At 44.5% G+C, this 72089-nt stretch overlaps 1 long non-coding RNA gene and 3 other non-coding genes across 4 annotated transcripts; all 4 read right to left on the bottom strand.

The window, feature by feature from the left end:
- Positions 1–17990: 17990 nt before the first annotated feature.
- Positions 17991–27132, bottom strand: LOC117875129. The gene is made up of 7 exons (XR_004645189.1): positions 27041–27132; positions 25131–25186; positions 23913–23990; positions 23114–23218; positions 21303–21332; positions 20252–20295; positions 17991–19623 (listed from the first exon to the last, which is right to left on the bottom strand). It is a non-coding gene; the product is annotated as an uncharacterized LOC117875129 (long non-coding RNA).
- Positions 19817–19885, bottom strand: LOC117875686. Its single transcript, XR_004645325.1, has one exon. It is a non-coding gene; the product is annotated as a small nucleolar RNA SNORD50 (small nucleolar RNA).
- On the bottom strand, positions 21182–21250 carry LOC117875684. Its single transcript, XR_004645323.1, has one exon. It is a non-coding gene; the product is annotated as a small nucleolar RNA SNORD50 (small nucleolar RNA).
- Positions 22277–22346, bottom strand: LOC117875685. The gene has a single exon (XR_004645324.1). It is a non-coding gene; the product is annotated as a small nucleolar RNA SNORD50 (small nucleolar RNA).
- Positions 27133–72089: the final 44957 nt, after the last annotated feature.

Here is a 72089-nt window from a genome sequence, read left to right as displayed (position 1 = left end):
GGCCATCTAGAGCTGCACCAACCCCCTGCCAAGAGGGGAGTGACTTTGAGGGTGCAGTTGGCCACATTGGCCAGGATGCAGAGAGGCAGCCGATTGATTTCCCCCTTCCTCTCCCCCTCCCCCGGAAGGGGGCGAGGATGGACTAAGGGGCACTGCTGGAGGGCAGTGGGTCGAAGAGGACGCCGCAAGCTTGGAAGCAACGTGGGTCCGGACATGCCAACTGAGGGCAAGATGACTGATGGGACACCACCAGGAGGGGATGCTCCACTGGACAGAGCTAATTCCTGAAACAACCAGTAGGAGGTGTCAGGTGGTGAGTCCCAAACGTCACATGTGGTGGAGAATGTGGGCATAGCGGTCCGCCCCTGACACAAGGGGCAGAGCAAAGGACTAGGCAGCTTGTGCCACAGCAAGAGACTAAGAGACAGACAAAATGGTGGAGAATCAAGACTTTTATTGGAGGGCTTGGGTGGCTCGGCTTGCCGAGCAGCAGAGTGAGGTGCTCTGGCTGCTGCGGGGGTGGGCACCCAGACCCTATAGGGGACCAGGCGCCAAGGGCAAGAGGCCATGGCTTGGGCTCAAGAAATGTTTCTCCTGTGGGCGAAAGGGCCACTTCAGGAGGGAGTGTACCTACTGGGAGAGGGCAGTGAGGCCCACCCAGACAAGGTGCCCCCTGTGAGAGTAACGGGGGGGCCCAAGCTTGTTGGGCCTGTGGGGAGCAGGGACACCTAAGGAGAGAGTGCCCCTACAGGGCTCCCAAGGCCTGGGCCAGCCCAGAAGGAAGGGCTAGGGCCCAAACAAGTAGGGATAGGGCCGTGGCAGGGGGAAGGTGCCGAGGGTGCGTCCACTGCCACACCAAGGGCCACATAAAGAGGTATTGCCCCCTGAGGCAGAAAGAGGGAGTGCCTGAAGCCAAGGCTCAGTCTGGGACTAGCTGTCAGGAAGGGGTAGTCCAGGCTGAGGCCCTCAAAGAGAAGGCGGCTTGGGTAGGGAGGCCCCACCTTAAAAAGGGAACCCACGTAGGACCAGGGAGGTCTACGGTGGGGACCCAGACAATAGAGGAAGGAGGCAGGTTGCTCAGTTAGTGGAGGGCCTGTGCTTTGAAAGAGATTCCCTGAGGGCTCAGCTGTGAGGAGCACAGGGGCACTAGGGAATCCCCCCTTGAGAGGGTTTTTAAGGGGGAGGGTGTATAGTGGGGCGGCTGCCCCACTCCCTGAATTTGGGCTGCAGCAGACAGGGAGCCAATCAGGGAAGGCCTTATAGGGAGCCAATCAGGGCCAGACTCAGCCCTATAAGAGGGCTGCTCAGGACAGGTGTAAGCAGTCTGTTCCAGGCCTTTGACAGGGGAAGGTCTGTCTCCAGGCTGGGAGACTAGCACCTGGGACAGCGCAGTGCTGGGCAGGCCCCGGGGAGCAGAGGGTAACTCCAGCCCGGAATCTGTCAGGCTGCAGACCCTGAAGGGAAGGGCCTAGCTGGTGCTAGAGCTGCACCAACCTCCTGCCAAGAGGGGAGTGACTTTGAGGGTGCAGTTGGCCACATCGGCCAGGACACAGAGAGGCAGCTGATTGATCTCTTCCCCTCCCTCCCCCCCCCCGGAAGGGGGCAAGGATGGACTAAGGGGCACTGTCGGAGGGCAGTGGCTCAAAGAGGCGCGAGCTTGGGAGCAATGCGGGTCCAGACATGCCAACTGAGGGCGAGACGATGGACGGGACACCACCAGAAGGGGGTGCTCCATTGGACAGAGCTAATTTCCAAGACCTCCAGTAGGAGGCGCCGGGTGGTGAGTCCCAACCCTGTCATGTGTATATAGAGACTTCAGTCAATTTAATAAAATCACTAGAAACACCACAGATGTTGTAATGATGCTCACTCTGATATGGTAAGACCCTGTTAAATAGGAATATAACCATCAGATCTTTCTATCTAACATCTCTAAACAAAAGCTTACTGTTGTAAAGATTGTTTTGTTTCCAATATTTATATAGCAAGGATTGGTAAACTATAAAGTGTCCTGAAAGAAGGCAATATGGCAAAATACAAAATGTCCATACAAAAAGGTGTTTGAATGTATCAATAACTTCAGAAGGTGGAGGAAACAAGCAGGGGGATAGTCAGAATCAAGTTTAAAATGGCTAACGGAGGAATTGGTTTGAATCTGAAGGTAGAAAGCAATTTGTGTTACAGTGATCATGAAACAATAGATTTCAAGAGTCTAAGACAATGAAAGCGTTAGAGCAGCAGAGTTAGGACAAAGGACTTTAACAAACTCAGTTGGTAGGTAAGGTTCCCTGTGAAGAAAATCTAAGGGGAAAAAGGAGTTCAGAATAGCTAGCATTTTTTAAAATAGACAATATTTCAGACATAACAGCCAACTATCCTCATGTGAAGCAAGATAGGATGAATAGTAAGAGGCCATCAGGAGCACTTTAAGGACCTAAACATTCAAAACAGGAATCCTACAAAAAGTGGAAACATGAACAAACTGTGAAGGAAGAGTACAAAAGAATAGCACAAGCATATCGGGACATAATCCGAAAAGCTCAGGGACAAAATTGAGTTATACTTTGCAAGGGTCATGAAAGGAAATAAGAAGAGGTTCTATAAATATTAAGTTACCCACGAGAAAGATGAAGGAAAATGCATGTCCACTACTTAGTGGGGAAGGAGAGCTGATAACCTTGAGAAGGCTGAGGTGTTTAATGCCTATTTTGCCTCACTAAAAAGATTGATTATGACCAGATGCTTAACAAAATTAATATTAAATAATGAAAAGGAGGGGTGCAAGCCAGAATAGGGAAAGAATAGGTTAAAGAATGTTTAGATCGGTTAGATGTATTCAAGTCAGCAGGACCTGATGAAATTCCTCCGTTGGAGTACTTAAGGAACTAGCTGAAGCAATCTTGGAACCATTACTGATTATCTCTGAGAACTCATGGAGATTGGTCAGGTCCCTGAGGTCTGGAGAAGGGCAAACATAGCACCTATCTTTAAAATGGAGAACAAAGAGAACATGGGGAATTATAGACCAGTCAACCTAACTTTGGTACCTGGAAAGATATTGCAACAAATTATTAAACAATCAATTTGTAAGACCTACAAAATCATAGGATTAGAAGGAATAGTCAACATGGATTTGTCAAGAACAAATCATACTAAAACAACCCCATTTCCTTTTCTGACAGGATTACTGGCCTAGTGGATGGGGTGGGGGGAAGCTGTAGATGCGATATCTTGATTTTTAGTAAGTCTTTTGATACAATCGCACATAACATTCTCGTAAGCATACTAGAGAAATGTGGTCTAGATGAAATTGCTATATGGTGGGCATGATGCTGACAGGCCAGGTGCCAGCTCTTGCAAAGACTGCAGGCATTAGCTAAGAAATGATACTCATTGCTGGAGACCAGACCAGTTCACTTGTATCTTAGTGTTGCTCAAAAAAGGTATTGGCTTTATAAGAATGTACTTAGTGTTTAGACTCTGTAGAATGTTTGTAAGTTGCTGCATGTATTAGTCTTATTTGTAAAGTCTGTATTCCCTGCTATAAGGAAATATGTAATTTATGCTTTATAACTTTGAAAATGTTTGCTCTAAACTTGTGAACTCAGATGGGAAACATGTTCCCACCCCCTTCTCTTGATCCAGAAGAATATCAAAATCAAATGGGCCAAGGACAACTGGAATACAGTAACTCCTCACTTAGTCACTGCAGTTAACATAGCTCAGCAACCTAATAATGAAACAATTAGAGAACATACTCGTTTAAAGTCGCACAATGTTCCCTGATAAGGTTGTTTGGCTTGCCCTGCTCTGCTTGCCCACCTGGTGCTCCTGCTGTGGAGCGGGGTCGGGCACAGGGGGTTTGCCCCACTCTGCCTGCCCAGCGTTCCAGCTGGGGAGCAGGGCATGCGGGCTTGCCTCGCTCTGCCTGGCGTTCCAGTCGGGGAGTGGGGTTGGGGTACTGGGGCTTACCCCACTCTGCCCGTCCAGCATTCCAGCTGGGGAGTGGGCAAGCAGCCGATTCCACTCCCTAGCAGGAGTGCCGGACGGGTGGAACTGGGCAAGCCCCTGCTCCTCGACCCCGCTATGCCCGTCTCAACCAAGCTTCACTATCATCATTGGTGAGTACAGTATTAAATTGTTTGAAAGTTATTTTAAAACTTATACTGTATATGTATATAATGTCTTTTGTCTGGCAAAAAAAAAATTCCCTGGAACCTAACCCTCCCCCCCCCATTTACATTAATTCTTCTGGGGAAATTGGATTCACTTGACATCGTTTTGCTTAAAGTAGCATTTTTCAGGAACATAACTACATTAAGCGAGGGGTTACTGTACAATGGATTGGTGAATGGCCCTGTTGGATCTTGGAAATGCTACATGCAAGGAAGCTCGTCCTATGGCCTTGGAGGCTGAATGAAGGACATAAGAGACACAGGAAAATTTTGCATGTCTTTGCAGATTGAACTCTCACAGGGCCAGAGATGCTAAACTGAAGCTAGAGATCTCCCGCAGCTACCTCTAGGTCCATCCTGAAGGACATTATGAATTGGTAGATCACTACAATTCTGTCACTCTGAGGTTTTAGATTGCAACTCATTTGTGTGTCCCTGTTTACATATTTTAACCTGTAAATAACTCATTTCTTTTTCCTTATTGATAAACATGTAAATAGTTTATTACCGGATTGGCTACAGGTGTTGTCTTTGGTGTAAAATCTAGGGTACCAATTGACCTGTGGTAAGTGACTTGTCTCTTGGGACTGGAATCAACCTGAATATTTTATTATTTTTGCTGGAAGGGATTATGTATCACTAAGTCCAGCTTGCCTGGGTGGCAAGATAGACTCTCCAGTCTAAGGGGATGGTCTGTGACTCCATGGTAAGACTGATGTAGTGGATCCAGGAATTCAGATTTGTTACTAGGTTGGTGAAATCCAATTACAGTAGAACCTCAGAGGTATGGCCACCTCAGGAATGGCGGTTGTCCATAACTCTGAACAAAGCACAGTTTGGGCTCCAGATTCAGCAGCCAACATTCCAGGCCAGGCTTCAGCAGAAGCTGAGCTCCCTACTCAGCACTGGCATGAGACTGCAAGCTTCCCCCATCCAGGGAGGATGGGTGGGTGTGAGTGTCCCTTCCAGCCAGGGGAGAGGGGCTAAAATCATCTTGTCCCCCTCCTGGTGAAGAGGTGAAAGCCATGCAGACCCCAGCCCTGCTCTTGCTCTGCTGGCTCTGGCAGCCCACATCTTGCTGTAAGAGGTTGCCCTGCATGGTGGGGGTTGGGACAGGCAGCCCAGATGTGCCTACCTTTAAGATAAAATACAAGCACAGTACAGTATTTGTTGTGGGTTTTTTCTCTGCTACTGCCTGATTGGTTACTTTCAGTTTCACATGGTGTCTGGTTGACCAGTCAATCCATATCTTTGAGGTTTTACTGTATAGAACATATCAGGAGTTTGTGAGGTATGCCCTGTTTTTGACCATCTGCCCTGAGGTAGGCACTCACGGTCATGAGTCACTCTAGACAGCATGCCAGTGGGTGCATAACTGGTTGAAAGACCATATGCAAAGAGCAGTTACCAGTGGTTCACTGTCAAGCTGGGAGAATGTATTTAGTAGGGTTCCACAGAGGTCTGTCCTAGGTCTGCTACTAGTCAACATTTCCATTACTTAGATAATGGAATGGAGAGTATACATATAAAATTTGCAGATGACATCATACTGGGAAGGGTTGCAAGGACTCTGAAGGAGAGGATGAGAATTCTAAATGACATTGACAAATTGGAGAATTGGTCTGAAATCAACAAGAAGAAAATCAATAAAGACAGTGCAAAGCACTATATTAGGAAAGAAAAATCAAATGCACACTTACAAAATGGGCATAATGGGCTGGGTGGCAATACAGCTTAAAAGGATCTGGAGGTTATATTGGATCACAAATTGAATGAGTCAACAGTGATGCACTTGTGTGAAAGGCTAATATTCTGGGGTGTATTATCAGGAATATAGTACGTAAAACATGGCAGGTAATTGTCCTGCTCTAATTGGCATTGGTGAGGCCTCAGCTAGAGTATTGTGTCCAGTTTGGGGCTCCATACTTTAGGAAAGAAGCAGACAAATTGGAGAGAATTCACAGAAAAGCAACAAATTATAAAAGGTTTAGAAAACCTAGGCCTTGGCTACACTTACCCGGTAGTTCGACGGCGAGCACTTCCGGGTTCGACTTATCACGTCCAGACTAGACGCGATAAGTCGAACCCAGAAGTGCTCGCCGTCGACTGCGGTACTCCAGCTCGCCGAGAGGAGTACCGCGGAGTCGACGGGGGAGCCTGCCTGCCGAGTGTGGACCAAGGTAAGTTCGAACTAATTCGAACTAAGGTACTTCGAACTTCAGCTACGTTATTCACGTAGCTGAAGTTGCTTACCTTAGTTCGAATTAGGGGGGTAGTGTAGACCAAGCCCTACAAGGAAAGACTAAAGTAACTGGGCATGTTGAGCCTTGAGAAAAGGCAACTAAAAGGGAACCTGATCAGTCTTCAAATATGTTAAGGGCTGTTATAAAGAAGATGGTGATGAATTATTCTCCATCTCCACTGAAAATAGGACAAATAGTAATGGGTTTAATCTGCAGCAAGTAAGATTTAGGTTAATGTGATGGGGTATACAAATGCCATACTGGGCTAGAAGTGGTTAAAGGATAGTATTGGACCTAGATAGCTTTGCCCCTCCTACCCTGCAGAGAAAGGGTTGAAAAGGAAGCAATGTAGCTCAGAAGGGGGGAGGCTGGGGAAGAGGACAATCCTACTCTGAAGGCTCCTGACAAAGGCACCAGATTCCTTCTTGAAGGAATAGAACTATATGCTGAGCCCAATTGGGGCTAGGGTGACCAGATGTCCTGATTTTATAGGGACAGTCCTGATATTTGGGGCTTTGTCTTATATAGGTGCCACCCATCCTGCTTTTTCACATGTGCTGTCTGGTCACTCTAGTTGGGGCTGATGGTTTGTTTTCTTCATTCTACCTCATCTGGGACCTGAAGGCGAAGGAGGAAAGTAGCAGTAGGAAATGACCCAGGGAGGGTAACTCACAGGGTCCCCTGGGAGGCCAAATGCTGTTGACCCTCCTAGGGCCCTGGGTCGGAGCCTGGAGGAGTGGGTGGGCCAGGGCTCCCTTACCACTGCCCCCACTACAGGGTGGATGCTAACCACTAGGCCACCCAGCCCATCAAGGACCTTATTACAGTTAGATATTAGAAAATCCTTTCTAATTATAAGGATAGGCACTGGAATAGGCTTCCAAGAAAAGTTGTGGAATTCCTGTCATTGGAGAGTTTTATGAACAGGTTAGACAAACATCTGTCAGGGTTTGACTAGTATAGTTGATCCTGCTTCAATGCAGGGATTTGGACTTGATGACCTTTTGAGGTCCCTTCCCACCCCTACAGGTCTATGATTCTATCTGAAATTGGCACCATCTTAATCAAACTCACTCTCCCAATCCACTGAGTTTTAGCTGTTTACTTTAGTGACACAAGTTTTTACTACTTTCTACTTCTATTATTACTGCAAAGAGCTGACACAACTAAGAACACAATTCTATTCCCTTTGCATGTAATCAACAGTTTTTAAATAGCAATTTTGCTTTGAGAAGGGACTAAAAATGGCATGTGGATGGCGGAGGGCAGTTTCCATGTTCATTTCTAATGCCAACTCTGCATACTAAGTCTGGAATTTGAAAGACAATTATTTCTCCCGGTTGATGCATCATCACCCACAAAAAATCTGCAGAAAAAATCCTGAACTAGTTTGCACCTATCCAAGCCCCACTGGATACAAAAAGATTACATAAGTTTAACTAAGGACTTAATTTAAAGATAATAGGTTTTCAAAAGTATAACTCAGGACAGAATTTGGTTTGTGGAATCTTTTACTGGTGATGATCAAGAAGGAAAGAACCTAAATTACCTTTCAAACCTTATGTTCTCTATGCAGAGACCGAAGTTAGGCAAAAAATGTTTTTATGTATATATGTAACAAATATATGCATACACTTAACTGAGTAAATCTGATTATGGCAATTATTAAACATAATGATGAATCCCCACTATGCTATTTTTGTGGGTACTTCTCACAATGGAACCACACAAAAAAACTGGATCATGATGTTATAAAAATATACTATACATTCAACTTTATATCAAGATTTCAAGGAAAAAATGGTTATTAAACTGTTCTGTAACTGTTTTTTAAGATGTGTTGCACTTGCACATTCCACTCTTGGTGTTGGTATGCCCAGTGCACAGCCATCAGAAACTTCTTCCATCAGTGGTACCTATTGGGTGGCTTGAGCTTCCCCTACCATCTTTGTTGATAGATGCAGCAGCAACCAGATACCAACAGTTCAAACAGGGGACCTAGAAGTCTTGATACTATTAAGTTTAGATCCCACAGAGCAATGGTTCTCAACCTGAAGCCCACTTGCAGTCCAATCAGCACACAGTTGCGACCCATGTCACATCCTCAGGACGGACCATACCGGGTGTGTGTGTGTGTGTGTGTGTGTGTGTGTATATATATATATATATATATATTGTGTGGATGCAGCCCACATAACACGGAGAGCAGCATATGTGGCCCACAATGGTAAATAGGTTGAGAAGCACTGCCACAGGGGAATGGGGCATTGCACTTGAGGGTATAATTTTACTAAACTCTTAAAAAAAATTTTATGGATGTGTCATTGAAGAAAATGGAGAAATGTAAGAACATAAGAACGGCTGTCCTTGGCTAGATGGACCTTTGGTCTGACCCAGTATCTTGTCTGATAGTGGCCAATGCCAGGTGCCCCAAAGGCAGTGAACCTAACAGGTAATGATCAAGTGATCTCTCTCCTGCCATCCATCTCCACCCTCTGACAAACAGAGTCTAGGGACACTATTCCTTACCCATCCTGGCTAATAGCCATTAATGGACTTAACCTCCATTAATTTATCCAGTTCTCTTTTAAATGCTGTTATATTCCTAGCCTTAACAACCTCCTCAGGTAAGGAGTTCCACAAGTTGACTGTGTGCTGTATGAATAACTTCCTTTTGTTTTAAACCTGCTGCCTATTAATTTCATTTGGTGACCCCTAGTTCTTGTATTATGGGAATAAGTAAATAACTTTTCCTTATCTAAAGTGGAGAATAGTCCACTTTAGGATAGAATGCTGAAATGGCAGCCATATGTACTTAGATGGAACTAATTACCAAACCTTGGTATTTCAGGTATAATAAGTCATCCAGAATATGATGCCCATACTGACAATACTAGATGGAGAAATGCTTCCATTTTGCAAGGTAAGTAGCTCTTGTAGAGGGATTTCTACTATTTAGCATGACCTCTTGAATGTCTTTTGAGCAAGCCTGTTCTCTAGTGTCTACCCATGGAGGATCCATGCAGTTAAGTGAAGGGACTGTAGGCTCAGGTGGAGTAGGTGACTGTGATCTTTAGTGATTAGGTCCAATTGTAGTGGAAGTGAAATTGGAGGTTTCACTGACAGTGCCAGGAGAGTAGAGAACCAGTGCTGATGGGCCCAGGCTGGGGCTATAAATATGATTCTGGCCTAGTTCTGTCTTATCTTTAGAAATACTCTGTGAATGAGCGGGATTGGTGGGAAAGTGGAAAAGTCTGCCTGACTATGTCAGTAAAAAGGCATCTGTTGTAGAACCTGGGCTGTGACCCCACTGAGAGCAGAACTGCTGACACTTTCTATTGGACTTTGTAACAAACAGATCTATTTGGGGAAACTCCCACTGCTGGAAGATGTATATGGCCACATCTGGGCGAAGAGAACCCTCATGGTGACTTGTAAATGATCTGCTTAGGTGGTCTGCCAGGTCGTTTTGTACCCTTGGCAGGTAAGATGCTTCTAGATCTATTGAGTTGGCAATACAGAGCTCCCAGAATAAAGTAACTTAAAGTGGGCTCCCTGCTTCTTGTAGAGGTAAAACAATGCCACCCTGTTGTCTGAGGACTAACAGGCTGCTTCCTCTGATCTATGATAGAAATACTTAGCACGCCATTCTGACAGTTTTAAGTTCTCTGACACTGATGTGTAAAGCTAAGTCCTTTGAGGACCATAGACCCTATGTCTATAGTGAACCCAGATAGATGCTTCTGCTCTGGACGGAGAGCCTGTCAGGAGCATGAGTCATTTGTGTGTGGGTAAACACATACTTTGACTGGATTTGTCTACCACTCTAGGGATGTGAGGACATGGGAGGGCACTCTTACCACTGAGTCTAACTAATGCCAGCCAGCTCTGCAGAGGTTTGAGGTGCAGTCTTGCATATTGAACATAGGTGGCAAGAGGCCATGTGATTTAGAAGCCTCTCATAGTTTCATGCCATTGTGACTGGATGAGCTTTCTAACCTGTAACAATTGATTGGATAGCTTGGAACCTGAAGTCTGGAAGAAAGGCCCTGGCTTGTGATGAGTCTATTACAGCCCCTATAAACTCTATGCTTTCTACCAAGGAGAGGAGAGAGTTTTTCTGTGTTAATCAACAGTCCCAGAGCATTGAACACTGACTGGATTAAGGCAACACTGTTTTGTATTTGCAGTTTGGACTGCCCCCTGATCAGCCTGTTGCCCAGGTAGGGGAAAAACTTGAACTCCTGATCTATGGAGGAATGCAGCTACTATGGCCGTGACCTTTGTAAAGACTCTGGGAGCTGCTGACAGGCCGAAAGGCAGTACAGTGAACCAGTAATGATTTTGATTTATCAGAAATTGGAGTTTGATTGCCACGTGGATGTAAGCATATTTTAAGTCAAGGGTGGCATGCCAATCCCCGGGATCCAGGGAAGGGATAATAGAAGCTAGGGTGACCATGAGAAGCTTTGTCTTTTTTAAGAATTTGTTGAGTTGATGCAGGTCTAAAATTGGTCTGAGACCCTGCTCCCCCCTTTACTTTTGTAATTAGGAAATATTGGGAATAAAACCCCTTCCCTCTGAAACCATATGGAAGCTCCTCTATGGTTCCCAAGTGAAGGAGCAACTGGATAAGGAGTTTCTCATGAGTGGTCCCTGAAGAGAGACAGAGGGGAGGGGGGGGTAGAAGCAAATGGGAGAGTATATCCCACTTCCACAGTGCTCAAGATCTACTGGTCTGAAGTAACTTGGGATGAAGCACTGTGGAAACAGGACAAAACAGTCTGTGAAGGTGAGGGACCTTGGGTCTGGAGAGATGGATACTGGTATGTCGACCTTGACTGGCCCAGCAAAATAACTGTTTACACTTCCCAGGTGTTTTGAAGGGCCTGGAGTGGAGCTGGAGCAAAACCAGCAGGAGGGAGAGGCCTATGCCTGTAACCCCTGGACCTCTCTTTTGACAAGTCCTGTTGAGGAAAAGGTATGAAATATTGGTGCATCTGCTGTGGCCGATAGTGGTTCCTAACTAGGGCAGGTGTGTATAGACCTAAGGACTTCAAGGTGGCTCTCCTTAAGTCCATGGAGCTTACCGTCCATCTGGTCCGAGATTAGGATGGAAGAATCCTATGCACTGCTACAGACTAGGGACCAAATGGCTAGGTAGCAGTTCTGCATAAAAGGACCTAAGGGTCACAGTGGACGAGAAGCTGGATATGAGTCAACAGTGTGCTCTTGTTGCCAAGAAGGCTAACGGCATTTTGGGCTGTATAAGTAAGGGCATTGCCAGCAGATCGAGGAACGTGATCGTTCCCCTTTATTCGACATTGGTGAGGCCTCATCTGGAGTACTATGTCCAGTTTTGGGCCCCACACTACAAGAAGGATGTGAAAAAATTGGAAAGAGTCCAGCAGAGGGCAACAAAAATGATTAGGGGTCTGGAGCACATGACTTATGACGAGAGGCTGAGGAATCTGGGGTTGTTTAGTCTCCAGAAGAGAAGAATGAGGGGGGATTTGATGGCTGCTTTCAACTACCTGAAGGGGGGGTGGGTTCCAAAGAGGATGGAGCTCAGCTTTTCTCAGTGGTAGCAGATGACAGAACAAGGAGCAATGGTCTCAAGTTGCAATGGGGGAGGTCTAGGTTGGATATTAGGAAACACTATTTCACTAGGAGGGTGGTGAAGCACTGGAATGCATTACCCAGGGAGGTGGTGGAATCTCCTTCCTTGGAGGTTTTTAAGGCCCGGCTTGACAAAGCCCTGGCTGGGATGATTTAGTTGGGAATTGGTCCTGCTTTGAGCAGGGGGTTGGACTAGATGACCTCCTGAGGTCCCTTCCAACCCTGATATTCTATGATTCTAGAGAATAACCTTCAAATAGCAAGTGCTGTATGGTATTTTGGACTTCATAGGGAAGACCAGAAGACTGCAACCAGGATGATCTATGCATGGCAACTGTGGAAGCCATGGTTGCAAACCCTCATTGACTAAATCTTTCTGCTGAATAAGTCTAGCCTCTTACCATCTTTTGGTTTGGAGGGTAGCAGCCTCATGCCCCTGTTGTACTCTCTCATTAGCCGCTGTAACAACTAATGAGCCTGGATGGGGATGAGTATAAAGGTAGTCAAAACCTTGGGAGAGGATATGGTACCGAGGAGGGAGACAAAGAGGGTGGAATCTGGCATAAAGCCTCTATAAATTCTAGTATTGCCTTGTTAATTGGCAGAGGTACCCTGGTGGAACCCACAAATGACAAAATGTCCACCAGCCAATGTAAGAACTCTCTAACCACCTTGACCTGTACACCTAAGTCTGCAGCCATTCTTGTTAACTATGTCTGATAAACTTTAAAATATCAGTAGGGGGTGAAGTTGTTGAAGACAAAATGGCTTCATCTGGACAGGACAAAGAGGAAACGAAGACTGGAGGGGGCAAAATCTCTTCTATCAGCAGTTGCTCTGGAACCTCTTTTTCATGCTTAGTACAGGGCAAGGTATCAGACTCTGGAGATGGAGCCACTCAGTGCATAGATTCTGCCCTTCTAGATGAAGGCACTGAGCAAGCATGGTGTGGGGAAGATCAGGAAGCTGTGGGAAAACCCTAAGGGTTCCAAACCAGCCACTGGTATGGGGCAGGGTGCCACTGCCCTGGCCACATTCCCATGGCAGGTCCCATTGAAGGGACATGCTGGTAGGTCAGAAGAGAGGATCTTTGAGGAGACTGGCAGATCCTGCTTCAGGATTGTGAGATGGATGTAAAAACCCACCTCCAAGTCCGACAACAAAGAGTCCCCTACCTCTGACCATGGTGGGGATGATCCACTTGGTACCAGGGACTGGTGCCAAAAGCCTGGTGATGGGTGGAGTGATACCATCATTGCAGGCTTCTCCTGGATGGTACCAAAGGCCTGCCTGTCCAGAAAGCAGGCAACTGCAGTTGAATTTCTGATGCGTGGGACAGGAAGCAGAGATTTCCTGCCATTGCAAACACCTCTGGGGTAGCTGGCACCGAGATGGTCTCTTGTTGCAATGCGAAAGAAGTTGATGGTTTCAACAGTGCTCCTTTCAAAGCTGGAACTAACTATGCTGACTTAGGCACCAATTTGGTGGTGGAGTGGTTTCAGGTGCACTCTACTTGACACCCTCTCAATCCTCTTATCAGATTTAGAAGGGGGACACTTCTCCCTGGCTAGTACCTCCCTGGAAGCTTTGTATTTTTTTTCTTGCAATGGGCAAGGAAGAAAGTGCCAGGATTCTGCTAAAGCTGTAGGTGCACTACTCACTGAAACTGTAGCACCTTGGTACTGAGTCAGAGTGGGATGGCTCCAACGGTGGCCTAAATGCCACCTCCGTCAGCAGGAATTTCAGCCTAGCCTCACTATACCTGCAAAGGCATTGGTCCTTCCCAAGTGCTTCCTCCAAGCACTTTAGGCAGCTATTGTGTGGGTCATTCACTGGCACAGGGCTGGAACAAGAAGCACATGGCTTGAAACCCAGTGAGTGGGGCATACCTTGGTACTATGAATAGAAAAAACCCAAAACGGGGGGAAGGCCAAAAAACAGGTGCAATCACTCAAACAGGTTACTAACCTGCTCCGTATCTGTTGTTCTTCAAAATGTGTTGTACATGTCCATTCTATGAGCCACCCTCCTACCCCTCTTCATCAGTTAGGGCAAGAAGGAACTGAGGACGCCTAAGGACAGCTACTCCTTTTGTGCCTGCATGCACTGGCACATGGCAGCAGGGGAAGCTTGAGCTGCCCAATGGGTACCCCTGGGGACACTGAGTAGAATGCACATATACAATCACTTCAAGAAACTGATATTGTAGGATATGGAGGGCTGGGAGACCTGGCTGTGGTAATACAGGGATAGGAAACCTCCATCAAATGTCAAAGATCTACATTTCAGTTTCTCCTCCCCCAATGTTGATGCTATCTATTTTAATATTTTCAATATAATTTTGTTTCATATGGTATCTGTGTGTTTCTGATGGAAATTGTGACAATTCTATTCTGATATTTGCTGTACATTAATTATTTTAGCTTAATTTGCTATAGAGGCAAGTTATCCCAATATAAGAACAGCCATACCGTATCAGACCAAAGGCCCATTTAGCCCAGTATCCTGTTCTCCAACAGTGGCCAATTCTCAATGTGGATGGAGTTTATCAAATGTATTACAGATGCTGATTATTCTACAACACATTACAATTAGCATAAATATGTATGTGAAGTGATGTTAGTTATATTTTTAAATGACTTTATTTTATTTAAACATTAGGGTTCTGCGACTATTACAGATACAAAACTTAAAAGAAAATGAGTTACTTATTTGTAACCCAAGTTCTTTGAGATGACTGCACCAGGCGGTGCATTACCCAGAAATGGAAATACACAGAGCCACTCCAAGAAATATCAGTTGCTCTTTATTGGTGGTATTTTATTGCTCTCTCTATTCATGCATGCAAATATTAATCATAAAACATTCAGTAATTTGATACGACTGTCCTAGTTTAGCTAGGCTTACTTTATGAAGTATATTAAAGTTAAAATTCAATCACAGGAGATCTTCCCTTGACCCAGAAGGACTGTAAACGCTTTTGGGCAGTGAACATCTTACTCTATGTATCATCTCATGTTGAGAAGAACCTTCCTCTGGAATTAGTGCCACTGCAATCCATGGGACCATTCATGATGTACAACACTACTCAATGTGCATAAGGGTGGTAGAATTGGGCCCTTATATTTGCAAAGCTGTATATTTGTAGTTATATATAACTGATTGTTATGTACTTTTTTGCTCCCACTTTCATGTGGGAAAGCAGAGTAAAGAAGTGACCTTAGGATTCCCATTCTGAGCACTTACATTTTTATGTCTAGATGGAGAACAGGGGAAACACAATGCTAGTATATACCATAATGAATGCCCTCCTTATCAGCTATTAAATAAGCATGTACTTTATAAAACATAAACCAGAAATAGAGGCTCAGGGCCCAAATGATTTCTATTAGGAGTTGGATCAGGTCATTAGGTCAATACAGAATTCCAGATCAATACTAAGTTCTTAAATGCAGAAATTTTCAAAAACTTCAAAACTTGCTTGGACAGGATACCTGAACACCATTTTTTGCCTCTTTTGTATCCTTTTCAGTATTTTCACTACTGTCAGAACTTACAGCAGAATCTGCTTTGTCAGAAGCACCTCCACTTACCTCTTAAGAATCCAGGCATGGCTCCCTGTAATAGGATTCTTGCAATTAAATTTTTCATCATGGTGAGTATCTGCTATATTATTACCATTTAAAATTTTATATTCTCCTGGGCTAACTTGCTCTTGCCCACTAAATGTTTAGTGTCTAGTCTGCCCCTAGCTCATGTGAAGAATGTGTGCAATGGGAGACATTAGTTCTTTCTAACCAATGTCCCCTCAGTGTCAGACCAGCAACTTAACAGTTAATCTCTTCATTCTGTTTGGAATTGAAGATACCATTCCTGAAAGTTGCCTAACAGTACTTCCTTAAGTAGAAGAGTCAGATTCAAACCACACAGGATAAAAAATGTACCTAGTTTAGGGTACAGCAGACAAACCATACTGGCAATAACAATTGTTTAAATGTAGTTGCATTTTTAAAAATACAAGTTTTTGCTAATAGTTAAAGTTAAATGTGCATGTTTGATTAGAGTAAAATAGTTATTTACAAACATATTGTCCTGTATTTTAACAAAATTACATCCCGTTCCTCTAGAATGCAAGAAGAGCTGGAGTTCTTAATTTCTCTCCTTGAGTGATCTTACAAATAATAAAGCAAATAAAACAGGGTTTGAGGATGAAATATTTCCTTTGAAATTTTGTTTATGGTACTTGTGATGTCACTCATTCTAGTACAGAAACCAGGAAGCAGCTAAAACTGGTGAGAATTCTCATGTTAATATGGCACTAATTACATTCATTTAACATATTACATATATTTTAGCGGCTTTCTCCCTCTTTAGGAACCTTACTAGACAAGATTTAGTTTGAATTCCCCAACCTTTCACTCTTTATTCAGTTAGAAGCTGAAGTTATCATATTCCAGTCCTGTTAACCTCAACTATCCTCCACCTAGAATCACAAAACTAGCACTGTGATTGCTGCTGTGACTACAATCCTGCAAGGTTACAAGACTGAGGTTACAGTCAGAAACAGCTCTATGGGTGGGTGATGTATTCAAGATGGGAGGGGGAAGGCAATGCAAGGTGAAAGACAACCTGTGGAAGTGCTGCAGAGGATTATCAGAAGTAAGGGAGAAGACTCCTTCCTTCTGCTGCAGCATATTGGTCCTCCCCAAATCCCCTGCCACTCTAGTAAATAAATTGCAGAGCTACCTGAGTTCTACAGTGTAGGCTTGTTATGTCTCCATATTTCACTTGATGTTCAGCAGTGTTAGGAGAGAGAAGTAATGTCAGAAGTAGGGAAGAACTCCAGGAAAAGATGAGCTTTTTCCTTTAACTTCCTGTAGGTGAGGGATGACAAACACTCAGCAGAGAGTGGATCTAGCGCACTTCATATACTTGTGGCCCACATGACATTCAAATTCTGTAGAAACTAAGTTTTGGGATTTTTAAACTGGCTGTACCTCTCCTGGTTGCAAAGAAACCTTCTCAAATATGAAATGACTAAGTCAACACAATGTCATCTGCCTAAGTCTGCAGGCAGCCTGAAATAATGGCTCTTAGGCTATGGCTACACTGCAGAATGTAGCTACCTGTCTCAGTGAGTAGTTCTGGCAGCAGAGAGCTGTGAGAGCCTCTCTGTGCTGCCAATGGCTTTTACTGTAGCAGGAAAAGGGAGTATATAACAAATTTATATTCCAGCCCATGGCCTATAACTGCAAATGAAATTCAGTTCTCACCCCTGCATGATTTGACTTTCCTGGTGTTAGGTCCCAGCAGTTGCCTAGTGACTTTTTTCTGAGGTGGAAAGGGGGTGAAAATGATTTTGGTCTTGGCCCCAAGGTTCAGAAACCTCTGGCCTAAAGAATGGAACAGACCACTTCAGAAAACAAAGGACCTTGGCATGTGATGCAATGTCTTATTTCCATATGCTTCTTCCACCTTAGTGTTATTTCTGTCCAGACTGTACCAAATCCATGTCTAAGTTTCCATCTCAACTCTGGGAATGTATCACTTCAATGGATAATGTCTGTGGGCAACACATTTTTCCCAATACAAAGCCCCATCCTCAAGCTTTGTGCTGGGCATTAAGGACCAGATGCCTGAAGAGAGCAAGGTGCCTAAACCCCAGATTTAGGCACCACTGGAATCCACAAAACCCCCACTCAGCTAGTGCCTAACATCACTTGACACCTGAATTTGTGCTGCAAGTTTCTTAGGCACCTAAGTTTCTGGCTCTGAGCATGTGCACTGCAGCATCACCAGGTGTCTGAACACCTGGCTCCTACTTAAGCCCCACTGCTCTACAAAGGGGGGAAAAGGCACTCTCCACCTACCTTACCTGAAACTGTTTGAATTTGGCCTAATGCCTTTTCAGCCTGATGGTCAGGGCACCCCCCAAGGAAAGGCCCACTCTCCATAGGTAACTGAACAGGAAGAGCTACCCAATGAGCTGACACACAGTCCATGGTCTGACCACTAGTCCACATTTCAGTGGTCAGATGGATCTTCCTCACCGTTGACATCCTCAATGCCTTGGACACTGCAATATGAGTTTTGTACAACTATGGTATTGCCTTAGCCAAAAAAGTAGGTTTTGCTAGGTATTTGCCACTTGGGAATGGTATATTCCCTTAGTGCCTTGCCAAATGAAAAGGGCTGCAGATCCACTACTAGCATTAGTGGCAGTTTTGTATTAAGCATGGGGATTGTAGGATGGTTTTTCCTTATAGTTTGATGTGTCTTTAAGTGTAGGTTGTGTCAGGCGCTGGGTAGTTTGCCTGTGTATCTTTTTTCATTGTGCTTCCCTTCCTAACACTAAAAGGCATACTGGATGTTATGCCACTGACTGGAGTATTTGTGGACCCTACTTTATCAGATGTTATGATCTGTCTCCTCCATCTCTTTCCCTACTGCATTAAGGCTTAGTTGTTGAATGCAGCAGAGATGTTTCTCCCACATTATGGCATGGTTATTTTTCAAGAGGTTTCTTAAAGCAGAAGTTGCCAGGTGTGCCTCTCTTCCACACAAAACAGAGGGTAGCAATGCTTTCTGCTCAAGAGAGAAAAAAAAAAAAAAGTTCCACACCAATGCATTGGTCTTATCATGCGGTTGGGCAGCGGTGCATAAAAACCAACTTCTTTCCTCATCAGCATAAACAGAACCCAGGCTGTGGTTTAAGTCTAGTTTTCTCTTGTGACCACAACTCCTACGATGACTGGTGAATTTTGCTTTCTTACAAATGTCGGATATTTTGCTTCCTCAATGCCTTCATTGATTAATACCACTACCTGACATTCCTCTTTCACTTCCTGAATGAAATTGCACTCAAAAGGGGGAAGCCTCATTACTATGATTTTCTACATTAATTGGTACTCTCGCCATCTTTCTACACAGGGTGCCTGGGTTTTCCCTTGCCCATTTTATTACTGTTCAGGGCATACACATTTCCCTAGTAATATCAAAGTGTGCTTTATTTCTTTGTTGTGCTTTTATCTCCTTCAGAGGAAACTGGCTAGCCACTGGGAGTTTTTTCCCAACCCCCATCCCCCAAGCTTGTTTGTTGCCCTTAATATTTTCTTTACTGAGTAGGGGAGCCTCTCCTGATAAACAGTGGGAAAAAATAGATTTTATGCTACACTTTTAAAGTATGCTCTATTTCCCTTCAGCCACCATAATCTCCTGATAAGTCATGTCAGAAAACAGAAGATGTTAAATCTGACTGATTCTAGCAAAACTGAATTTTCTCTTCTTTGATCCCACATGCAGTTTCCCTATTATAAGACAGCTTTGGTTTCACTAGAGGGAGCTGGGTCTAAAAATTTGGAAAGATCTTTAGATTTCCACAAAACATGATTTCTCACTGTTTTAAGAGAAGCAGAGACCGACTGGTTCTGTGCCATGTGAAGTTTCAGAAATATTAACAACCAAACAATCCCACAAACTATTTCAGAAGCATAAACCTGGTAACATTTTTTGTTGTTAAAATCTTGGTATCTGGGTATCTTCAGGTGTCAGACTTCTTCCAGTGATACAAAAATTCCACCTCATCACTAAAAAGGGAAAACAAACTAAATAAAATGGCTTATTTTACATGAGAAACTGAATCCACAAAGGAAAAAAAAGTGTTACAAGACATTTTACATTTTATTCTTAAGCAAATGAAGCTATTCCACCTGAAAGTGTGTCTTTATGGTGTAAATAGTTGGTAGATTTAGCCAATAGAGAATTTTAAAATAAGATCTTATTTCAGAAGCTAGATCCATAGAGTTTTTCAGCAACAAAATCAGGTTCAGAATAGGATCATAAAGACCCCAATAAATTAAAATTCAACCCACATTTAAAGTACAGTACTTAAAAGTGTATAAGTTATCTGGTTCATAAATTTAAGTTAAACAAAACAGTGCAAACAATATGCTCAGCCCATAGAAGGAAGGCACACTGACATTTCACAAACACCTCTACAGATTAGAAGAGGGCAGTGTTGATTAATTCCAAGGCTAATTAATATTACTGACATATTAAGGGCCTTGGAAAAAGGAGGGATGTCCTTTCAGTTCAGGACAAATTGAGATCAGCTCCTGACCAATTTAAGCCTATAGATATCTGTGAAATGAGAAACCCAAAATTACCAATACAAGGCACTTTTCAACAAAGGGTGCATTTTCTTCAAGTACATACCTGAATAACTAAATGCATCTGCTCCTACATTTTCCACCATTTCACTGTTCAAAAAAAGATTCAGTTAATAAATCATTCATTTTTAATTCTTAGATTAGGCAAGAAAATGTGCCAATGTCATTCAATGGACAAGTCTAACAGCTATTCATCCTTTCATATAAGACTCCAATAAGCCGTAGTATTAAATATATAGTATATCTAAGCATTCTGCAAATTCTGTTGAGTTGCATGTGTAACACCATGATTACACATCCCTTTCTTATCCTAAAAGATCTGCTTTTCTGGCTCACATATAATTTGGCACCTTTGTAAGGCTGAGTAAACAACAAGCAAACAAATGTGATCATGACACTAGACTACTAAAATTCCTATTTTCCCATCCTTCAGAGATTAGAACTGGAGGGAACTCCCAAAGCATAAGTTAATTTTCAGCCTATGATGAACAATAAAAATCCCAAATGGGCCTAAAAAACAGCAGGTATTTAAAGGCCTACATCCAGGCCACTTTTATTGCACTGTCAGGTATTCAATGCATTTTAATCTACTACTGCAACATAAATGGAAACTGAAGTGGCCTCATCCTAGATTGAAATATCAAATATTTCATGAACAATCAATCACGCAGTATATCCTATTAGGAAAGAAAGCATACAAACCAAGCCATTTAAGTACATAAAATGAGCCACTGATCATGCAACAGCCCATGCATCACAAGTTCAGAAATCAGACTGAAGTGGGGAATAACAGTGCAGTTTTAGAAGAAAACAAAGGCAAGAATCATGCCTTGTGGAAAACAGTAAATGAGGATACAATAGGCAAATTTTCAGTCAGTACATGAAATCTACCAAGTAAACAAAATCTAATTGTTTGAAATACTACTTTCACACAGCCCTAGTATTTAGAAAAAGCAATATGAATCATGGTTGTCTAATCTCAGAAGCCAGATCCGTATGAGTTTTTCATCAAGGAATCAGGTTCGGGATAGTATCATCACTGATCAGACCAGAATTACTCATACTTCATCAATATCAACCTTTATTAGAATACATACCTTTAATATTGAGTCAGCCTTCAGAGATCTCTGCAACAAGACAAATTGCACAGTAGTTTGGTGAAATTGAATACTCCAAGGGTTAGTATGTTCATTTATTATTTTAAATAAGTATTTCCCTAGAGCAACTGTGATGAAGATGCCACACTTTCCCACTAATCTGCTACCTGTCCAGATGCAGGAGTTGACTGCACAGGAAGTTAGGATTATGTAAGTACTTTACATGAACACTTTACAGATGTAGTATGGATTACACCAAGTCAGAAATTTGATATTGGCATTTTATTTATGAAGGTTAGCTTTAGAAATCTCGGATGGGCTCCTGAAAGTGGAAAAAGTATGAATGGCCACGCAAGGGTCCAGCAGTTGTGCTACAGGGCCTAATCAATTCTTGTCCCTAAGGATCTACCCATGCTTTTGGCCTCTAAATATGCAGGCTGTCTGCTGTAGGGCTTTTCCTCCTGATCTGGTTCAATGCTGTATGCAGATACTCCACTCATTAAATCCATAATACTGTATTTTAACTAATCTTCAAACCTCCTGACTAAGGAGAGACAATCTGATAATTATCAATGGTATTTGAGAGTTTAACTCTTTAGTGAAGAATAGTAACTAGGCTGGGATTTTCAAAAGAACTAAAGGAGTGTTCTGGGAATTCTGGTATTTGACCCCTCCTACTATAATTTCCCAGATTTGCCAAAAGAATCCGGAGCAAAGTGTCCAGAATGCAGCACACCAACAAGCCTTGCCAGGAATTCTGGGATAGGTTTCCAGACAGCAGTGTACCACAGTTCAGCACAGCCCCAAGTGTGAACACTTCATAACTGCATGTACAGCTAGTACAGCACAAAAATGACAATTTGAGTAACTGCATCAGTTGACAGATACTTTTCTAGTGGTAGCAGTAAACATGTCTAAGTAGTGCACAGAACAAAGGTGTAACCAGGTTAACAATTCTGAATGCCAGTGGTCTCATCTCAGAAGCCAGATCCGTATAAAATTTCTCATCAGCAAGTCAGGTTCGGGATAGGTTCATCACTGACAGACCACTTCAAAAATAAGACACTTTTTGGTATACTGGAACGCTATACCAAAATGAACTATAACTCAGTTTAGATACTATCCTAGAATGAAATTATTTCTCAACAAGTTGAACAGTGCCCTTTATTCATTTGGGCCAGATACCTTTATCAATACAAGGCTCTGCAACTTATAGATACAATAGAGTCTGTTGGGGGAAAAAAAATAAATAAAAAAAAAATAAAAAAATAAAAAAAAATCACTTTTCTTTATATATATGTAGCGCATGCATGCCCTGACAAAGGAAAGCACTTAACAGATCCATCCCTATTACATGTCTTTTCTTGATTTAAAAAGATTGGAACTGCTTATACACCTCTGATCCGATATAACATGAATTCGGATAGAACGCAGTAAAGCAGTGCTTGCGTGCAGGAAGGGGGCGGAATTGCGCGCGCCGGTAAATCAAAGCAAGTTTGATATAATGCAGTTTCACCTATAACGTGCAAGATTTTTTTGGCTCCCAAGGACAGCGTTCTATCGGGGTAGAGGTGTATAAGCTAGAAATATCTAAATCACTTTTTATAGAATAAGAGGCAGGAATGTATAGGCAGTTCATAAGAAAGACTACTCAAAGGTTCAATTGACAAAGCCAGAGCTTACTCCATATCTTAGCTATGTCCCACACTTTACAGTATTTGAAAGTATTATTTGTGCTTTGAAGATTAGTATATTGTGTTGTGTCAAAATAGTCAGAAGTGTATTTTTCAATTGTTTTAAGTTAAGAATACCTGTTTTAGTAGTACTAGAGTTGCAAGTAGTTTTATATCCCAACTGCGCTGTCAGTTATTCATTCATTGAGTCATTATCCACTGGATACTTGCTAATAAGTCACACTAGAAATAAGGATAAAGTAACCATTTAAATTGTTACTAATAAATATTGCATAATACAGCATTTTGAAAGTGACTTAACAAAACAAGTTACGTTCCCCTCAAGCATTTTCAGGAAAGGGAAATACTAGATACTCTTGTCAACCAGCATGGAAGCTATAAAAAAAGTGGCCCAAAGTTTGCACCATTCAGGGTCACTGGCCAAGACCCTGAAAACCAAAGCTAGTTTGCATATAAGTGAGCATATTTTTATTAAAACCACACACCACAATACATGTTCATTTTCTCTGATAGATTTGAATTCACCACCAACAAAAATCGTTGAGTAGGTCAGTTTTGTTCCCACCCTCTTAAGAGTTGAGAACACTAAACTTCTATTCTGAGTTAGATAATTCAGGTTAATTGACAATACATTAACATGGTTGTAAAGCCTAGTGGGGCAACTCCACAAATGGATATGGTTTACAATCAAAATAAACTACACCACCACATCTACTCCCATGAATCTCGCAACTGTTCACAATGTCAAGATGGACCACGTGATACCTCATAGGACTGAAAGCAACAATTTTACCTCAACTATTTAGTTAAATATGGATTAATTAAATCAAAACAATGCATTAAAGTCTAGATTTTTGCCAATCCATTTATCCCCATCTTAATATTTATTCCTCCACTTGACCATTCACAAACATACTTCTGCCTTAAATATTCAGGAACATCCACAACTGTACATCATATAGTCTTCTAGAACTGTTGATGTTTTCATGAAGGGCTGCAGTTAAAATTAAACAGAAGGTCAGATTTCAATGTAGAAAAATCAATAGCAAATTCAAAGTTTTATAATATGGGAACACTTATGCTGTCTTTGTTGTGATACAACACTAAGTCATATTGCACCATAAAAACTGTTTAAAAGAGTAAGATGTTTCCTGCCCCAAAGAATTTATAATCTAAATCAGTCAAAACAAAGCTTCAGCTCATGTGTCAGAGAAAAAGTTTACATCTAATCAATAGACACTCAAAATTAACATGGTGTATTATGCTAACCTGAAGTATTGTCTACCTATGCAATGACAGGGGATTTCTGAAAAACCAAGTCATATCAAACATACACTTAGGCCCCAATCCTGCAAACACTTATGCACAAAATAACTCAATGGGACTAGCCACATATGTAAAGCTATTCATGCTCAGATACTTGCAGGATTGAGGCCCTAATTACTGCAGATGACAGTCAACTACCTGGCTTAGTCCATATGGCCAATTCACATATTAACCCTAAAGGTATGTCTAACTACCACAGCACAGCTGCAGCCACATCTCTGTAGTGTAGACATTTACTACAGTGACAGATGGAGTTTTTCCCATTGCTGTAACAAGGTCAACTCAAGAATACCTGTCAACCCATCTACAGTGCGGGTTAGGTCAACCTAAGTACATTGCACAGGGTGTGAAATTTTTCCCAGCCCTGAGCAATGTACCTAGGTTGACCTAAATTTTAGGTGTATAACATGTCTAAAAACAAACATAGAACAACATAGTGCCAGGATAAACAGGTGCTCCAGAGTCCAGAATATAGCGTACAGTGCTGGTAATAGCACCAAAGTGCTTTACTCTACTAAGAATAAGTAAGCAGAAGCAATAAGATGCTAGAGAGCTGATACATGGAATATTATATGAAATAAATCCACTAATTTACCATAACTATTTTTTCATGTCACTCTACCCAGTAATACTGTGACACAGTAATTGACTCTCTGGCCCGTACATAAGAGGGAATTACTTTCAAATAGATGAAGACGTGGAGAGCATACTATGCAACTGAAGCACTTTGGAGTGTTCAATCTTGACCAAACCCAAAGACATAGTGCCCTTTCCAGCCCAACCAAATTCAAAATATTCTCAGTCATACCTTAATTATTCTGCACAACTTCCAGGATATCACCATGAAGTTTATCTCCATAGTTCCTAGAATAAACAAAATTTCAACAGAACTAGTTATATGCACTACCTACTTGAAATACAGACAGTTGAAACATTGTCAAAGACAATCTTAAGAGTTAGACAGAATAGTAGTGGGCTTAACAAAAGTGGCTAATGTGTGTTATTTAAAAGTTCACATGTCCCTTTAAGCAGCAGAGTCACCTAATTTAAATACTTGTTATTATGTAAAAAGTTTGTTAAAACATAAGTTTGTGCTTCTACCTTGGTTCCTGCTCTTGGCAAATTCTGAGAGGCTGTTTAGTCTTCTATATAGTCTTGTCTCCCAATTGACAAGCCACAGAAATGTGTAATTGACAATAATAAGTACACAACCTACTTAATTAAGGAGGTTTCAACTACGCAGCTTTAAATTGGGCAATCTCAGATTAATTGTTGGAGGGTGTCCTGTTACAGCTGAATAATCTTAATTCAAAAGTTTTATACAATAGTGGTTCCACATTTTGGTGTTCACACCCCAGCTGCCTCAATATTCAATCAAAGCAGCCCACCCAACTCTCCCAAATCAATACAACCACCTCCCAGTTGCTTGTTGGAGCACTTCCTCTCCCAAGGCTGCTGCTGTAGCACCTCTCATTGTCCTTCAGGAGTCTAGAGAGCCTTAGCTGCTAAAGTTCTGGGCTGTTTCTTTGCCACCCCTCTCCTCCAAGCCAGTTCCACATCTAAGAGTACTAGGACAATTCGAGTGAGATGATATCATAGTCAGAAAAAACTCCAATATGTGTTACTCATCTTGATTGTAGTTTCAAATCCCTAGAGCTAAAGATTAATCAGTAATATTCCAAAAACTAAGATACCCAGCTGACTTCAGTTTGTGTACTGCTCTGGTTATAGGTATACTAATTCAAGCATCAGCCACTAAATTATACTAGGTGGGAGTCGTGACTGTACAATTGCACTAAAAGGGGATTTCAATATGAAATACCACAACAACCATAAGGATTAGGAATTAAAGCTATCAGTTTATAGCCACGGAGGATCCATGAAATAGCCCATTTAAATTGATTGAGATGCTTTTAAATTTCTACCTTAATACATTTTCAACTTAATATGACTACAGAAACACATTTACACGATTAAAGCAAGTTTATTGCGCACACACAGCTACTAGTACCATATTACGGATGCCTGGGCAAGTGTGAACTCCACACATCATACAGCTGAGCAGTAACAAATCAGTTTCACAGGACCAGAGATTAGCATAAAACGGGCCCCTTGTTTTGCTTAGAACACTAACCGCTGGATGTCGCGGAGAACAGCTCAGGCCCCGAACAGGAATAAGAGGGACGAAGTACCCGGTGCTGCACAGGAGCAGACTGTTGTCCAGGCCAAGTTTATTTCCCGCTCCCTTTGCGGCGCGGCACAGCACGTGACACTGCGCTATTTCTTGGCGCGGCCCAAACGCGGCGCCGCCACGAACGCAGCACCCTGCACCCGCTCCGCAAGGTACGGGACAGAGGCCGGGACCCACCGCCCAAGCCACATTTCGCGCGGATCAGCCTCGCCGCGCCCAGTCACGCAGCGCCTCTATGAGCTACTGAGCCCGCCGACCCCAGCATGCACTGCGCCACCTGCAAGAGGCGGCTCAGACGAGCGCTGCATTTTGGGACTTGTAGTCCCCGCAGCCCTCATCCGGCCGCCGCCGCGAGTCACACAACCCGGCCTCGGCAGGTGCAGCCGGCGGCTGGCCGCTCCGCCAGCGCCGGGGGAAACGCGGCGAGAGCTCCCGGAGAAACCTAAAACGCGGTCTCCCGCGAACAGGGACCGGATCGGACCAGAGCAGCTTGTTCCCTCCCCGGGCGCAGGACTCCCCAGACTCACCCACTAGTTGAGCCACCATCTCCGACTCTCCGCAGGAAAAAGGGAGGGACTGTCCCCCAGAGACTGTTATATAGCAGCTGCCTGAACCAGAGCGAGGCCGACTCCTCCCCTACCCGCCCATTGGGCAGCGTGCACAGGGCGGAGTTTTCTGCGGGAGGGTTTGAGTCCCGATGACCTCATCGTGCAGCCGAAGCCACGCCCCTCGCGCCGAGGGCGCGCGTCCTAGCGGCGCGAGGATTCCGCGCAGCAGAGACGGCGCGCGCAGGGTGAGGTTCCAGTGGTTAGCTCCGCCCAGAGCTTGGGTACTGACACTGCATTGGCAAACTGTGGTTCAGTCTACAGCCCCGGAGAAGAGCGCTGTGATGCTCCAAAGTGTGTCCTTCCCACCAGAGGCTCTAGGTTTTTTGCTGCCCCAAGCAAAAAAGTTTTTGGCTGTCCCCCCACCCCAATGTGGGCTCTCCCCTCTGACCCCCTGCGGCCACCCCACCGCTGGGCCTCCCCCCCACCAGTGCTGACTCTGGCCACTCCCCCCTTGCCTCCAGCCAGTCCAGCACTGGCAGGGTCGGGGTAAGCAGCAGGGCTCCCGGGCCATGCCTCAGCCCAGGGTCCCTACAGCCAGGGCTCCCACCTCTAGGACCGGCCGGGACTGGGGAGGACAGAGCCGGGGGACCACCCTGGCAGGGGGCTGAAGAGCCAGGGCAGGGCAGCCCCAGAGGGAGCAGAGCCCCTGAGAGCGGGACGTGGGCTCCGCCCGGCAGCACCCCGCCCGGCAGCACCCCGCCCTCTATAGCCCGGCCCCTGCTGCTGCTCCTGGCCGCCCTGCCGCAGTCCCTGGGCAGCTCTGGCCACTTCGCCCAGCCCCAGCTGCGGTGCTGGGGGGTGGCCGCCCTGCGGCACCTGCAGGCGGCTCCGTGTCCCTGCGGGATGGCCCCCAGCCTGATTGTCCCGTGCTCGGAGCCTGCCCGGCCATAAGGTGCGGGCACTGCTCCCTGACGCAAACTGCAGCGGCCCCAGGGTGTCCCCGGTGCAGGACACACTGCTGCTGCCAGGGCCCGCTCTAGGCTTTTGCCACCCAAGCGTAAAAAAAAAAAAAAAAAAAAAAAAGCTGGCTGGAATGCCATCCCTGAAAATGTGCTGCCCCAAGCACCTGCTCAGTTTGCTGGTGCCTGGACCCTGCTCTGCTTCCCACCTGCAGAAGTTGAGCCAATAAAAGTTATGACTTGACCTCCCTGCCTTGTGTTTCTCAGAGTGCATGAGAAAAATTTGCATGAGAAAAAATTATTAAACAATCTATTTGTGCATTGTCTAATTAGTGCCAGAATAGTGTTTGTTAGGGTTATGGCAGCGTTTTCAGCTGTGGCAGCCTAAGTGAGGAAAGAAGATAAAGTGTTTTCTCAACAATTGCATGGGCAAACTATTGTGATTTTTTTAATGTGAAAAAGGGACAGTATATGACCTGAAATGCTCAGAAGGTGAGAATCACTGTTGCTGCTTAAATTGCTATAACTGCCCTTACTTGTGTTTTACATAGCTTCAGCATTAAGAAACTGTGATCATATTACCTGTAATTGATCTCACACTTGGTAAGGCAACACCCATCTTTTCATGTATTTATACCTGGTCCTGTATTTTCCACTCCATGCATCTGATGAAGTGGGTTCTAGCCCACAAAAGCTTATGCCCAATAAATTTGTTAGTCTCTAAGGTGCCACAAGGACTCCTCGTTGTTACAAATTTTCTTGTTGATCAACTTTGCCTCTCTCTTACAGACACAGGGAAAAGGTGAACATGGGCTGTGTTTGAATCTGAGGTAACAGTGCATCCTCCTGTAGCATAGTTAAGAGGGTGCTATGAAAAGACACAATGTGAATGGAAATAGGCTTAAGATGAATTTTTAGTAATTTCCCTGCTGGTTCTTGTATATTTTTCAAAGTAGGTATGAAAACAGTGAGATATGTGGCTGGGTTTCTTTCAAATAGTAAATATATCTATGAATTGTGTACTGTGTCTCTGTCCACATTATAGAGGCATTACAATTTTAAGGCAAGCTTCACAAGCTCTTTATTATAATGCTTGCGTTCTTTAATATTTTATATACTAGCCAAAATAAGCACATAAATGCCAGTTGGCCAACCGGAGGACCATCCCCCTAAATAAACAGCACGAAGGCCAAAAGTTTAAAACTTGTGTTCCTAAGCTTACATAAAAATCCAATGTCTTCAGTGGTAGTTTTGAAATTGCAGATCTCTTACTTATTTAGGTGCCGAAATAGGTATTTAGTTATCTAAACTTTTCTTGAATGGAATTTTACTTCAGGATTATGAAAGTTAGTATTCTTATTTTCAGTACATTTTCTAATTTATTTTTAAATATCCCTAGTGATAGGTCTTCCACTAATTCACAAGGGAGGCCACTCAGCAGTCTAATAAGTTGCATGGTCAGTCACTATAATATTTCAGGACTAGATCACTCACCCCTTACATGGATGACTATTTATCCACAAAAACAATTCCACTGAAGACAGTAGGCCTACTTGTGTAACTGCTCATAATTGCAATGGATGCGGGGTGGGGTGTGGGGGGGGGCGGGCGGGCATAGATCAGTGTTCACATCGCACTCCCCCTCAGTACCAGTACCAAGCTGGGGAAGCTAATGATTCAAACAGCGCTCCAAATTCAGTGATGAATCCTAGTCATATGCCACCTGAGGCACGTTGTGCCTTCTCTAAGAAGTGCAATGGATCCCGATCCACAATTGCTCCCAAAGCACTTTTCCTGATATTGTAAAATCCCTTTTCTTTATTTGAAAATATTATCCTTGGTGACCTCCTTACACCATCCTAAATTATTGTTCTCCATGCCTGGTGTTTACACCTTTCATATACTTGTACAATGGTTAATACATCCCTGTTTAATAACTTGGCTAAGCTATATAATAGACAGTTATTTTAATCATTCTTCACCTGTTAATCTGTTCAGCACCTGGCTATTGATCAAATTTCCTGACACTGAAGTAATAAATATTTCAAGGTGTTGTCTCAACTGAGTCATACACAGAGAGATTATAATTTGTTACTCCAGAACATGTCATCTTCTTGTATGCAGCATAAAATCATATTGACATTCTTTATTTTTTGCTGCCATCCTTATTTCTTTCTTTGTCCCTCCCAGTCACTGCTGGAAGGCTACTTTCCAGGTTTGGCCCACCCACTGAATATCTGTTTTCAGATTATTATTCCCCACCTGTATTAATTTGCATTTTCCTAAGGTGAATCTCTTTTTATTTGCTAATAAAGAGACCTATAAAGGTTAGAAATATACCGTATTTTCCGGCGTATAAGATGACTGGGTGTATAAGACGACCCCCAACTTTTCCAGTTAAAATATAGAGTTTGGGATATACTCGCCGTATAAGACTACCCCTCTTCCAACGCACACCAAAAAAAAAAATTAAAAAAACATCAGATTTGATTTCAATATGGTAATTTTAATTCAAATGCTTATGACATGCAGGTACTTAGCAGGAAAACTGTCACTTATAAACATAAGGCTGTTTGTCATCAAACATGTAAACATAAAACAGTGCAAATGGATTAAACTTTTCCTAATTCACTCTAAAGCTGAAAGGAAGGATAAGACAATAAACCCATGGGAGCTGCCATGCTTTTTGTTTTCTAAGCTGTCAACCAAACTGGAACTGATGATGATAGGAGGAAGATAACAAACAAGAGAGAGAGAGAGCGCAAGTGCCGGGCAAGTCCCTGGCGAGTTAGCAACGCCCATCATAACTGCAAGCTACGGTATTTTTACAGGTTTTGCTGGCGTGACAGTTTCCCTTTAAAAGCCTTCAAAATCCTCCTGTTCGTCATCTGATATCATAAGTACATCAATGACATCTTGTGATACATTTGTAAGGCAGTCATCGTATGGATCGAATTCCGTATCAGATGGTGTGGTCTCAGCTTCGGCTTCCTCTTCATCTTGCCACAAGTAGTCGTCCTCCATACCATCTAATGAATTTGATATGCCACACTTCTTGAAAGACTTGATTACTGTTTCTGCATCAATATCATTCCAGGCTTTTATGACAAACTTGCACAAAACATCCAACTGTGGAGCATGCATGTTTCCTCCTTTTGTGAATGACTTTTCGCCGCTAACCATCCATTCATTCCACTGTTCTTGAATGCGATCTTTAAATGGCTTGTTTAGGCACACATCCAGTGGCTGTACCAACGATGTCAATCCTGCAGGAATAACTGCCGCATCTGTGTTTAGTCTTGCAAGCATTTGCTTGGTGCTGGGAGTTAAATGAGCCCTGAACATATCCCACACCAGTAGACTACATTTTTGAATAAGTCCACCTGGTCGCCTGCTCCATACATTATCAAGCCATAGCTTTACCCCTTCTTCATCCATCCAGCCTTTTTCATTCACATGTACAAAACAACCAACAGGGAACTTGAATTTCAGCATTGTTTTTCTTTTAAAAATAATCATTGGTCTCAGTTTGGCGCCATCAGCTGTGCATCCTAGTACCACTGTAAAACTGGACTTCTCATGTCCTGTTGTTTTAATTAAAATTGTTTTTTCACCTTTTTGATGGACAGTTATTTCCAACCATATCAAAATTCATTGGAGTTTCATCCATATTTCCAATATTACTTAACGCATAGCCATGTTTAGTGCGCTGTTGTATTACGTATCGATGGAAACTATTTACTTTGCTATCAAGATCTGCAGGTAATTTTGGGGCAATTTTCATCTTTTGCCTCAGTACCATATTATGCCTTCCCATGAATCTAGTACACCAGGATACAGTGGCCTTAAATCTGTTGCTGTGATCTGGGTTAGATTTGGCCCACTGAAGTGCAAACAAATGTATTTTATTTCGTGTCACTACATAACCGTTTTGGCGATGCTCATTCACTATGTCTGCTACATGTTTTTCGAGTTCTGGCCAATGTGGAGTGCCTCTTCTTAATGCACACTTACCCCTTGGCATACTCTTTAATGCTTTTTCATTTGCTTTCCAGTCCCGAACCATCTTTTCTGTTACTCCATATTGTCTTGCAGCAGCGCAGTTATTATGTTCCATGGCAAAGTTTACAACTTTAAGTTTGAAACTGGCTTCATATTTCTTTCTTCTTGCTGGTGGAGCCATGATGGGGTTTTGACTGTTGGACATTTGTATACTGTACTGTATGTACTGCTGCTATACTGTATGAACAGGTACAGATACTGGTGCTGTACTGTATGTGGTACCCAGTATACAACAACCAGCCAATCACGGCAAGCGATGTACCTTACCGGCGATTGGCTGGTTGTTGTATACAAGGCCTGCTTGGATTGGTCAGCTCTCCCTGCCTGCCCAGCCCTCCCTGTCTCCAAGACTATCAGAGCGGTAGCGCAAACACGCCTCTTTCACCCGTCTGGCCCGCCCTTGTATCCTATTACCTCCTTCTCTGCCTCTCAGATCTCGCACATGCGCGCCTGCGCCGCTTCACTGCAGTCCTCAGGAGCGAGATCTGAGAGGCAGAGAAGGAGGTACGGTAATAGGATACAAGGGTGGGCCAGACGGGTGAAAGAGGCGTGTTTTTCTGGGCACAGCGCCGCTCTCTCTCTTTTTTCCATACCCCGGGCGTCCCGGACGCCTTCAGCTTGCTCCGCCCTTCACTTACACCTTCCCGGTGAGGCGCCCCCTCACCTCGTCATCGGGCGGGGATGCGGCCGCGACCGTTTTTGAGCTCCCCCCACCATATGCGGCGACCGCAGATTCTCCAGTCCAGCTCGGAAGTTTCAGCACCCGCCCTATAAGACGACTCCCGGCGTATAAGACGACCCCCGACTTTTGAGAAGATTTTCCTGGGTTAAAAAGTAGTCTTATACGCCGGAAAATACAGTACTTATATGTGCACAATGCCTCCCACTTAAGTATTATTATGCTGAAGAGTATTGATAGCTGCCAGTCAGGAATTGCTCTAGGTGTAGACAAACTAGGCCACAGCCTAGCATAGCAGATTTTTGAGATGGAGGCTGGTGGGGCTGCCCTGGGCAGGGGCCATCCCCTAACAGGCACTCCAAGGAGCAGGAAGCAGCCCCCAGCTGGGGAAGCACTCCTGCCCCCAGTGCAGTAAGATCATGACTCAGGGCTGCTCCTGGGGCTTCAGACACTAATACAATGACTCGCCCTGTTCCCTGTCAGCATGTGGGCTCTGCTACCCAGGCAGCAGCCAGCCCCTGTGATGGCTGCCTCTGCCACTTCAACCCCACTGTGGCTGGGTTCTGGAGGTGCTACCACAGTGTGGGATAGGAAAGGTGTGGGCTGAGGGTGCAGAGACTGGGCAGGGGTTGCAGAGCAGGGGTGGAGCATAGGGGGACTGTATAGGCCATGCAGGCTAGGATGGCCTGGGGTGGGGGGTGGAGTGCAGGGGACCAGGCAGGTGGCTTTGGGATGGCATGGAGGGCTGGGAGCATAGGGCTAAGATGGGGCTGTGATCCAGTGATCCTCACTCTGTCCAATAGGAAGGAGCCTGCTGCTCCCTGTACAAGGGGTGATCTTCCAACTTGGAGTAATAGTTGTCAACCTTCTCCCTGGGGGCCCTTTCCAAACTGTCAGAATTGTCCTTCCAACAAATGGTAACATCTACTACCACTGTAGTATCACCCCTTCACAAAAACATCCTGCTTATGAAAATTCCCTTCAGTATTTCTAAGATAGGGCTCCACTATTGTCTTCCACCCAAGTTTACTAACTATCAATCACAGCTGAGACTATCCTCTTATGTCTTTTAATCTGAGCATCTTTAGTTTTATAGCACTGTCTAGATATATGTGGAAAGGTTAGGGGGATCATCCCCACCCATCGACACCTAGCATTAACTCTTCCTCTTACTAAAGTCTCCCTAGTTGGATAAATGTTAGCCCTCATTTGTAATGCAGCAATTAAGGAGGAAGATTTAGCTATACAAGGTCTCTTCAAGAAGAAGTTACTGATAATATTCTTACCCTACTTAATAGCCACTGTTGTCAGATGCTGCTACTGGTGTGCTACTCTGCTCAATGTTGATAACAGTTGGCTGTGTGTGTGTGTGTTCGGTCTGTGCAGATAGCGGACACAGCAGACTCCAAGAAAACCCAATTACCACAGACTCTAGTAAGGTATGAAGGCACCTGGGCCAGGTTTATTGTTGAAGAGAAACTGTCTCCAGCTCCCTGAATCAGAGATCCAAGGTGCAGCTAGTTAGTACTTATGTGCTCCCTGACAATGGACTGGCTCAGGCAGTGGTGAGACTTTCCCCTGCCCCCTAGGCCAGACAAAGATACCACCCCAGGGGTGCATTCTTTTACACAGGTACAAACAAGTTACACATCACTCCTGACTTCTTGAGGTGCAACCCCTCTGTGTAGCAAGGTACAACCCCACTACAAAAGTAAGGTACCACCTCTCACCTTGTACATGTTGGTTTGAACAAAACAACTCTATCCATCATATTACCCTTTTGGCCCTGTCATTGGGATGGGTCAGCTTGTTCCTAGTTATCTGTGTGGAATGTACAAGTATACGAATGTTCTGATATCTGGTGTCCAGTATCTTTTAGGTATGTCTCTTTTTGCAGCATCAGCCCTTTCCTTGCCAGCTTCTGTGAGCAGGGCCTGCCTCTGGCTCACAGCTTAACTTTGCTTTATGTTAGCAAAGTCTTGATCATTACTTTAGTTCAGGCCTTAGGCCTCATACTGGGCCTCTGATACCAAGGTTTATATCTCAGGGCCTCCTCTTACCACCCCCACCATCTCAAACTACACCATCTGGAAAATTCCTCATCTCTCCATTTCCTCAGGTTAGGAGTATCAGCACTATAAATCAAGATCTAATCCACTAAATTTTCTCCTGTGTAAATGAAAGATAAATCAATCCCATTATTCCTTGAGACTATATGCTTCCTCCATTTATGAATCAACATTTTGGGAATCTGCACACTAAGTTTTGTTAATGCTAACCCTCCATCTCTTTCCTGAACATAAAATAACCCATCTGTAGTACACTGTCGGAGATGTAAAATATTTAACACCTTTCCTAACCAAAACATCCAATCCACTTAATATAAAAGGGAGGCTTGACTAAAAGCAAATTCTAAAATATCCTAGGTGATTTTACAGACATACTTTTACCAATTTTTGGGCAGGCTTAAGGGGAGCCCTGCATAGACTATCGCACCACTCGGTCAATTTAACCTCTAGAGACATTGCCCATTCCAATCCAGGGGTTGATTCTTGCCTGCAGATATTTTTCAAACTGACCTGGTTGCACATAGTCGATACTCTCGCTACCCAATTTCCAATTCTCCTTAGGGTTAATCACATAAGTCATATGTTTAGGTAATATGTGAAACCCTTTGGTCTTCTTAAGATTGACCTGTAAACTAGTAGTCATACAAAATCAGTCTAAAATATCAAGATTTTTATGCCTCCCCCGATAAGAGCTACTTAAAATTGCCACATCAGGAAATGCCAATGATGTAATACTATTTCCCTGAACATAAAACCCAGACCCCACTGATTCTAATTTAACTAACAGGGGATCTGTAGCTATATTAAATAAAATTGGAGACAAAGGATCTCCTTGTTTTACCCCGCTCTGCCTGCTGCCAGTCTGGGGTTCCGTCTACTGGCTCTTGCCAGCTGGGGTCCTGGCTGCCAGCCCTGCTCAGCCTGCTGCTGGCTGGAGGTTCCCTTCACCCAGGCCAGCAGCAGGCTGAGCGGGGCCAGTGGCCAGACCCTGGCTGGCAGCAGCGTGCCAGTAAAAATTGGCTCACATGCCACCTTTGGCAAGTGTGCTGCAGGTTGCCAACCCCTGATTTACACAATTCCTCTACCATCTCTCAACCAACAGAAACCATATGAGCTTCTCTCAATAACTTTTCAATTTCCTCCAGACTACCTAAAGTCTGCTCAGCCTTTCTACTTTGTCTACCTTGCCTACACAATGTAACCACATTATCCACCGATGGATTCTCTTAAAGGAGAAATTTTTTCCCTAGGGGAATATACACTTATCACAAACTCCTTCATTACTTAAATGAACAATATCCTTACTAACCCTCTTAGCCAACTTATGTCTTTTATCTGAAATTTGTTTATTAGTTTTAGTCCCTAATTAACTCTAAATATGCAGGTAAGAGAAATACAAATGTGTATAATCTCTAATCGGGTAAGAAGTTCAACTTCTTGTTCAGTCCATATTTGAGAGTGAGTAGACTCACTAACAACCTTCCTAACCACCTTACTTTCCTTCCTTTGCTCATTTCTAACTTCAGGATGCTTATGTCTAGTATGTTGGCTCAGTCCTAACTTAGTGTGAAAGCCGACCCACAGAACAAACAGGCATAACCCATATCTGGGGTAGCCATGTTCTTGGGCACACACTTGGGGTAGTGGCAAGCTATATTATGGGACTGAGTGTTTACCACATTTTTTGCATACAACTCTAATGGTTGTACTCTTATGGACTACATTGATATGTTTAGCCTACTTACCAAAGGTTGCTAAAGTCTGTGGGCATATAGGACAACAACATTCAACGAAATATTCTAAATAAAAAAAATTTCATCCTTCCATGAGCTGCTATTTTGTAAATTATCTGCATTATTAAAAACAGTTAAATTAGTGCTAAAAAGTGTCCAAAGTACCTAAATACTTAACTAGGATTAAAATTGTCCACATCCAAATTATTAAAAAAGCTATTCATAAAATGACAAATCATCATCAACCTGGTCCTCACCTAACCAGCCAAAATTCCCCACTCCCATATCATCTCAGTCTAGTGAGGCAGCCACTCACAAAAAGTGTTTTATGCATCAGTCCAGCAACCCAAATTAGTTCCCTAACATATTTGACACTGCCTGCCGTGACATCAAAACCAGCAGCGGGGGCGTTGTTTACCTGGTCCAGCGCCACTACAGTATGAATATTAAAATTCCTTTTCTTCATAAGGAAAAGGAGATTACCCTTCACAGGGGGAGGCTTCACCTTACCAGGGGGATTCACCCATGCCTGGAGGAGGCTACCCTTGCCAGGGGGAGCAGATTTTCTTGGGGCTGCCTATCCCACCCCACAATAAGGGGGGGTTCACCCTTGCCATTCTGCCTGGCGATCTATGCCAGTTACTGACTCATCATGAGGAGGTGGTGGTGGGACTTGCCATCCAGAGGCTTTCCTCACTGAGGGGTCTCTGTCAGCTTAATGTTGAGTCCTAATGGGAGTGTGAAAGAGGGCTTAGATCTTGGCAGAGATTGCCACTTGCGGTAGGGTTTGCATCCTTCTCCAACTCACTGATTACCCAATCCACCACAAAGGCATTAAAAACCATCTGAACTTGACAACTCAACAGGGTCCAGAGACACATAAATGGCCTTAAGAGTGTCTTTGGGGTTATACATGTCATCCATGCAGAGATGCACAGCAACAACAGTCATATAGGCCACAGCATCCTTTCACGCAACCCTTCCCCCCAAAACAGTGAGACTATCCCAGGAAGAGGGGAACTGCTTGAACTCGAGGCTTGGCCAGTATTTTCACTCTTCTTCAGTGCCTGCTAAGTGCCCATTTTGACTCTTCAGTGAGTCCAGGGCACCATTCCAGTTGTCGTTCTTCCACCTTCGTTGTCCCTCTGTTTGGGAGCAGACTGGCCTGCTTTGACAATGCCTGGGTCGCAATTATCTGACAGCTGGGTCTTTGACACAGTCAGATCAGGCTATATCATCCAGTTCCTCTTCACGCTCCCTCCCCACCACCTTTCCTTATCCATCTTCAGAGACCTCAGCACGAGACACAGCTCTTTGAGCAGGTCAGCTCTCTGCTAACGTTGGGAGCTGTGGAGGAAATTCTGCAAGAATAATGGAGTCATGGGTTCTACTCCCAGTATTTCTTGATACCAAAATTCAAGGGTGGGATGAGGCCTGTGGAAGCAGAGAAAAGAACTGACAGAAGGGAACTGTAATGCATGACGTTTGTTAGCAAGAGTCAGGCTAACTGTAACCCTGATAACGCGAGATTTGTAGAAGCGAGGATTGTGTGAGGCGGGTGAGAAAGAGCTGTGTAAGAAGTTATGATGACCTCAGCATAGATAAAGTGTAGAAGACCTTGGGTAGATAAGGTATAGAAAATAATTGTATGTTGGCAAGAGTCAAAACAACTGAGGAAATGAGATATCAAGATGGCCTATGTATAAACAAAATGCAACTGTTGCTCATTATTGTCTGTAACAAAAGGTATAAATGCTTGCTGTAATTGTTTACCTGTTGAGAGACCTGTTTAGCTCTCTCCCTCTGCACATGTGAGAGTTAATAAACATCTGACTTGCTGTACCAAAACAAATAGTGAGAACTCAGTTTTTCTCCGACAGGCCCATCCTCAACTTTCACAGACTCAAGTTCATCATGAGATTCCTCATGGTCATACTCTCAGCTATCCTCCCTGCTTGGTCTCAGAATGACTGGTTCGCTGCTCTGGACCTTCAGGACATTTATTTTTATGTGGCCATTCTACCGAGTCACAGGAAGTTTCTGTGTTTTGTAGCAGGAGAAAGTCATTGTCAGCATGAGTTCTTCAGCCTCTCTTCTGCCCCTTGAGTCGTCAAATGCATGGTGGTGGTCATGCTGTACCTCAGGAAGAAGTGAATCTACATCTTCCCCTCTTGATGACTGAAGGCCTGCTCTAGAGAGGAAGTTCCCGGCCATGTCAACACCCCACTGCATTTACTCAACCATTTGCGACTCATTCTAATCATGAAGTCAACCATGGCTCCCACTCAACAAATAGAGTTTATTGGGGCCTTGTTGGATTCCATGAAGTAGAGAGTGTTTCTGCTGACTGATCCCTTCTAGGAAATTCAACAGCTGTGTCTCAGTCTACAATCTCAACCTTCCATGAGGGTCTGCATATGCTGAGCCTGTTGGGTCACATGTCCACTTGCACACAGGTGGTCCAGTTCTCTAGGTTGCATCTTTGCCTTCCTCCACTTGCCCTGGAGTCCTTGCACTGGTGGGGGCCTCACACAATGTATGCCAAGAAGTCCCCTTTGCTTAACTCTCTCTGACCAAGTCAGCAATTACCAGTGTGTCCCTTCTGGGTAGGGGAGTGCATCTGGACTTGAGGATATAGGGCCAATGGCCGGAACACAAAGCCTTACTCCACATCAATGTGTTGAAGCTTTGGGCCACCCACAACATGAGTCATGCCTTCTGGGACTGTATCAGGCATTCAGTGGTTCACATACTCACTGACAATACCTCTGCAATGTACTGTGTGAGTGGGGAAAAAAAGAGAGCCCACTCCTGATCTCACTTCCTAGAGGTGATCAACCTGTGCCAGTTCAGCACTAAAGAGGACATCACCCCCCTAGCTATTGACTTGCTAAGAGGGAGCCCAAAAACAATCTCAGCAGGATTTTCTCCCTGAGCAGCAAATGGTTTCTGAAGGCAGGTGTCCCTCAGATTGTTTTCAGAGGGAGACATCCCCACGAGCAACCTATTTGTGACAAGGGACAACAGGAAACATCACCTGTTCTGTTCTTGGGGTGGTCTCAGCCCAAGCTCCCTCTCGGACACCTTCCACTGCAGCTGGCAGTTGACTCTTCTGTATGCCTTCCTTCCTATCCCAAACACCAAGCTCAAGGTGGATTGAGCTAGGCTCATCCTGGTTGCCACAGCGTGGCTGAGAAAGTGATGGTTCTTGGATCTCCTTGCTCTGTCAGTTGTGCCTCCCACACTGCTTCCTCTCCTTCCTGACTGTCTCACACAGGACTGCAACCACACTGTGCATCCAGCGATTGGTTCCTTGCTCCCTACAGGGTGGCTGCTGCCTGGGTGAATGAGGAGGAAGAGCATTGCGACAACTGGTGCCCCCCAAACTGGGGTGAAGGGGGGAAACAACTGAAGGGGAGGACATGTGACCTCCCCATATCTCCTCCCCTTCATGCCCTGTCCCCAGGCCCCATGCTCTCCACCCCACTTCATGTTACCTGTGTGTGCAGAGGCTCTGTCCTCCCACTGTGCTGGCTCCCTCCCCCCAGCACGTTCAGCTGTTCTTCCTGACAGCCAGAGCTGGGCAGGGAACAGGACAGAGCCACTCCTGGATGCTGCCTGGTGCGGTGCAGCAGCTGCCTGGGAGAGTGCCTGGCTGTGGCAGCAGCAGGCTGCCTCCTGCTCAGGCAGGGCTTCTGGGATAGCGGCTGAACAAGTCAGTGACCCCTGCTGCCTGCCAGCATGCTCAGAGTCAGCTCCTGTCCCCAGAATCAGAGCCTGGGCAGCTGTTGTTGCTGCCCCCCCAGTAGAAGAGTGGTTTTAAAAAAAAAAAAAAAAAAAAAAAAAAAAAGAGTGGTCCCGGGCCTGTGGGGCCTACCCAGCAGGGATTTCCATCCAGGACACCTTGTAGTATCTGCTATACTTTCAGAAATAGTGTCTGACTCAATTCTCTGAGAGTGCACTTGGCAGAAATATCCAAGAAAAATGCCAATGCCATGGTGATGAGATTTCTGAAAGGACTTCTCTGCCTGCATCCTCCAGTCTGAGAGCTGGTCCCTTTGTAGAACCTGAACATGGTTTTAGTAGCTCTAATAGGGCCTCCTTCAAGCCTCTTTTCCCCTGTCCACTGCCCCCCCATGTCAAGAAAACTGCATTCTTGATTGCTATTACCTCTGCCAGGAGGCAGGGTGAACGAGTTACAGGCCCTGATAGCAGGACCTCCTTACACACATTTCTAAGGACAAAGGTAATGCTCCAGTCACACCTGATGCTCTTATCCAAGGTGGTTTCTCAGTGGCTGTGTATTTGCCTATATTTTCCCCTAAGCTGGAGGAGCAATGCCTCCATATATTGGCCACTGTCTACCCTTTTATCTGAGCAGGACTACACAGTTCTGTGCTTTGCCTTGCCTGTTCATATCATATGAGACCGGAGGGATAGCTCAGTGGTTTGAGCATTGGCCTGCTAAACCCAGGGTTGTGAGTTCAATCCTTGAGGGGGCCACTTAGAGATCTGGGGCAAAATCAGTACTTGGTCCTGCTAGTGAAGCCAGGGGGCTGGACTCTATGACCTTCAAGGTCCCTTCCAGTTCTAGGAAATGGGATATCTCCATTAATTTATTTATATGTGGACCACAAAGATACAAGCCGTCTCTGCATAGACCATGACTGGTGCCTCCCTCTACTTGGGGGCACCAGCTAAAGTGGAGGACACATGACCTCCCCACGTCATCTCCCTGCCCTGCCCCCAGCCTGGCGCCTGTGCTGTGCCCCATGTTACCAGGGGATGTGGGGGCGGGAAGGGGCTCTGTCCTCTTGCTGTGCTGGTTCCCCCGAGGCACGTTTGGTCACCCTCCCTGGCAGCCAGGCCTGGGTGGGGAGTGGAACGGAGCGGTGTAACAATGCTGTTCTGGCGGGACCCAACTGAGAGTGCCAATTCAGGACAAGTTGCTTAAACAGGGCAGTTACAGCCCAAGGCTAGGGTTTTTCCACCTCTAAGGCAAACCAAACCAGCCAGACTAAGAGGGTCTCACCCTACTGGCTAACCATAAGTCACACAAGCAATTCCCTTAGACACTCCAGTTTCCCAGTATCACCACCAGTGTCACTCGTTATGGGGACAAATGGTTATAAAAACCAATACCCCAATAAAAGAAAAAAGGTTCTCCTGATCCCAAAGGATCAAGCCCCAGACCCAGGTCAATATACAAATCAGATCTTACCCACAAATTACGCTGTTGCCAATCCTTTAGAATCTAAAATCTAAAGGTTTATTCATAAAAAGGAGAAAGATAGAGATGAGAGCTAGAATTGGTTAAATGGAATCAATTACATACAGTAATGGCAAAGTTCTTGGTTTAGGCTTGCAGCAGTGATGAAATAAACTGCAGGTTCAAATCAAGTCTCTGGAATACATCTCCAGCTGGGATGGGTCATCAGTCCTTTTTTTCAGAGCTTCAGTTTGTAGCAGAGTCTCTCCAGAGGTAAGAAGCAGGATTGAAGACCAGATGGAGACGAGGCATCAGCCTTTTATAGTCTTTTCCAGGTGTAAGAACACCTTTGTTCTTACTGTGGAAAATTACAGTAAAATGGAGCTTAGAGTCACATGGGCAAGTTCCTGCCTACTTTGCTGAGTTACAAGGCATATCTGCCTTCTCTCCATGGGTCAGTTGTATGGCTGATGGTCCTTAATGGGCCATCAAGCAGGCTAGGCAGAGCTAACACCAACTTGTCTGGGATGTCTCCTAGAAGCATAGCATAAGTTTGAAATACAGAAAATAGAGCCAATATTCACAATTACAAAATTGATAAACAGACAGCATAATCATAACCAGTAAACCATAACCTTGTCTAAGACACCTCATTTAACCCCCTTTATACAAGATTTGGGGGCACTACAGGACTTTGGTTGCAACCATGTTCTATGTGGTCCCAGATTATATTAATAATGTCACAAGTAGTTCCCAGTTGCTGTTCCATGCAGCATAGCCAGCTGCCTCTGAGAGAGCCTGGTTGGGAGAGATGGCAGCAAGCAGCCCATTACCTGCCTGGACTCAGCTTCTGGGACAGGAGCCAAGTGAGCTTGAGCTTCCCCCCCCCCCCCCCCCCGCCCCAGCATGCTCTGTGCACATCAGCAGCTGCTTGGGAGAGAGCCTGGCTTGGGTGGTGGGGGGCAGAGGCAGCCCGCTCCCTGCCCGGGCTCGGCTTCTGGGGATGTGCTGAACATGCCAGGGGAGTGTGTGTGCGCACACTCCGGCTCACTCAACCGCTGTCCCTGGAAGCTAAGCCTGCCGGCAGAGGGAAGCCTGCCTCCACTGCAGTCAAGCTCTCCCTGAGGCAGCTGCTCTGGCCCCACCCCTTCCTCTTGCCACCAGGGCAGCTTCTGGAGGCACTGGACCCTCCATGCACTCCCCCACCCCCAACAAGTTGCCTTGGAAACATCTTATTTTAGCACTGCATATGAGATCGTATGTGCTAAGGAGGCATAGCTGACACTGACTCACTCGACAAAGGTGCAGACAACATCAGTAGCATTCCTTGACATTTCCATATTGGACATTTATGGGGCAGCCACATACCCCATGGCAATCAATAGATACATATTACGGACTATTACGCAATCACTGCATCTTCCAGGGCAGATGCTAATGTTGGAAGAATGGTCCTACAATCCCTACTTTGATTGACTGAGTCCCATCCTTTACAGGTGGGGCTGCTTATGAGTCACTTACCTTGAATACACATCTGCATCTACTCAAAAAAGGAAATGGTTATTAACTGTAAGCGTGGTTCTTTGAGGTGTGATGCAGATGTGTATTCCACAACCTGCCCTCCATCCCCTCTGAATTGGAGTCTTCCCCTAGATGTTCAGTGTGAAGGATCTGAGGGGAGTTGGGGTGGCACCACCTCATATAGTGACTCCTCAGTCCCATTAGCTTGTACCAAAGAAAGCTTGAGGAAGATCTAAGTCCTCACTCGACTGTATTGGTACTGAATCCAGACAGAGGCAGAGACTCTGCAAAGCATTCAGGGGAGAGGATCTCCCCGGAACACTTGTCACCTACTGTGACTTGGGGTGCCTAGTGTAGCCCTCACTGAAAATGCTAAGGTCAGGGCAGGCTGCAAAAGGAGAGCATATTCTCCCAGAACTGGTGGTTAACACTGAAGTTAGATTCACTATCCAGTCAAACTGTGCTCCTGATCCCCCGCACTGATTATTGAGCTGAAAAAAGTAATCACACAGCCCCCTTTATTGCATTCTAGTTCTCTGGCTCCCAATCAGCCCATAGATCCAGTAAGGTGAGGAGTTTTTAAAAACTCTGCTCACTATACAAAATGTTCTGAACCCCAAAGAGCCAGTGTGTACCAATCCTGTACTGGTGCAGCAAGGGTTAATCCTTCTTTGGGCCAAGGCGGCCATGCCCTCTTGGCTATGCTGGGCATGGTCCAGCTGAAAACAGGATATAAAAAGGAAACCGAGCAGATCAGTCTGGACTGACCACTTGAGAGGAAGGAGTGCACCGCTGACTCCTATCAAAGGACTGCCTGCACTCCAGGATGCGTAGGCCATCTAGACAGACTCCTCATGACCTCCATGCTCAGGACACCACTGAAAGAGGGGAGACTGTGGAAATCCTAAGATGGCAAGCCATGGAGAATCAGGTAGAAAGTGACTCAGGGATATTTTGTGGGGAGTCTGTTGTAGAACTGGAGACTAGCTTGGTTTGTTGTGGCAGAATCCCAGCTAAACTGGTGGTGAGCAACCCCACCACCAACAGGACCCTGGGTTGGGACCCAGTGGAGAGGAAGGGCCTGGGTCCCCCTACTGTAGCCACCACCCACCCTGGGGTGGTGACCCAGCTCATCAATACTATTGACTCTGGCCTCTAGGCCACACTGCCCTGACAGCGAGGGCTATGCTATTGACTCGGGCCAATAGTAGGATTGCCAGGTGTCTGGTTTTCGACCGGAATGCCTAGTTGAAAAGGGAACTTTGGTAGCTCTGGAATAATAATTTTGTCATCTCTGGACTGGTGGATGGACCCTCTGAAAGTTTGTGTAGGGGTTTCTCTTTGCCCCACCCCCCACCATTACAAACCCTCACTCTAGTCACAGATAGGGGTTCCCTGCAGCCTCAGGATGACTGGTCATCTCCAGGTCTAACAACTCAAAAGTATCAGGGAATTATCAGTGGTATGTATAGCCTGCTTGGCCTTTCTCCTCCATGTAGTAAGAAAAAATTAATTCTAACACAATTTGGTGACCATGTTTTACATAAACAGGCAGGGAAGGACACCAATCAACCAAACTGTGCCAGGAGGCAATGTGCCTATGGGACTTTTGTATAACCAATTGAATTCATCTCAGGGCTGCTTACCTTCTGCTAATGTAGTCTGTTTCCCTGGATTATCTGAGCAGGGCCTTCTGAGATCACCATGAGTGGGCAATACATCCAGATGTGGCCAGATCCAACTTCCAGCTCTGGGGACTTACCCAGTGGACCTGTTTGCAACAAAAAACAGAAAGTTCATCAGTTCTGTTCCCGGGGAGGGCTCAGTGACCGATTATTTTCTCCTATCTTGGTAGAATTCTCTCCTGTATGCCTTCCCTCCAATTCCTTTACTTCCCAGGGTCCAGCTGGTGGGTTTTCTGCTATTCAGAATGTCCTTCAACTAGGAACACTTGGAGAAGTGCTTCACTTAGCCAGCTATTTGGTCTCATCGGACAGGTGTACGTCCAGAGCAGACACTCCTGGACCTCATGCTGGACTATCTTCTAGCTCTAAAACCAGACTTTAGCTGCCAGATTCACTTTTATAGAGCTAATAGCAATTTTGGCTTTGCATGTCTTAGTGGATAGTAGATTCCTTTTCTCCAACCCCATTGTCAGATTCCTAAAGGGCTTAGTAAGATTGTATTCCCACCCACAAGATCCCATCCCTCCTCGGGATCTGAACTTAGTCCCATCAACTTTGCTAGGACTATCCTTTGAGCCCCTTGCAACCTACACCCCTCTATGAAGGTAACATTTCTAGTTGCAGTTACCTCAGCCAGAAGGGTGGGTGAGTTGAGAGCCTGATTATCAGAGCCTCTCTATACAGCTTTCCATAAAGAGAGAGTTTGTGTTTTGGGTGAGGGCAGACGTCTCAAAAGCAGTCTAATTTTCATGTTAACCAGGAAATCTTTTTGCGGATGTGCTTTCCAAAACCCTGTGCACACAGGACAAGGAAAAACTTTATTTTTTGGATGTCAGAAGTACTTTAGATTTCTGTTCACTGCAGTTGCAGACAAAGCTAAGGGCTACCAGTTTCCACTTAATCTCATCCTGGACCTCTTCCTGCATTTTTCTGTGCTACCAATGGGCTAATATGACCTCACCAGCTAGAGTATTGGCACATTCTTCTAAAGAGGCAACTTTGGCTGCTTTCTTGGCACAATTGCTGCTTGTAGACATTTGTAAAGCAGCAACTTGGACATTAGGCCACATTTTTGCTTCTCATTATGCCATTTCCCGTTAGTCCAGAGATGCCAGTTTTGGACGGGTTGTCTGACAATCACTGTTCAGGTAGATCCAGGCCCACTTCCATGCAGGTTTGCCTGTGAATCACCTACACTGAAATGGATGTGCCATCACTCACAAAAATAGGTAATCACTTTTCTTAGAACAGTTGTTCTGAGAGAGGTGTTGCACATGTCCAATTCCACAACCCTCCCACCTTTGTCTCTTTTGGATCCTATTCGCCTGGTATGAAGAAACTCAGGGGGAATAGGGGCAGCCCTGCCCTCCTATACCAGCACACAGGGGTGTGTGCAACAGAGGGTGCTTGAGCCACCCTGATGGGTACCACAGAGTGGAAAAAACCTGACAAGTAGACAGGGTACACACACAGGGGAATGGACATGTGCAACACACCTGGAAGAACAGTTACAGAAAGGTAGGTAACCATTTGTTACCATCATTCTTGCCTTAAATTGTGTTATAAAACTATGGTTCAGTTTTGAATAATGCTAGTATTCCTTCGTTACTCATATTTTGAACTAATTGTACTTTAAGCTTTTTATACACAGCACTTCATAATGCTCTAGTTCAAAAGAAATTATTTTGGTGAAGTTCTGTTGCTTGTATTATATAGGTGGTCAGATTATCTGATCACAATAAAAGAAACAGTTTTGAAGGGTGTTTAAGTGGGAATCACATCTTAATGATAGGGCTATTTCTATCATCTCAGGTATCAAATCTACTTAAAATATTCCATGCAGGTAGGAAATAATGCTAGTTCATTGAGCCAATATTAGTAGTTATAACTACTGTTTGCCACATCTAAGATTCTTCAAGGAATAAGATGTAAGTGGTCTATTTAAGCATTTGTCTAGCATAGATAGATGTGCAGAGAGGATTGATCTCAGATACAGGAAATGTTAATTGATTTGTTTAAATTGTCTTAATGATCCAGTAGTTCATTAGCACAAATAGTTCCCCCTGATTTCATTGGGAGATTCACATAGGACAGCAGGATCAGGCCTTTGAGAGCAAGTCAAGGCTTGAAATAACTTTATTAAAGTATATACACACAAGGTACATGAACTAGTTATCTTGAACTGCATTCAAATAATTTGTTCAAACACAAGAGGGCACTCACACCTCACTTAAAGTGTATAGAAAATTTGAAAAATTAAATGTATTATGGGAAGTCATAAAGGGTCTGAATTTCTGTGATGCTAAGCTTTGCAACATCTAACTTTTAGGCACCTAAAATATCACAGGAACAACACAGGCTTTGTGAATCACAGAGTTAGGCACCTAGCCTCCCTATACAATGAATGAGGAGAGAGGCACCTGCAATTCACAGAAGTCAGCATACTAAAGCAGGGCACTACTAAAATAGCAATGGGAGATTCTGAAAGGGAGAGGGCTTAGGACACTCCTCTTATCAGCATTAGGTGTTTAAGTCCAGGCTACTGAGAACCATAGCTCTGCTTGCAATTCTCTGCCATGAACCCTCTCCTGGAGTTATGCACATGTGACATTATCTGATAAAATATGACCATGTAGATTGTTGCTACCACTGTTAGATAATTGCAACAAATCTTGTACAAAGTATGTCAAGTAAGGAGTCTATGGAAAGGTTATGATTTGCAGCTTATGCTATTTGTATGCATGTATATTTTTGTATCTGAAGTTATGAATATTAACAATGTACCTGTATTTGATATTTGCTCCTGTGGTAACACCCACATGATGATATTTAGCCTGCACATCTTGAAGGGACTATTCAAGTTAAGTGTTCCTGATGAGCCTTTTATCTCTTAAAGGACCATGGAAGATGCCTCTCTACACTTAGTCATAGCCAAGGCCATCACAGGAAAGTCCACTAAATGAAATCACACATGGACATGTGACTTGCCCATGTGACTCCAAACACCATCTTGGTACCTGTAATTTTCCACAGTGAGAACAATGGGATTCCCCTCATTTGGCAGAAGCTATAATAGGCCCTGGAAACATCTCCCTTTTGCCTCTTTCCTACTCCAGCCTCTGGACTTATACTAATGGGAGCATTCTAACCAAAGGACTGAGGCTCTTCCAGTGATTTGGAAGCAACCAGATTCATCTCTAGGAAGAAATTCCTTTCTGCCTCAGTTAGAACTCAACCTGAGTTAAAGGCATCCCTCCATCCTGGAACCTAGATCTTGGGTTGGGGAGGGCTGACCCTTCCCTCCTGGGAAGTTCTTGGTGCCCCATCCCCTCCCTGCATTTCTGTCATGTAGCTGGATGTCTGGGCTTGATCTGGGTCTGTCTCCTCCATGGTGTGCTGCTCTGGTATTTTGGTGTCTGACCTCAGCCTCATGCACAGGCTGCCCTACTCTAGCCTAGCTATTTCATTGCCACAAAGAAAAACAATTGCTTGTTGGACTTCCTGGCTTTGCAGTAGCCAAAAGGAAAAGTGTGTCTTTCTGGTTCAAAGTGATCCTACCACTCTGCCACCATGTCAAGGTGGATTCCCCACTCTGACACTTTGAGTGCAGAAGGTGGGGGCCTGCAAGGATTCTAAAAAAAAAAAAAAAAAAAACAACCAAACAATACTTGCCACTCCAGGCTTGTATTAAACTTCAAAGGTTACAGCTTCTCTGACCTTGGCTTGGTAAATACGGCCACCACCCAAGTGAAAAAGCTGCCTCTTGCAAATCCTGGAAAAACTCACTTGGGAAGTTTTTCCTGAGGCCCCTTGGCTTTTCCACCCCTCCTGTGGGGAAGCTGAGAAGAAAAAAAAAAAAAACAAAGGGAAACCCAGCTGTTGCCACCAGCTAATTGAAAAACATATGCACAGACAAAACCAATCAGGTTTTTGAAAAGATAAATTTTATTAAAAAAGAAACGAAACATCTAGCAATAGCCTGATTTTCCAGATGTTATATAGCAACTGAAAAGGGGTTAACACCAGGAATGGCTCCCTGGGGTCCAGCTTAACGTTACAAAGAAAGACATATCTGAGCTTAGCACAGAAGATGTCCACAAGCCAAAATAAAGAAATCTGAGCACATCTATCTAAACATCCCCTGTCCCAATGAATCATTCTAAGTATGGAATCACACAGCATTCCTGCTGCCTGTCTCTTCGGCCAAGAGGGACTAGAGACAAAGGGAAAGCTATTTTCTCATTTTAAAGAGTTCTAGCTTTCCCATTGGCTCTTTTGGTCAGGAGCTCACTCCCTTTTCTTTACCTGGGGGTGGGGGGGGCTTTTTAAACCCTTTACAGGTAAAGCAAGCAGCCACCAAGAGGGACTTTATAGCTGGCTGTCCCACCCCTTCATTTATCACAGGTACCTTTGTGTTTTGTCAAGTCTGCTGTGAAAGTGTTCTTAAAATGACCATGTGCTGGCTCATCATCCAATACCACTATAACATAAAATATATGGCAAAATGTGGGTAAAACAGAGCAGGGGACATACAAGTCTCCAAAGAGTTCAGTCAAATTTAATTAATGCATTAAACAAAACCACTGTCAGCATGTCCTCTGGAATGGTGGCTGAAGCATGAAGGGGCATATCATATCTGGAACATAAATACCTTGCAATGCTGGTTACAACAGTGCCATGTAAATGTCTGTTCTCACTTTCTGGTGACATTGTATAAAAGAAGTGGGCAGCATTATCTCCTGTAAATGTAAACAAACTTGTTTCTTTTAGCGATTGGCTGAACAAGAAGTAGGACCAAGTGGACTTGTAGGCTCTGAAGTTTTCCATTGTTTTGAGTGCCGTTATGCAACAAAAACCCTACATTGGTAAGTTGCACCTTCACCACAAAGATTGCATGCACTACTGTATTTGTATGAGGTGAATTGAAAAACTTTTCATTTTACAGTGCAAAAATAAATAAAATTTACACTGATTTCAATTACAACACAGACTATATATGAAAATGTAGAAAAACTAAAATATTGAATACATTTCAGTTATTCAATTGTTTAACTCTAATTGCAGTTTTAATTGTACTGTTAATCTCATGAGTTAACAGATCAACAGCCCTGAAATAGATCTTTAAATTTTAGATAAAGGATTGGCAACAGTATGATTATTATATATTGACCTGGGTATGTGGCTGATCCTTTGGGATCAGAAGAACCCTTTTGTTTGATGAAATTGGTATTCAGTTGTGACCTACAGAGGCACAGTGACAGCACTTAAGGTATTTCTTGCAAGTGGGGGATGGAGGGTGAGGTGAGGGGGAAGAGCTCCCTCAACTTTTAGGACAATAGTTAGGGTAGGGTGGTTAGCCAGGATGTGGGTGAACTATGGGTCCCTCCTTTGCCTGAGGAGAAGAAATTTGAACAGTATCTCCCACCACTCAGGTGAGTGCCCTAGCCACTTGGCTAGGAGGTCATAGCTTGAGGCAAGTCTCCCTCAATTTCTACTGTTGAAGCTGTTCCTCTGTGGATAAATAAACTGCCTTTTTAAAAAAGTATCCAATACAGTAATGAAAACCCAGGAATAGAAAATGGAATTTTTTGTTTTTAAAATGTGTCTGACTTGCAAACAGTAATGGCAATTTGCAGGGAATACCACTAATATTAGGTTTATAAAGGTAACTTTAAATTGGTATTTTGCATTTTTTCCAGAACAGAGGGGTAGGACACCATGGTGTTTCTGGGGCAGGCCTGGCCCTTGTGTTGTATCAGGGTTGGGTACAGCCTCCCTGCCAAGTTCATGTCCTTGGGGTGGCTGCAGGGTGCTCCCCACTGCCATGTTGGAGCCTCCACATTTGACAAATATTTGCAGAATTTTACAATATGGTGCACAGAATTTTTTTTTGGTGCAGAACTCCCTCAGGAGTACTTGATTCACATAAGATGCATCTTGGCCTTCCCTCAACAGCCCTTTCTGGATCAATTTGTGGCCAGCAGGAGGCCTCTCTGGAGTGCAGAGGTTTCCTGCCATCTGCCTGACAGCCATTCTTACCCTTGCACTGAGAAACTATGCAAAGCTTACAGAAGTGCAGTGTGCCTCGCATGGAGCCTCTGAGCCTGGTGAATTCCACTCAAATAAAAGATACTCTAATATATGGAACAGGTATAGTGCAGACCAAGCAGGTCAGATTATGGTGGATAATTGTGCCTCTTGATCATTATGTATATGATCTTCTCTTTCTGAGGCAAACCTGCCAATAGCCAGCAGGAGCCAGCTCACCAATTGACTTATTTTCCTTATCAAAAATGGTATGGAAAGGAAGGACAGAACATGTTAGTTTCTAGTGCAGCAAATTGCTTGCTAGTACTTTAGAGAACATTTTTGAAGTATGAAATATTGTGGGTGCTTCCATGTTGATCCTTGAAGCATAGGAGTTTATATTGTGGTGCTCTTTAGCTCCATTTTACTTTAATTTTTTTTACAGTACCTAGCAGATATTGGTTAAAAGCAGATATACTATAAATATTTTATTTCCATGTATGAATTTTGTTTTATTCAATTCTTTTCTGGTAGGGGCCACTCATCAGAAAACCATGAACCTCCCCCCCAGAAAAACCCACACCAGATTGCCATAGTAACAGTTTGTCGGCTCCAAGGGTCCCTTGAGAAAAGCAGCTCACTTCATTTTCATTTCCAAGGGTAACCTTCTCCTCAGATAAGTCAAGTGATTTACATTTATAGAAATTCTTAGAGATGATCACTATTAGTACTGATCCCTTTAATGAAAAGGCTGGCTGTACTATAGGAGACTGCCTCTGCCATCAATTGGCAACTGTCCCCCCTGCAAGGTTTTATGGTGACTATTACATAAAAAAAAAAAATCTTCCTAAAATGTTATTCAGCATCTCCAAGGCCTTCACTGTGAACACACCCTATTCCATCAGGCAAAACTTACAGCAATTTATTTAGATTCCATTACTGGGTAAAATGCCACTGGCCTATAAGTGTTAGACTAGTGCATACCAGATGTGAATTTGACCCTATAAGAGACATTGCCTATTGTAAAATTCAACTTACTGATGTCACTAAGATGACCAGATGACTATGAACATTGGCAATTGCACTTTTCACTCAGACCTGCTCCCAGGGTATGTTAGGCACAAAAATAAGTTTACTGCTTTTTATTCCATTTAGCCCTGCTGAGTCAGAGAGGATCTATTTATCCATCTTCCTTTTTTGTACTAGCACCTTTGTTTTCTTCCCTCTACTGGTAGAACATGTTCCCAAAACTTATCTGCTAAGCCACCACCCTTGCCTCACTCAAATCTCTGAAAAGCACTCATAAGAGTAAAATAGCACTTTAAACTATTACTGATGCACTATGGAGGAAATCCACTTGCCTTAAAGGGTCCAGCAACTCCATGACAAGTCCTAGCCCTGGCTTTCTGTGATGAGCTAATTTAAGGGGAACTATCCCATCCAGGCAGTTAATTGATTAACTAGCACCAGAGCCTGATAAAAGTCCATCTGGGCTCAGCAGCAGGGAGGTGCTCATGGTGAGGTTGTGCAGACTGCAACCCTGAGAGAGGAGAGCTGTGTGGCCCCCTGCAGAGAGACTGTAGGCCAGGGAGGGTGGGACTGGGAGTGGAAAATTCCAGGGTTGTGCAATCCCCTGCACCCAAGGGGAGAGACTTTATTTCAAGTTAATTTGGATTTATTGAAGTGGAACCCCAGCAGGGGAACTTTGTCTTACACCCTTTTGGAGTATGTGGAGTTCTTGGGGAGCCTGAGAGAGGAAGGGAGTCTTTAACAAACCAGCTCTCCCAGTCTCTTCTGATGCTCAGTGCAACCAGACTGAGCTTCATCATTGCTCATATTGGGGCAAACCCATCCTGCATGCCCCACTTCTTTAGTCAATACATAGAGTTGGGCAAGCCGTGTGCCTTTTCTTTTCGTGTTGACAACAATTGGGCTGTTCCCTGTCACAGACCCTCCCTGACAGGCTTCTGGTGCTGCTCAGGTATTTCCAAAACTGGAACTGGAAGTCCTACCCGCATGGCTGCCCCTCCATACACCAATGTGGGAGGGTAAACATCTCACAGCCAAGGAAGGGGCCTGCACAGTCATTCCTCCTCAATGGGAGGGATCTCAGAATCCCACTTCTGATATCAGTGATCACAGGGTCTGCCCAGTAGTGCCCCCTGCTGATCTTGTGGTGCTGTAGACACTCATGCCTCAGTTTCCCCTTTCCCAGGGCTCCCCAAGAACTCTGGGCAGTCTAAGAAGAGTATAAAATAAAAGTCCCCTGCTGAGATTCCACTTTACTCAATCCAAATGAACTTGATATAAAGTCTTGCCCCTTCAGACCAGGGGGTTGTGTTTCTCAGTCCTGCCCTCCCCAACCTGCAGTCTCTCTCTGGGCCCAGGGGGCAATACAGCTCTCCTATCTGGGGGCCCATGATCTCTGGGATTGTCCTCCTACCTCCCAAATAGGTGCTCCTCCCTATAACTGATCCCTGATGGCTTTTTCCCAGGTGCTAGTTATTCAATGAACTGCCTAGATGGATTCATTCCCCTTATATGACCTCATCACATTATCTGGGCCTGGACTTGCTCTAAAGGAGACAACAATCCTGGGACATCATTCAAATCCAAGTATGCAGACTCCAGGCAGATTGAGTACAGAGGTGTCAGGGAGATAAAATTCATTCTCTTCCTTTGGCAACTCAGAGCCAGAGTAGGAGGCTACTATGCAGCTACTTGCAGTTGCTATTCTAGCTGTGTGGGTGTTGGGGCCAAAGGATTTATGTTAAGAGTGTAAAATAGGCAACCATATTACTTAGGCAACCATCCTCACACCAACACCTGCTTTCATAACACATTTGAGGGGACCATGGGCAGACAGAATCAATTAAGTCAGATGCAATAGCATTACAAGAATTAATGCCATATGAAAATTTACTCCATCTGACCCTCACATGGAAAACTCCAGAGAGTCCAACTAATACATATCTTCCCCCTAGCAAGTCCCAGCATACAGAGTGTACTGGGGTTGGGGACAGTGATGGAAGGGCTGCAGCACAGTGCTGTGCAGGTTCTGGCCACTGTTGCTGCCAGTGACAGGATGTCCTAACTTAGATAGCCCCAGAGCTGTTGTGGAGGGAGCTATTCTGGCCATTGGAGCAGCCCTCAGCTGGGAGGGTGCAAAGGTGGCTAAGTCTGCCTTCAGCAACAAAATGAAAATATTTGGACTGTAACAGGGCACACATCTCTCATGAGCACCCCCTTGGTCAAGTGCATAAGCCTGCACTCACTCTGTTTGTCCCTGCTCCAGGGTAGGGCAGTGCCCCAGGGCTCCCTCCCTGGAGACAATGTCTTCAGCCTGTTGGGGCCTTTCTGGTCACAGGGTCTCCAGCCAGGATAGTGCAGTTCAGTTCCTCCTCTGGGGTGCCTCACTGTCCAGGCCACTTTTCCCAGTGGCTAACAGGTCATAGGGGACCCAGGTCAGCCAAATACTCCAGGTCCCAGCCCAGGGACCCTGTAAGATAGCAGCCATCTGCTGTGTCTATTTATCTACATTGAAAATTCCCTGGGCCATTTCCCCATGGCCCCACATTGCCTTCACCCTTACCTCAGGACCTTGCCCTAATGGAGTCCAGCAACAAGCTCAAGGCTCCTTCTCACTCTCCCCAGCTTCTGGCAGCACTGCCCTGTCCAAGGTTCAGCAGCACCATCAGTCACACAAACACCATCCATGTTCCTCAAACTCCAGCAAAGAAATGATCTCCTTCTGCCCCTGCAGCTCTTCTTATACTAGGCTGCTGGGCCCTGATTGGCTGTGTCTCACACAGCCACTCTAGGCAGCTTGGAGGACCCTCTCCACTGCCCTTTTTGGGGGCAGGGTGTGGCAGGGCCATGAGGCCTCCAGCAGGAGGCCTCAGAGGGTCTGGTATACACCATCACATGGACATTTTAGGAAATAATGAAGACGGTGTAAAATAGCTATTGGTATAAAAAAAACATACAGTTAAGAGTATCGTAATTTGGCTGGCATAGTCCACCAGTTGTACAGTGCCTTATATACATATGGCTTAGTATAAATATTAATAATAAGAACAACATAAAACAAATTGTAAGAGAAAAAAATCTTTATGTATCTCTAGCTTGATTTTCAGAAGAATTAAGCACCCACAAATCTCAATGAAGTTGGTGGGAGGCACTGATGCTCAGCACCTTTGAAAATCAGCCCATCAAAGGATAATGCATAGAATTGTGTGCAAAAAGCAACATGGGTTTATAATGAACATAACCTGGCAGACAAACCTGATTGGCTTTGTTTTTTGTTTGTTTTACATAAAGCTACAAAATTAGTAGATAAAGAAAATGCAAGAGATATGCTCTATCTTGAGTTTAATAAGGTATTTGGTTCAATGTTTTATGACATTCTGCAAAGTTTGGCTTGGAAGGAAGGATTGTCCCATGAAGTGAAAAGTGACTAAAGACCAAAAACAAATGGTAATGATAAAATGGGGGTAGCGTATTGATTTGGCAGAGATGGCTAAGGGGGTTCTGCAAGGATACATTTTGGATCTTATTTAACATGTTCATTAACAATCTAATAAGCAGGAATGAATTCAATGATACTAAATGAACCTTCCTCAGTATAATTGTTAACATGTAATATATAGCTCCCTTAGTGCTGCTCTAACCTATGCCAGCCTAGGTATGATCTGCAAAGGACCAAACCAGAGGAATCCCAGAATGGGATTTCTGGGCAGTCTCTGTTCTCTGTGTGCCAGCAAAGCAGTACAAAGAAAGTAGAGCAGGAGTGAGAATCTGCCTCAGCAGACTGTATGTACAATTTGCTTGTACATTTAGAGAGTAAATGACTGGCACTTGATTAAACAAAATAGGCCAAATTCTGCTATCGCTTACCAGATTTAATTCAGTTCAGAGTGATGCTACAGATTTCAACAGTCACTCTGTTGTAAACAAGATCAGAATATGTTCCAATAGGAAGTGTGGTTTATTGTTTTTGAACATTAAAACATTTAGTAGCACATAATGGAGCATTCATAATTCTATGAATGCATGTATCAGCAATTCCTTCATTCCAGCAATTCCTGTTTTCACCAGAGATTGAAGATGAAAAATTTCTGTGTACATAATCACAAGGTCATTCACTCAATCCTTACTCAACCAAAATTCTCTTTAACTTCAATACACCCATAATGTTGAGAGGTTATTTATCCCTGGAGGGCACACTGTGTAGTTGCTGTTCTTATAAATTCTGATGCATTGTTAAGTGCTAGACACTTTAAGTACACTATTAATCAAAGTTAACAAACAGTACAAAACAGTATAACATAGTTTATGGCTCTTATTTATACATGTTTTTATTGCTGTCTTAGAACAAGTTTTAGAGGGGTTTGGACATCTTTTGAGGTAGTCATTCCATGGCAGTTCCATTGCTTTGACTTGACACAAAAAATTAACCTAATGATCATAACACTGAGTCCCAAAGAACAATAGGCCAGATCCTCAGTTGTTGTAAATTGATGTAGTGTCATGAAACCAATGAGCTACTCTGATATAAACCAACTGGGGATCTGGCCCAACACATTTAAAGTGCACTTCAAGAAATGTTTTGAATAAAAGCTGCAATATTAGTTATATAGTTGTGAGGGTGCAGTTCATCTCGCTGACACCGAGTGCCACTGCGCCTCCATTTCCCTCTTCTATATAAACACACACTATATTTTCAAGTTCACCACAAAATCTCCCTTCCTGTGGTCTTATTCATTAATCCTGGCATTTTAGTCTAAGGTGACCAGACAGCAAATGTGAAAAATCGGGACAGGGGTGGGGGGTAATAGGAGCCTATATAAGAAAAAGACCCAAAAATCGGGACTGTCCCTATAAAATCAGGACATCTGGTCACCCTATTTTAGTCCAATTCTTGTACAGAAATCTTCCCATTCTGAGCCTCCTCCTCCAGTCTGGTTTCCCTCAAGGTTCCTTCCGATCAAGTCAGTCAGTTCCCAAAGTCTTAAACTTTCAGCTCCAGTTTCCTCATGGCAAGACACCTACGCTGTCCTGATCCCCTGCCAGCAGGGACCACTACTGGTTCTTACAGATCTAGGACAGCCTGCAGTACACACCAGTTCTTTCAGGCTCCCTCTCCTACTGAGAACAGGCTGCCACTTACAGTGACAATAGCATTCACCTAGATTGGAGGCTAGATTGACTCCAGGATTTACACCGAAATATGCCAGTTTAAACCATGGTGGAGGTCCCTGGCAGCAAAGAGTCTTTCAGGAGACCAGGATGCTGTGGCTCAAAGTTGCTGCCTACTGTCCTGTTCAGAGAGTGGCATTGCCTCAGACATGGGTGTTGATGGCCAAGAAGGAGATGTGGTCAGAAGAGCCAGGAAATTCACTGATTCAGTATTACTCCCACAGTGCCTCCCGCAGGTGAGAAGCAAGCTGCTGCCTCCTCAATCAGAGGGAATGTCCTCTGGGGCATAAAGGGCCTCACTGCTGGACTCTCACTCAGATCTGACTGCTAGAACACATTGGTCCAAATCCACAAATGGATTTAGACGTTGTTATCACAGGCCTGGTCTACACTACGAGTTTAGGTCGACTTTAGCAGTGTTAAATCGAATTAAGCCTGGACACGTTCACACGACGAAGCCCTTTCTTTCGACTTAAAGGGCCCTTTAAACCGGTTTCTTTACTCCACCTCCGACGAGGGGATTAGCGATAAAATCAGCCTTAGGGGGTCAGAATTGGGGTAGTGTGGATGGAATTTGACGTTATTGGCCTCCAGGAGCTATCCCACAGTGCTTCATTGTGACCGCTCTGGACAGCACTCTCAATTCCGATGCACTCCCCCTTACTCTCACAGATATTGTGGAGCGCACAGCAAGCAGCAATAACAATGGGGATATTCTATTCGCTGAGGTCTGAGCAAGTCAGTAAGCTGCACCAGCGCGCTTTTAAACGTCCAAATGCACATTCCACCACCATTCGGCACTTGCTCAGCCTGTAGTTGAACAGGTCCTGACTACTGTCCAGGCTGCCTGTGTACGGCTTCATGAGCCATGGCATTAAGGGGTAGGCTGGGTCCCCAAGGATAACTATAGGCATTTCAACATCCCTAATGATTATTTTCTGGTCCGGGAAGAAAGTCCCTTCCTCCAGCTTTCGAAACAGACCAGAGTGCCTGAAGACGCGAGCATCATGTACCTTTCCCGGCCATCCCACGTTGATGTTGGTGAAACGTCCCTTTTGATCCACCAGGGCTTGCAGCAGCATTGAAAAGTACCCCTTGCGGTTTATGTACTCGGTGGCTTGGTGCTCCGGTGCCAAGATAGGGATATGGGTTCCATCTATCGTCCCACCACAGTTTGGGAGTCCCATTTCAGCAAAGCCATCCACGATGGCCTGCACGTTTCCCAGAGTCACTACCCTTGATATCAGCAGGTCTTTGACTGCCCTGGCAACTTGGATCACAGCAGCCCCCACAGTAGATTTGCCCACTCCAAATTGATTCCCGACTGACCGGTAGCTGTCTGGCGTTGCAAGCGTCCACAGGGCTATCGCCACTCGCTTCTCAACTGTGAGGGCTGCTCACATCCTGGTATTCTGGCGCTTCAGGGCAGGGGAAAGCAAGTCACAAAGTTCCATGAAAGTGCCCTTACGTATGCGAAAGTTTTGCAGCCACTGGGAATCGTCCCACACCTGCAGCACGATGCGGTCCCACCAGTCTGTGCTTGTTTCCCGGGCCCAGAATCGGTGTTCCATGGCATGAACCTGCCCCAGTAACACCATGATTTGCACATTGCTGGGGCCTGTGCCTTGTGAGAGGTCTATGTCCATGTCAATTTCCGCATCACTCTCGTCACCACGCTGCAATCACCTCCTCGGCTGGTCCTGGGTTTGCTTTGGCATGTCCTGGCTCTGCATATACTCCAGGACAATGCGTGTGGTGTTGATAGTGCTCATAATTGCCACGGTGATCTGAGCGGGCTCCATGATCCCAGTGCTATGGCATCTGGTCTGAAAAAAGGCGCGAAACTAGTATCTGACAGAGGGAGGGAGGAGCGAGTGACGACATGGCGTACAGGTACAGGGAATTAAAATCAACAAAGGTGGCTGTGCATCAGGGAGAAACACAAACAACTGTCCCACAGAATGGCCCCCCCACAAAGATTGAACTCAAAACCCAGGGTGCCCTGGGTTTAGCAGGCCGTTGATTTCACGGAGGAAGGGGAAGCAAATGAATACAGAACAAATCTATTTTTTACATCTTAAGCTGGCAGACGGCGGTGCAGCATGACTGATAGCCCTCGGCATCTTCTGGGTGCTTGGCAGAAAATACTGGGCGCTTGGCAGAAAATAGCATACTACGACTGATAGCCATCATCGTCGAGACTGCCCAGGTGCCCATGATTGACAGCCACTGCAGTACGACGATGACGGATATCAGTTGTAATATACCATCTTCTACTAAAAGGCAAGGGACTGCTGCTGTGTGCAATGCAGCCCCACGTCTGCCAGCCCCACGTCTGCCAGCACCCAAATCGCCGATGAAGGCTACCAGTCATACTGCACCGTCTACCGCCAAAAGGCAATTAGCTGCTGCTGTGTAGCAATGCAGTACCACGTCTGCCGGCACCCAGAGGACATATGGTGATGGTGAGCTGAGCTGAGCTGAGCAGGCTCCATGCTTGGCGTGGTATGTTGTCTGCACAGGTAACCCAGGTAAAAAGGCGCGAATCGATTGTCTGCCGTTGCTCTGACGGAGGGAGTAGTGCCTGACGACATGTACCCAGAACCCCCCGTGACACTGTTTTGCATCATTCAGGCATTGGGATATCAACCCAGAATTCCAATGGGCGGTGGAGACTGCGGGAACTGTGGGATAGCTACCCACAGTGCAACGCTCCGGAAGTCGACGCTAGCCTCGGTACTGTGGACGCGGTCCGCCGACTTAATGGACTTAGAGCATTTTATGTGGGGACACACACAATCGGCTGTATACAACTGATTTCTATAAAACCGGCTTCTATAAATTCGACCTAATTTCATAGTGTAGACATACCCATAGTGTCAGGGCAACGGCACCTGTATTCCCCCGCTGTGGTCCACCAAAGGCACCCACTTAAAGGTTTCCATCTCCTTGCCATTGCCACTCCTTTGGCATACTTCTGAACACCCCAAGAAAGTAACTCACCCTGTTCCCCCTCTGCCTTAGCAAAAGAGGGACTTGTTGGTGCTAAACTGTGTGCCATCCCAGTCTGTTAGCCAGCCAGACAAACTCCTTAGGACTCTGCCAGCTTTTACTTTGCTGGCAGAGTCCTGAGGGATGGCACACAGCTAGGCGGTAATCCACTTAAGATAGCCAATGGGAGATGCCAATGACAGGAGTATAGCTAGTGCTTAATTTGTAGTGAAAGAGGTCCTGGGGCTCAAACAATTTTTTTATTTTCATAACTGACGTGGCAAGCCCAGAACTGCTGGCGCTATGAACTGCCAAGCCTAGAGATGCCAGGGCTCAGCCTTGGCACAAATTAAGCACTGGGTATAGATAGGGCCTTACCAAATTCACGGCCATTAAAAACATATTACATGAAATCTGGTCTTTTGTGTGCTTTTACCCTCCATTATACAGATTTCACAGGGGAGACCAGAGTTTCTCAAATTGGGGGTCCTGACCCAAAAGGGAGTTGTAGGGCAGTTGCAAGGTTATTTTTTTTTGGGGGGGGGGGACCCTATTGCCACCCTTGCTTCTGTACTACTGCCTTCAGAGCTGGGTGGCCAGAGAGTGACAACTGCTGACTGAGGCCCAGCTCTGCAGGCAATAGCACAGAAGCAAGGGTAGCAATACCATACACCATGCCATCCTTACTTCTGCGCTGCTGCTGGTGGCGGCTCTGCCTTCAGAGCTGGGCTCCTGCCCAGCAGCTGCTGCTCTCCAGCCACCCAGCTCTGAAGGCAGCACTGCCACCAGCAGCAGCAGTTAGTCACCTAAGTCTGGGCTGCAGGGAGGCACCTATTCTGTGCTGGTGATCCACCATGGGTAACCCCTCTCCTGGAGTCAGGCGGCTTAGGCACTTATGCTGTTTCTTGAGAGAGTGAGTTAGGCAGGTGTCTAACTCCACATGAAACAGCTGGCTAGAGGGTTGGGGATTCCTTTATAATATTTAGCCCAGTGATTACAGCACTCATACAGGGTGGGAGACTCCAGTCCAATCCCTCCCCATCCCCATCCCCCCGCCTGATGAAGAGAAGGGATTTGAACAGAGGCCTCACACATCTCAGGTGGGTGCCCTATCTGCTGGAGTCAGTCTTTGGATCGATTAATATTTAACTAAAGTGGAACAACTTCAGCATGAGAGGTTGATGGAGACCCAGATCAGAATATTCCATAACTCAGTGGTTAGGGCACTCACCTGAGAGATCCCTGTTCAAATCCCTTCTCCTCATCAGGTAGAGGAGGGAATTGAACTGGGGTCTCCCAAGGCGAGCTGAGTACCCTAACCATTGGCATGTTTTATGGGGGGTTAGGTGGCCTCTGAGCACACCTACATGATCAGGCCCCACAGATAGGTGGAAGAGTGCTGGGGTTTAGGTATAGATAGGTATCTCAACACCTAGCATGAGGCAGCAGTGTGCATGCCCGAAACTTACTTGCTTAGGGAATATTTTAAGGACTGTTATAAAGAGGATGGGGTTGAGGAATCAGCGTCATTGGAGGTTTTTAAGAGCAGGCTAGACAAACACCTGTCAGGGATGGTGAAGGGATTGTTGGACCTGTCTCAGGGGACTGGAGTAGATGACATCTTGAGGTCCCTTCCAGCCTTACATTTCTATAATTCTTTGAATGTTCCTGGGTCACTGAGTGCAGAGAAGGAGCTGGAGCAGGGCTGGTGCCAGCCACCGGGGTCTCAGCTGAGGCAGAGCAGATGCTCCCCACTTCTGTGTACAGCCTGTCCTATCTCACCCAAGACTCCCAGGACCTGTTCAGGGAGGAGATGAAGGAATAGACCAGGGGAATAGTCATGGGAGAACACAGAAGAGGAATGAGCATAGCCTCACCTGGGTAAGGAAGTGATTCTCCATTGTCGCTATGCTTAGGGGGATATGACAACATAGGTGGCCATTATTGCCTGTACAGGACCAACCTCTATTACTGTAGTAGGGAATGTTGCATGCTGAAGAGTGGGCTTTTTATGCAATGCCGATAGTAGCTTCACTTGAGGATGGATGAACCACCATTCGTCACCTTGATCTCTCCCCCTCACCTCCCAACCGGCTCCTGCTAGGTAAGTGCAATCCAAGATGGATTCCAAGTAGGGAAAACAACAGTTTAAACATGCAAGCAGGGATTTAGTGTGGCATATGCTGCTGCATGTGTGCAAAGCAGGCAGAACAATGCCAGCAAGCACAAGGACAGGTTTGGGACAAGCAAAATTGCAGGGTGCGTTCCTCAAACTAGCATTAGTGTTATACCATTTTTAAAGGAAGCTAAAACTTAAAAATAAAAAAAATAAAATAACACGGGCCTAGGATATAAGTCCTTTGGCTTGTGCGGTCCCAGTTTCTGCTGCCCTTCATATTTGGAGAGCTTTTTCTAAAGTTAAGTCTCCTTAATGGAGCAGTTTCTCTCTTAACACATTGTCTTTAATGCCCCTTGGAAGACCTCTGCATACCCTCAGGGGTACACTTACCCCTGGTTGAGACCCACTGCCCTTAAAGCAACACAATCATTGGTCATTAAATTGTGACCAATGTAATTTCCCCTTATCCTCACATACATTGTTTAGAACACTGCATGCCCCAATGACATGAATGGCATTATAAATGCTGCCAAATGATGGTTCTGTAGACAGCAGCTTCTGGCCTTCAGCCGGCCAAGTGAACACTTCACCACCATTCTGCAACTGAGCAGTGTGTAATTAAACTTCTGCCAGATGCTGCCACAGCAGGGTAGGGCTTCATGAGCCAGGGCAGTAGAGAATAGGCTGGATCTTCCCAAATTACAGAGTCTGATTGCCACTGCAGAAAGACCCTCTATCGTATCTCATTCCCTGTATCTGCCTCTTGTTCCTGAAAAGAGAATTCCATTAACGCCAGCATTGGTCCAGGTCATTATTCTCTGGGGGGTCCATGCCTTCCCACCATGAACACTAAACCAGAAGTGGTGAACTGAAATGAGTTGCGAAGCTAATACCACTTCTGCCCACGTGCCCAGGAATCACAGACAACATTTCCCGTAGAACCCCACAAAAGATTTCGAAGAGCAGCTCACACTAGTGCAGTGCTAAGCACCAAGGGATATGTCCCTAGAAGGCCTAGTGCCTCACTTGGTTCACTGCCTCACCAGTGCGGACTCAGCAACCTGAGTGTGGCTCAAGTTACCTTCTGCAGTGTGGATGCTCTCACTAAAGCTAGCCTAACTGGAGGTAACTCTGTAGTGAAGATATACCTTACATTTAGACTGACTGCCTTTTCCTTTTATTGTGCATTTTCTACAACTGTTCAAATATCTGAGGTTGTGGTTTGAATTTTAATATGCTTTAGAATGTGCTCCCCAATGCATTTTTCACAACACCACCATCCAACACATTACATACCATAGACAGCCAGCAGTGAGATGCTGTACAATTTTAGAAATAGTCCCATAAAATGTAATGCAGATATCGTGGATGATCAGTGTAATGCTAAAATGTTTTATGCCCCCACAGTAACGAGATGGCATTATGTTTTTGTTACACTGCTCTGTTTGAAATGTGATATAAATAGGAGAATGATGTTCAAATGCTCTCAAGTATTTACAGACACTTGGATGGAGTTCTAGAGAGTGTGACTTGCCCTCTTCTGCCAAGGATGTCAAAACCTTTGATTACAACGAGAGATTTATCTCAGAGAAGATTGCAGGCCTGGGTCTTGTATTTGGAATTATTATTTCAAGTTTCAAAATTCTATGTTCATCTACTTCCATATAAAAACTGTTTCACACAGACAATCAGAGAACCTATTTAGTGCAGTTCACTGTTTCCAATATAGCAATGATGTAAATAACTTAATGGCAGCCCACACTAAAATACAGACATTAGAAAGTTATATCTGAAGTTCAACAGAGATATAAACAGTGTAACAACAAATGCTGCAACTTCAGTTTTAGAAAGTGTATGCAAAAGAAACCTAGGAAACTCTTTCTAGTATTAAGGTAATGTGAGTATAAATGTCATGCTAGGGCAGGCTGTGTTTTCTGGTGGTTAGAGTGGGAAACTGGAAATCCATATTATTTATTTCTATTCCCAGCTTTGTCGCTGACTTTCTTAGTGACCACAGTTAAATCACTTAGGCCCAGTGTGGTGAAGCACATGGATAACCCCTTCTAATGAATTCAGCCCTTTGGCTTGTGCGGTCACAGTTTCTGCTGCCCTTCATATTTGGAGAGCTTTTTCTAAAGTTAAGTCTCCTTAATGGAGCAGTCTCTCTCTTAACACATTGTCTTTAATGCCACAAATGATTCTATCTCTGACCAGAGTCTCTGTCATCTCACCAAAGTCACAGGTTTTACTGAGTTTCCTTAATTTTGTGACATATTGCTCTATGATGTCATCAGTCTTTTGCATGCATGTAAAAAAATTATGTCTCTCAAAGGTTTCATTCCTTCTTGGCATACAATGTTCCTCAAATGTAGTCAGTATTTTACTTAACTTCATGCTTTCACCTTTGTCAAACTTAAAGTTGTTATAAATATTCAATGCTTCCTTCCCAACAACATGCAAAAAGATTGATGATTTCACTTTATCAATTTTCTTCTCTGCCCCTATAGCTACTAAATACAACTCAAATCTCTGTCTGATTTTTTTCCAGTTCTCTGCCACATTGCCTGACAATTGCAGACTGGATGGAGGTTACAACACATCCATTTTTGGCTTCCCCCCCATCTTAAGCAAGCCAAGCTACTATTGTGCTCACCAAATACATGCAAAAGCCTCTGTGCCTGGTGCTCTGCGTGCTGCTCTGTTGCCTTCTTTGGCTCTGCTTTCAGTGGCAAACACAGGCGTTTACTTCAAAATGACCGCAGTTTCCTTCTCATTCAGCACTTCTGACACCATGTAATCAGCTTGGGGTTCGTTAAATAACAAACCAGTGAATGAGAATGGAATAAAACAAACCAGAGAGAGTCTTTGGTGAATTGCAGCACACCAGGGCTGGCTCCAGGCACCAGCGCAGGAAGCAGGTGCTTGGGGCGGCCAATGGAAAGGGGCAGCACGTCCGGGTCTTTGGCGGCAATTGGGTGGCGGGTCCCTCCGTCCCTCTCGGAGGGAAGGACCGGCCGCCGAATTGCCGCTGAAGAACCAAGCGGCACAGTAGAGCTGTCGCCGAAGTGGCTCCAATTGCAGCTTTATCTTTTTTTTTTCCTTCGCCACTTGGGGCGGCAAAAAAGCTGGTGCCGGCCCTGCAGCACACACAGCTATGTGGTGTTCCCAACCCCTGCCTTGAGGGCACATCTCCGAATTCCTATGTTCATAATACTGTCCCTATGAGGGAGCGTCTCCAAATTATAGTCTTCTACAAACATCTCTCTACAACTACTGAAGACAAGCCACCACAGACTTGGATATAGTTTCCATGCCCCAAACTAAAGGGGCAACAGTAGGAAGTAGCTCAGGGCAGAGAATGTAGTCTCACTGCTGGGAGCTCTCCTACTCAGGGATTGACTTATACAGAACCCTGGGCTGAGACCTGGTGGAATGGGAGGGCCCAGGACCCTCTACCATCTTGCCTTAAATATTGAGGCACCTCAACCACAGAAGTAGGGGACAGGAAGTCAAGCACTCCAACCACTAGGCCGACTGGTCCTCCAAGCCCTCTGTTACACCCAGATCCTCAAAGGTATATAGGTGCCAAAATACCTTTGAGGATCTGGGTTTTAACCTCCCATTCTCAGGTTACCTATGGCTGTAGATGTATGTACCCTACAGGGTGAACATGTGAAGCTTAATTGTTTAACTAATACTTATGAATTGTGGTGAGATACTAAAAAAAATGGTACTATGTTAATTATTATTGACTGATTAATTAATTTGTATTGTGGTAGCTTCAAAGCACCCCAGTCTGAATTGGGGCTTTATTGAGACAGGTACTGTCTAAACACAAAAGATGTATTTCCTGTTCCACAATGTACAATTAACCAGTGGAATTAATTGCCACAAGATGTACAGGCCAACAGCTTAGCAGAATTTAAAAGACAATTAAGGGAATATCCACAATTATATTAGATAGGATAAACACAGTTTTTAAAAAAAGGAATATAACTCCTCATATTAAAGGTTACAAGCTGATGCAGTTATGAAAAAACTTCCCCTGTGCTAGATAGGTTGATAGAGCTCTTCACTTCATGTAAGGAAATATGGCCAATGCTTTATTTTAGCATATGTAACAATGTGCACTTTGGTGATTTACAAAAACAGAGTGAGCCAAATTCAGCCCTAGTGTAAACCCATAGCAACAAGCTTGCATTAGGGATGATTTTGCACCAAGATATCTGTCTATGACTAATGGTTATCATGCTGTAGTCCTTCTATCTCCCCTAACCAGAATGCTTCCTTTGCCTAGGTGTAATATATGTCCTCAGCTAGAGATACTCAAACAAAATTCTTCTCAGCAGTGAAACTAGAAAAGAAAAAGATTTTTAAAGGGTTGCAAAGTAGTGAAATGATTTGCTGCAGCAATTTTTCTTCATGAAAGTACAAGCCTGTTTTCACAAATGGAAAATATTTCTCCCCCAAATGTATCTTTTCTTTCCATGGTACCAGTTTCTTTTTGAGTCAAGTAGACAGTAAGATTCTGCAATACTGTAAAGGCCCAAGTGAGGGTTAATTTAGTATTTCAAATTAATTTTTTTTAATAAACCTACTTTTAAAAATTGGGACAGAAATGATAGATTCCTGATACAGAAACAAAGAGTTTGTGGTCATTGTTTTCTTGGGGACTACCTTTGTAATGCCATCTGTCCAGTGATAGTACTAAGGAGACACATTAAAACTTTAAAAAACTGTCTCAAGGTGAAACAGCTACATAACTGTAAAAACAATTGAGTAAGATCAATACAGGTTCATTTCTAATCAGAGGTACTTGATCTAGATGCCTCTTTAAAGTTAATTATCTCTGTTTTGTGCAGCTGGCTGAAGAAAGTACAGATTGAAATAGCTACCTTAGATCAATGTAGATTTTCCTTCTAATCTTGAAAATATGACTGTCTGATTTTTATTTTACGTTATTTTATTTTAAAGAAGTTATTTTCTTGACATAGAATAAAATGTAGCATTGCTGGACATTAGATTTCTTTTTCAATTAATAGAAAAAGAAATGCAGCTGAATAACTACGGGGCATGATTGCCTATTCATACTAGCTCTTTCATAAATTTGTTAATATTTGCTTGCCTTTATTGATTTTGACATTAATATCAGTTTTTGTCACCTCTAGGGGGCAGTTTAAGACAAGCTATATAGTTGTTGGATTACATATAATTTGAGTAGGCTGCAGGGATGGGAAGATATTATTATATAGTGGAAAACTATCTGTTTTTGTAGCAGATGCTGAAGAATTAATTTCTCCTTAAAGGGTTTGATTAAGCCAAAGTTAGTTTCTGGGGCTGCTGGTCCATGAAAGCTCTGCAATGGGTCTCCTGGACTACAAGAGCACAGAAGCTGATCTGTATTCTCAGGGAGATGTCAGCCTTTCTCAGTGGCTCCAGAAAACCAAATGTGGCTTTCTGAAATTTCCCTTTCTCAACAATAAAGTCCTTCCAGCCCGGTGTGACAATCAGGCTCTTGGGGATTGTAATGGGGTAACAGCCCTTTAGGGCCAGAGGAGGCAATCTGAGAGGCCAGTTATTCCATCATCTTTGCCAGATGCCCAAGGAAAGTGAATGAAGTACTGAAAGAATAACTGAAATGGACACTGGGTGAGAGGCAGATGGTCGTGGAAGGAGAAAGGAGTAGGAAAACTCAGGCCACTGTTCCTTTAAGGAACAGCCTGGGACCAGGTGCCTGGTTGAGTGATGGGACAAGGCTCCCCTCTCTCCCAGATGGCCCCAGACAGGTGTTTGGGGTTATTAGACACCTGGGAAGGATCAAGAACATGGTCAGATAACTGGGCTCCAACTCCAGTTAAGGAGAGCTGCAGAGACAAAGAACTCAGAGGTGTCACAGGCCCCAGAACAACAGCTGTGAAAACCCTGAACATAAAGGGAAGGTTTGGGGTAGGCTGGGAAGCCCAGGACTGGAACCATACAATCCTGAGAAGGATGATGGAGTATCCAACCTAGATGGGGATGTAGTGGGGGCTGTTTCTGGAGCTGGAAATTGTTTAATAAGTTATACCCTGGGTGTAGGAATATAGTCCCACAAATTTGGGTGAACTATGGTTTTAAATTGAGTTGGGATATTAGTATGAGCAATGGGCCCAAAGCATGTAACCAAAAAGAATGAGATCACAAGAAAGAAGAGTTGTGTTAAACTGGCAGTGATCCTGTGAAATAGCAGTGTTACCTTATTTAAGTTTGGGGCTGTAGTAACAGAAATAAAACATGGTTAACTGGGTACTAGGTGCAGTAAGTAACTGGCTAAGAAACTCCTTCATCTGGCCTTAGCTAAGGTCTGATAATTAGCAGTGACATCACTTGTTTGTTAAAAGATATAAAACCAGTAAACTCTTAAAGGGTTCATTGCTAATACCTGCCTAAGTTGGAGCTGACCAATATCGGTTGAAACACCTCTAGGTTTAGCCTGTTTTGTAAGTATCTTGATCAAATGCTTACAAATGTTTTGTTGCTGTTTGGATGTAGTAAATTGCCTATTATTTGGACTTTTAGGCATCTTTAGAGCAATTGTGTAAATATCTTTTGGACTTTGGATTTAATAAAAAGAATTTTTGGTTAAATTAGTGACGAGGTAATACCCCGCATAAATAATAATAATTCCAACACCAGGAGAGGGGAAATACTGTTTAAAGATTCTGGGTGGTAAACTATTCTGACAGTTGGAGGGAAACTGAAGCAGGGGACTGCAGTGGCATGCTGGGCTGCCTGGGATTATGCTTGGAGACCATATCCTTCTTTCAGTGATGATGTCAGATTAGGATATCACCTCATTTCTTTTCTTTTCTTTCCCCAAGAAAGGACAAAAATAAGCAAATGCAAAGAATAACACATTGAAATTAATACAACAATAATTAATACCAATGTCAGGCTATCTAGGGCAAAGATGATTTTATGGTTAAGGCATAGGGTGTAACTCAGGAGGTTTAGCTTTGGTTCCTAGCTCTGAGACATACTTTATGTGTGTCCTTGGGAAAAATACAATCTCTGTGTCTCTGTTCCTACCCGTAAAACAGGGATAGTAGTTACAGCTGGTCCAAAAAAAATATATTTTTTTTTAAACAAACTTCCCAACGGGCCATTTCACCAGCCAGGGATTGGCTGGGTGCAGAAGTGTTCCAACCATGCCTCCTTACCCCAAGAGAAGAGTGTCATAAGAGCCCTTATGCTGGTCCTTATGGCACCTGGGGATTCCAGTCAATGGGTGGAGATCCATTATTCTCATCAAAATAGATTACCAAGGCAAACTTTGCTTATAGCATCACTGAGTTAACTAGGTTACATTCACACCAATTAATGAGACACATTAACACCATTAGCCTTTTTAATCTTCAGTAGGTTGTATTTTTCCAGTTATTTTTCCAAGGTATTACAGTAAATAGATGTCTTGTTCATGGCATTAACCTTGCAAAAAACAATATAAGTAGCTCGAATCCTATCAGAAATCAGATCCAAACTTCCTCTGAGTCTGGCAGTGTTTGGATTTGGGGTTTTGGGCTGGGTCTATATCTTATAGAAATACATAATATAGGCCATGGGGTATTCTGCAGTCAGATTTTCAAAACTCAAGCATACTGTCTAAACCAGATAGATGAATGCCCAGTGCAGTTTTGGTAAGGTATTTTCAGAGGTTGTGTTAAGCACTCATATATTTTGAAATTCCAGTCACATAATTTTGTATAGACATGGGCTATGCTTAACTGGGATATTCAGAAAGGCTGATGGAAGTAATTTGTACCTGATGAGCAGATGGTGAGGTAACTTGTGGCATGCTGCAGCTGGTCCAGTGTGTGCATTTTGCAGTGAAGTCTCTTGTTTCTTGAAGGAAACTGAAAAGTTAACAATGCTTTCCTTTAGTTTGTCTCTGGTTTCTTGCAAATATAAGAATGTAACCATAGAAAGTTTTCCTTAAATCTTTATATCTGCCCCAAAGTGATACAGATGCAGCTTTCCCCTAAGCAACAGCCATTTGCCTTCAGGCAGAAACTCCAAAGGCACCCAACAGTGAGGGGGCCTGACCACAGGAGAGGAAGAGAGAGGCTATGACACTGGTATGAGATATGGAACATCTGAACTCTCACCCTACCCCAACAACCCTCTACCAAAGCTAAAATCTCCATGCCACTGACTATTGGCAGAGAAATTAAACTAGTATCCCCCCACCATCCTTGACACTAACACCCATCTCACAATATTTTCCAGCATAGGCACCTCCATCCAACTGAAGAAGAACAGTCTCTTTCCCTGCAGGACCAATATCTGAAGCAGATAAGATAACTAACCTTGCAAGTACTGCCAGATGGTCCCTTCCCCAGTGCCTTCAGCATATGAAGAGGAGGTGCTGGTGTCCTGTAACCAAAAGTTCCTGTTAGAAATAAAAGCAGTGAGACAAGAGCATGCTGCTTGGACTGAAGAACAGCTGGCAGTCACCAAGGAAACAGTGAACTGGACCTACACACATGCAGAACATCATGGGGATGACTAGGACTTTCTGCTGGGCTCAGTCATCTTTACGGACAATACCATCAGCACGTAAGTTCCCCCACTGTTCCCACTTAGCCACGTATTTCCTACATAATATCACAGGACTGAAACCTAGACTATCTTATTCTTACAGCTTGACTGGGTTTATGAGCATGAGGGCTAGACGTAGGTTGCGGGAGCATCACAAACCACTGTACCATTAATCTCCAGGCTAGTTATGATCCATTACTACAACATCAGTAATATTGAGAATAAAGACATATTTTATAACAAAATATACCTCATGAATGTGAAATCTGTAGGTAAATTAGAAAGGAATTAGCACAATATATGATACCCTGAAGAAACAGGGCTTCTGGCAGTAACTCCCTGACCTTTTAAAAGAGAGACAAGCTGGGTGGGGAATAGCTTTTAAAAGACGCTTTCAAATAGCCGATATACTTGTCCTGTTGGTATCCATGAAGTGGGCTGGCAGAGCCTGCCCACTGCTAACGTACCTCCCCCCAGCCTAAGGGGAGGATCCACAGGTCCGTGATACCAAATAATTGTGGGGGACAACTAATGAGAGAACAGGAATGGGAGTGAGGTCACAGGGCTAAATGAAGGGAACTGGACAGGGACACCGAGCAGAGAACCCCGGACAGCACCCACTGCTCCTCGAAGGCGTCAAGGGAGCCAGCGGACGCCGCCCAGAGGAACTCTGCCCGGATGCGTGAACAGACGGAGGAGCGGAAATAGGCCCCACAGTCGCAGGAAACCCTGTCGGCCAACCTCCTTTCCCTGGTTTTGTAGATGGTCATTTTGGCCAGGGCTAAAGGAGGTTGACAAGGAGGAGGAGGTTGACAAGGAGGTCCCGCAACTTTGTGGGGCCATGGATGGGGAGTGCGTAGATGAACAGGTGAGAGGAAAAGTGCAACCAAAAACGTAATAATATATCCAAGAATAGGGGTTGCAACCTGGCGCATTCCAGATATATGTGCACCTGGGTCTCCCTCACACCGCAAAAGGGGCAGGTGTCCGGGAGGGGCGTGAACCATGCCAAGTACACGCCCGTGCTCACGGCTCCGTGAAGGATCCGCCAGTTGACATCCCCGGTGTGCCTCGGGACCAGGGTGGAATATAGGCTGGCCCACCAGGGCTCCTCACCCTCCAGAAGTGGAAGAAGGTCCTGCCACTTCATGTCGGGGCAGGATCTGAGGGTGAGGACATGAAGGGTGTGGAGCACGAGT

Source organism: Trachemys scripta, chromosome 3 (genome assembly GCF_013100865.1).
Source record: "Trachemys scripta elegans isolate TJP31775 chromosome 3, CAS_Tse_1.0, whole genome shotgun sequence".
In the NCBI taxonomy this organism is placed as follows: domain Eukaryota; kingdom Metazoa; phylum Chordata; order Testudines; family Emydidae; genus Trachemys; species Trachemys scripta.
Note: the sequence above shows the minus strand (reverse complement) of the source record. Positions and strands in the feature narration are given on the sequence as shown.